We start from the raw sequence: 72,089 nt of genomic DNA, 5'->3' as shown, positions 1-72,089 counted from the left end.
ACTTTTAAGTGCTTTAGATCCGGTTTCTTCCCAGTCCATACTTCATGAGGTGTCCCGTGTCTCACAGCTTTGGTAGGTGATCTGTTAATTAAATACACTGCTGTTGACACAGCCTCTGCCCAAAAACACCTAGGTAGTTCAGCATCGCTTAACACACTTCTTGCCTTTTCTACAATGGCTCTGTTGGCTCACTCTGCAACTCCATTCTGAGAAGGACTGCAGCGAATGGTAGTCGGATGCGTAATACCCATTCCATTCAAGTGTTCCTTAAACCGTCTGTTTCCATATTATGAGCCATGGTCTGATCTAACGATTTCAATTTTCTTCCATAGAGTCTAATGCACTCTGCACATCATATCTTGTGCGCCACTATGCACGATGGAAAATGTTTGTTTGTTCGTGAACTGACATCAATATAATACAGCGAGATTTAAAAGTACATGGCTGCCAACCATTTAACGTGTATTATTTATTATTAAGTTATTTACTCACAAGACGGGCTTCATGTAGGAAACTCATATTATTTAACCGATCACGTCAAGTTGCATTAATAGATCAGGATATCGTCAAATTGTTATTTCATTTGTTTGGAAAATATAACTGTACAAGAGGTATTCTTTACAGAATTCTCGTTATAAGTGGCGAAAGTACTTACGAGCAGATTAAGTTTTGCAATAGTGTGCCACTATTTTTGAATACTTTTACGAAGTTAGTAGACGAACTGTGTCAGTGTTGAAGTACAATTTATCTTGGAAGTTAAGCACAGAAAAGGGTAAAATCAAAGTAACCAAGCTACTGAAATAGTTGGAGTGTATGAGCGATCGTGTCGCAAGGTCCGCGATGTTCTAATAAAAAAAAGGAGTTATACGAACGCGCGCTACATTTGAAGTTGGTGGTGCCAGTACTCAAGTGTAGCTTCTTCAGTTAACACAATCTTGGAGCCGGATGGTTTTATTTTAACACGACATCTTGTAAAGCGCTAATCACTTTGATTGCTGGTAGTGGATGAAATGGAGTCACGTGAGTAATTAAAGACACAACACGAGGTACCAGTATTGTTGTATGCCGAATTGCTACATCCGGCGTAGAAAATTTGTTCATTGTATTCGGTATTAGTAATGTGGAAGTTCTTTCTTAAAGTATCGTCTGCCACCCAATCACTGAACATTGTTTTACACTACGCCAGGCGGAAGTGTTGCCTGATAAGGACGCATTGAAGTACTGATTCTGTAACAAATAAAACAACGAGTAGCCGGTATCCGGTACAGCTCCTTAACAAGGAAAGTGGCCTGAAGAGGTACAGTGATTCGTCGATAAATTTACCTTACATCTGAGTTCAGTGTTGCAAACACTTCTACCGAATTTGCCAACCCAAAAGTGGTGCAGCACACCACCTGAAATACCACACACAGTAACCGCATAGACTACCGTCCTGGGCCTGCCTCGGTGTCCGGTACTTTACATTTTGTGCCAAATGTAGCTTCGACGCCACGGGACGCTCTCCTTGAAAAGACGTAGTCTGTGGCACACAACTCGCGACTGCAATATTTACCTGACTGTGCGTAGGATACAGCCTTTCTTCGCAACGGCACTAGGAAATTTAGGGTGGCGGACCCATCCCCTGAGCCGCTTTTAACCCTGGGGAAAGAACCCCGGTACTCATTTGATAGCGATCTGAGTGGACCTGAGCCCATGCTGGAGGGACTGGAAGGAGGAAAAATCCCCGCGATTATCCGGGATTGAAGCCGGGACCACCAAGACCAAAGTGCAGTACTCTACCCGCGTCGGCCGTGGTGGCCGAGCAGTTCTAGGCGCTACAGTCTGGAACCGCGCGACCACTACGGTCGCAGGTTCGAATCCTGCCTCGGGCATGGATGTGTGTGATGTCCTTAGGTTAGTTAGGTTTAAGTGGTTCTAAGTTCTAGGGGACTGATGACCTCAGAAGTTAAGCCCCACAGTGCTCAGAGCCATTTGAAGCATTTGAACTCTACCCGTTAGACTGCCACGGTCACTTTACTCACTCCTGACTCAATGTATATATACTTTTTCGTACTAAATCATTTGTTACCTTTAAGACGATAATCGCTTGTCTTTATTAATGGTGCTACATCCTCTTAGTGAGACTAGGATCACTACTTCTGGGAACGATATTTTTGTTGTTATTTTTTCAACAAATATAAATAGACTAATATCAGAAAAATTAATTAAAATTAGTGTTTTTATAGGTCATAAGTCATGTAATGTAAATTGGATTGCAGGAAGGTCACACTTCACAATCTACCTTCACTTTTAGTTTCGTTTCTAGATGAGTTGGAGAAAAATATGGAAACACTGCGAGAACTGCATGCTTGAACGGAAATGCTGATATCAGCCAAACCTGCAAGTTTTGCTGTTGTATTTGATCAGGAACGTTACCTTCGTAACGTTCTAAACACTTTGAAAGAGTCATTCATAATCAAAACAGTGTTCCGTATAGACGTGACTGCATTGTGCTGGACCTTAGTGTATTCGAATGTGGGAAAACTATTGGTGCACGAAATTCAAATAACTAACGGAATGCAGCCGGGTGACGTCCTCGACAACTGCCGATATTTCGACCCTGCGATTTTTAACTTGTTTCCCTTAAAATGGCAGGGTGTGCTCCGGTCTGTATATCACTGGCTGTCGACGACGTCACCTTAAGTTATTTGGATATCGATACGCCGGGAGAAACTCAGGTCTTAAAACGAGGACGAAAGCGTGTGTCGAATGGTCGTGATAGACAGGGCATATGATTAGTGATACTGAACAGTTAAAATTTCTAGATGTTCAGATAGACAGCAAACTGTCGTGGAAAGCTCACGTTCAGAATGTTGTTCAAAGACTTAATGCTGCCATTTTCACTATTCGAACGGTATCTGAATTGAGTGATCGTTCGAAACGAAAACTAGTCTACTTTGCTTATTTTCATTCGCTTTTGTCGTGTGGTATTATGTTTTAGGGTAACTCTTCCTAATCTAAAAGGATATTTTCGGCTCAGAAACCGGCGGTTCGGGCACTAAGTGGTGTAAGTTCACGATCCTCTTCTCGACCCCTGTTCATGAGTATGGGTATTTTGACATTGGCCTCTCAATACAAACATTACTTACTGTTCAAATGGTTCAAATGGCTCTGAGCACAATGGGACTCAACTTCTGAGGTCATTAGTCCCCTAGAACTTAGAACTAGTGAAACCTAACTAACCTAAGGACATCACACACATCCATGCCCGAGACAGGATTCGAACCTGCGACCGTAGCGGTCTCGCGGTTCCAGACTGCAGCGCCTAGAACCGCACGGCTTCCTTATTGTCATTTCTTGTTAACAATAATGGCTTATTCCCAAGAATAAGCAGCTTTCACTCAGTTAGTACTCGGCGGGTATCAAACCTGCATTTGGATCGGACTTCCTTATCTCTTGTGCAGAAATGTGTGCAGTATACTGCTGCATCCATTTTCAATACGCTACCACTAGAATTCAAAGATCTTAGCAGTAATCCACGCTCTTTTAAATCGTAACTGAAGAGTTTCCTCATGGGTCACTCCTTCAATTCTGTAGAGGAGTTCCTTGACAAATCAAGCTGATTCTTGTTGTATTGTTGGTCGCGTTTACGTTAACTTATGGCTTGACTTTTTTCGGGTTCATAAACTTTTTTATTTTTATCTGTTATTACTGTTATGCGATAATTCCATGTACTGACACGTTCCATAACCTTGGCGATTTTCTCCTCAATTCGGTCCTACGAAAATTGACGAAGAAATAAATTAATAAACCAAAACAAAACCAAGGGAACTCCACGAGCAGGAAATTGCAGGGAACTCCAGAACCGCTTATCAGTGATGCTAATGCACAGTCACAGGAAATGCCACGAAACCTGCTATGAGGCATTGGAAGAAAGTCTTTTAGTCGACTGAGTCTTGCTGAATAATCTTCCCGAATTTACGTCCCAAGACTGGAACATGGTGAAGGTTCGGCGATGATTTGGGCAGACATATTGTGGTGGTCCATGGGCCCCGTGGCTACTCTGATAGGTACCGTTATTGCCAAGCATTAATTGATCATTTTGCCTGAATAGGTCCATCGTATGGTACAATATTTGTTCCCCAATGGTGATGCCGTGTTCCTAGACGACACAATTGTCGTTTAGTTCAGGGCCTAATTTGTGAGGACGAGGACGAATTGTCGCATCTTCCATGGTAACAGTAGCCACCGTATATCAATATTACTGAGCCTCTTTGTGATACTTTGGAGAGAAGGGCCTGTGATCGCTTTCCACCTCCATCATTGCTACCTTAACATGCCACTATTTTGCAGGAAGAAAGGCACCGGTATTCGTTTTCTTTGAAACGATAAATGGCCTGTTGTTATCCATTCCAGTATGCTTTGAATGTCAACGGTTTTCCTGCGCCGCGTTAGGCATGGTAATGTTTTTGATGTTTCCATATTTTTGTCTACCCCTTGTACGTTAGGGTGTAACGGATCATCTAAAACGGACTTGAAGTCGCCGAAGGCGAGATATGCTGGATATGAAGAACAGAAAACATTTGCCGTAGTCGTGTAGAAGTAGCTCTCCTAGCTGGACTTAGAGAGCCGAGAGAAACCTTTCTCGCGGGACGAAGAACCGAGCTCGACTCCCAACGATGTAAGCATGAGCTTACAAATGAAAAAGGCTTCTGTTGTGGTATTAATTTTATGAAGCAAATTGCCATTTGAAACACGTAAATGAACCTCTATTTCATTTCAGCACCGATGAAGCGCGTATGTAGGTGTCTTCCATAGTTGCCTAGAAGTACTGTCATCAGCACGTAATGAAATTTCGTCCGCGCGTGGTGGTGAAGACTCTCGACTCGTATTCGGTATTGCGGATCAGATTCACATTGAGCCGTCCATATTTAGGTTTTCCGTGCTTTCCCTAATACACGTAAGGCATTTGTGCAAATTTTCAAGGTTTCGTCATCGACGACAGAAAGATTCACCTCTAAGTCTGTACATGCACTCAAAACTTTACTGTAAAGTTCGAAATTGTTGGTTGTTAGAGTCGTTGGCTCTCTTTCCGAATCCATTTCATTCATTAAAGGAGAGAGGCAAAAATGACCGCAGCGCACTCTTCATTTTTTTTTTTTTTTTGCTCAAATGGGAAAATCAACAGTAGCGGCTGCATAATCGTGGTTATAAAGGATCAGGAACTGCTCTATCGCGGGAGGGACGCTTAAATCCAATGACGCTGTACAAATTAGCACTATTACACTTCTTCGTCGCCTCGTCTCGTTGTAATATAGTTCAAGTAATGATATTTGAACACTTCATTTTTAACTTGGGTAATGCAGGATACGGAATTTCGTGGTAGGACAAGATATATTCAATTAAGAAATGAACACAGTTAAGATATTATAAGTCGATCTTCTGTTCCAATTTTTCAAAAACGAAGTTTCCTTGAACCTGTGCATTGCAAAAAAGCTCTACATACCATTTGCATCTGGAACCGGTCGGAGAAGGTGGAGACAGGTTATAAATTGTGGCGGCCTTACAGAATCCCTTTAGAAAATCTATTTCTCTCTTTTATATTTGCCGTATCCTCATTCCAAAGTGCAGTGTAGTTAATGGGAGGCCCATAGAAACAAGCTGTAAGCACGGTTTGAAAGTCTGATACATCATTTCTTTATATTTTTTCTGAATATCACTTAGAAAATACCTGCCAGTGGTTATCGTTTTATGGCAAGGTAACACTTCCTCATCTAAGAGTTTATCGTTAAGCAGCTTACGTGTGTAAGTCCGGGAACAGGTGTCTTTAAAAATGAAAAACAAAATATTCTACTTCCTTTTTGTTCCTTTGTAGACTGAAATTAGCTGATTAAAAAATGCTCAGTTTCCGTTTCTCACTCTCAAATAAAACTTCTTTCTACCCAGCAGCGAAGGAAGACCTGACTAATTAATAAATACTTCATCACCAGATAGGAAATATTTCTTGCATGTGTTCTGTGCCAGCGTTGGACAGTATTGAGAATAGCATGACAAAAGAAGAGTTAATTTTGTGAAATTGTAATTACATAAGAGGACGTCACTGCACTTTGCAGCAAAAAACACGAAATATCAACGAATCTACACAGTTAAAGTTTATGGGTTTCCATTTCAGGCATCATATTGGTACTCTTAATAATTCCTCAATGTATTCTCCTTCACGCATCTGAAACACATTATCATTTTTCTTCTTCTACAGAAATAGCTTTGTAAATGTTTTCACAAGCAACGTTTGTTTCCTATACGGGGTTTTACAAAAGAGTGTCGCGTATTTCTACAGGTGCTATTATTCGTCAAAACTATAAGAAGAGCAGCAGTGGAGAACACTGACCTTGCAGAAAGACAACGATTGCGGTGTACGCACGACGGGGCACCGTACCATTTTCTACGAATCGTGAGACAATAGCTACCTCACCACGACGTTTCACGTGCCATGGATTGATCGATGTGTTGTGATATCGTGGCTGTGGCTCTGAGCACTATGGGACTTAACAGCTATGGTTATCAGTCCCCTAGAACTTAGAACTACTTAAACCTAACTAACCGAAGGACAGCACACAACACCCAGCCATCACGAGGCAGAGAAAATCCCTGACCCCGCCGGGAATCGAACCCGGGAACCCGGGCGTGGGAAGCGAGAACGCTACCGCACGACCACGAGATGCGGGCATTGTGATATCGTGGGCTCCCCTTTTACCTAACCTGAATCCTTTGGATATCTGGCTATGAGGACTTTTAGAGGACCCCATCGACAAAGCGTAGACGTTACAGATACGTGTGATCAATGGACGTGACGCAATCCGAATGGAACCAGATGGATTTGAATGAGCGCTTGATGCATGGCGAAGAAGAACTTATGGTGTGTCATGATGTATGGTAACTACAGCCAGCACTAGCTATAGTGTCTACTTCTACTTAAGAGGCAGATGAGAGTGAGAGGACATAGGCTCATATCTCAACAGGTACTGGTCTCCTCCGGCCACATCATTGTAGGAACTTATCTTTTAGTTTTGGCCAATACTACCTCCTGTAGCAACATGTGACATTTTCTTGAAACGTCCTGTATTCATGTGTTAGTCAGTAAGAACTTCTCACATTTGATACACTTTACAAGGAAAGTTCTATTTTACGCCTTCTATTTATTCAAAGCAAGGATATTGTCCAGATAACAAAACTGTTTTTCTTTTACATCCATGAAGTTTTTACGAAATGCTAGCTCCGCTTCGGTTTCGTTATTATATTATTTTGAATGTGTCAAATATATCGTCAAGGGCCCGGGGGATCTCGACTACCTTGTTCATATGTTCCACAATAAGGTAATGGTGGGCAGCAGTATTGTACACCTTTCATGACCTTGTGTTGCTTCTCATAGACATTCACTTCTGCTGTGATCCTTAGGTTCCTTATGTGTGGTTGTGTACGTGCATGTGTGTGTGTGTGTGTGTGTGTGTGTGTGTGTGTGTGTGTGTGAGAGAGAGAGAGAGAGAGAGAAGGAGAGAGAGAAAAAAAGAGTACAAGTGAACAGGTAGCCTAAGCATTGACACTAAAGTACCATTGTGCGATAAAACCGTTTATAAAATGGAGCAGTGTTTATATGATCATAACATCTAGATTCTGGTTACCCTCCGTTTTTCTTAGGTCGAATCCCGGAATCATCCCTTTGAAAAGGGTACAGACGATTTTTTCCTCATCCTCCAACGTCTACGTTGAAACAGCCAGTGATTGAATTGATACACATACAAAAGAAAGGGTAACATATTTTAAATAAAGCAGAGGAACAGGTTCTAGAAAAATTCCAACTATTCCCGATATATAGTTCAAATATTTCAGAAGATTATGTTATTATTTTAGTCTTCAGTTCGAAACGTGGTTTGATGCAACTCTCTACCAGAGTCTATCCTGACAAACCTCTTTACCTCTGCATAGCTTTTGCACCTTCCAACCACATGAACGTGCTTGCACGAATTACGCCTTGGTCTTCCAGTGCAATTTTTACCCCCCCCCCTCCCCCCACACACACTTCCATTCACTATCAGACTGATTATTCCTTTACGCCTCAGAATGTGTCCCATCAATCGATCCCTTCTTTTAGTCACGTTGTCATAAATTTCATCCCTCCTCAGTTCGATTTAGCAGTATGTTTTATTAGCTATCCGATAACCCTATCTAAACTTCAGTAGTCCCCTGTAGCTACACATTTCAAAAGCTCATTTTGTCTACGCTGCGTACCGTCCACTTTTCACTTTCGCGCATAGCTATACTTTAGACAAATGCTTTCAGAACACTTAAACTTATATTCGATGTTGACGTATTTCTCTTTTTCAAAAAAGTTTTTTTATTTACAGTCAGCACCTTGTATCCTCTGCAATTAGGCCATAGTCAATTACTTTGCTCTTTAAATATACGAGGTATACTTATTGTTCCGATAATGTACCCTCCTCGTATCTAAGTGAAATGATCCTTATAGATGTGGAATAAACCAAAACATGGAAACGTACAATACACTGAAGTGCATATGATATTTCTTAGGCTACAACAATCACAAATCACCGAACAGGAAATCAATTTACAACACTTATTTACACTGATTGTATTACTGCAATGAAGATGGTCAGAAGTCAGATTGTATATGACAAGTTATTTCATGTTCTTAATAATATATCCACGTTAGTCGGTGTTACTAAGAAATTCGTCAGTGAAGTAGAAGGAGGTAGCCACCAATAAGCCCTTTAGACCCTTCCTATTTTATTATTTTTTACCTAATTTTGTTTACTAGTGAAGTATGGAAAATGTCTGTTCCTTAGTAATGGACAACTTTCTGGATCAAAGTTAGAGATAGTGATCTCATATCTTCATGAAGATTATTCTTGTTTCTGGTTCAAAAAATGGTTCAAATGGCTCTGAGCACTATGGGACTTAACATCTATGGCCATCAGTCCCCTAGACCTTAGAACTACTTAAACCTAACTAACCTAAGGACATCACACAACACCCAGTCATCACGAGGCAGAGAAAATCCGTGAACCCGCCGGGAATCGAACCCGGGAACCCGGGCGGGTTCTTTTTTTATATTTATCTCTCTGTCTCTCTCTCTCTCTCTCTCAACTCACACACATACACACACACACACACACACACACACACACACACACACACACACACACACACACAGACTTTACTTGATGAGTTATTACAGAAAAATGGTCCTGTATTACATTACGTAATTAAAATTTTATTTTAATTTATTTTTTATGTAATCTATGTCTTACCATATATAAATTGCAAATAATTATTTGTTCTGGTGCTTCATCGGTTTTGTGTTATGCTCCTCACATTATAATTTATTATTAAGCTGTATTCCAAGAATTTAACAGTGTCTGCCTAATCCGTCTGTTTGTCGAATTTTAGACATATACTGGCAGTGAACTGCATGCAGTTTAACGAGTAAGGACTGGCTAAGAACTATTAATTAATGTCCATGAATTTTATTTTAACAGATATTTCTAAAACTATATTTGCTTAATGTTCATTGCAATATTTGTATCAGCTGCAACCAAAGTAAACTTGGCATCATGTAAGTTACTAATGAAAGGTCATTAGTACACGCAAGAAATTGTGAGGGTCCTGTGACGGAACCTTGTAGGAGACCATATATAATTAAATTTCTGTTGATCCATTACTGACAGGGGACATGGGCTGGTACGCACTTTTCAGTGTCAATAAACTTTACCAACAGCATATACCTCAAGGTATTTCATTTTATTCTGAAATCAATCAGTTTCAGCAACTCAGAATAAAATAAAATATCTTGAAGCGTACGGTTGTTGGTATAAAGTTTACAGGCATTGAAAAGTATGTAATTAGTTCCCAGGTGGATGATGACTCATTACTGAACAGGTTTCTTCCCTAGTAAATCCCTTCTTTTTTCCTGGCAGAGGTATACGATTTGAACCATTCTGTGACATTCTCTGTTGCACCGTAATATTATGACTTGCTTAAAAGGATATTGTGATTTACACATTCAAATGACTTAGACACATCATAGAATATATCATTAGCCTGTAATTTATCGCCTAACGAATGAAGTACATCCCCGCTGTACGTATTCTTCTAATGAATCGGAATCCTCTAGAAATCCCAGCTGTCTTTTTGACAATATGTTATTTGTAATTACATGGTTAAGAAGCGGCTTATATATTACATTTACTAAAATTTTCGTGAATACTGACAAAAATAAAATTGAAATTTAGTGGTATTTCTTTACCTCTCTTTCTTATACAGATGTTTAAATTCGGTATCTTTCAGCCAGTCGGGAATGTTGCAGTGACAGACTTTTTACATAAATAATTTAACAAGTCACTATACTGAGAACACACTTTAATCAGCTTTGTTGATATTTTATCATAACCGCTATAACTTCTGCATTTTAAAAACTTTATGGTGGTCATTACTTTTTCTGGTGTAGCAACGGTTGGGGTCGTATTGGCAGTACCTGAGTTCTTGGCAATGGCTGCTCTATGATATTCCACGACAGCATCCACTGAAGGAGAGAACCACACCATCTCACTGAGAGTTATGAAATGCTTGTTAAAAAGTTTTTTTATCACTGCATACATTTGTTGCTGATGTATCATTTACTCTTAATGCTATCTGCACTTCTTCATCTCTGCTGTAATCGATCTCTTTCTTCACTATACCACACACTGTGTTTGTCGCTACGGTCGCAGGTTCGAATCCTGCCTCGGGCATCGATGTGTGTGATGTCCTTAGGTTAGTTAGCTTTAAGTAGTTCTAAGTTCTAGGGGACTGATGACCACAGATGTTAAGTCCCATAGTGCTCAGAGCCATTTGAACCATTTTTGAACACTGTGTTTATTTTGTTACTTTTTTCTCATAATGTATTTTCTTTGATGTCTGTATTGCTGTCTTCAATATTTTGCAGTACGTCTTCTAATGAGCCATACCATTAACATCAAAGCTAATCCTGACTGACGGACAGTATCCTTTCTATCTTCCTAGATAACTTTTTCCATGAGTACTCCATGTAGACATCATTCCAATTCACATCTTTGAGAAGCTTTCGAAATGTGGTGCTACAGAAGAATGCTGAATATTAGATGGGTAGATCACATAACTAATGAGGAGGTATTGAATAGAATTGGGGAGAAGAGAAATCTGTGGCCTAACTTGACTAGAAGAAGGGGTCGGTTGGTCGGACATATTCTGAGGCTTCAAGGGATCACCAATTTAGTATTGGAGGGCAGCGTGGAGGGTAAAAATCGTAGAGGGAGACCAAGAGATAAATACATCAAACTGATTCAGAAGGACGAAGGTTGTAGTAGGTATTGGGAGATGAAGAAGCTTACACAGGATAGAGTAGCATGGAGAGCTTCATCAAACCAGTCTCTGGACTGAAGACCACCACAACAACAACAACGAGAATTTTTGACTCACCGAGTACCTTCCTGAACTAAGATTTAATAGATAAGTCGTCATAGTGTTACACGTAGCTCGTTCGATATCTCGCTTCTTGAAGTTTCTTTTTGAATTGTATCTGAGACACATAATTACTACGTAGATATCTTGCAAGGAGACGTCACAAGCCTGACCTAGTGAAGAATCTTCGTGCGTGGTTTCTAGTTAGCCTTTAGTGAAATTCCAGCCCAGGAAGTCATGGATAATCGTATATGTTGAGAGAAATCACACAGTTATTTTTACGCAATGTTCTGGGTTTATCACAGTTGGCACCAAATGTTCATGTTAATATTCTGTATCTTTGGCTAAAATTTTAATTCTGATATATTATATGCAGATAGCTATCATTTGCGGCAGTGTGTTCAGTTTTTTTTCTTTTTTTACGCAGAAGTAGCTCCCTGATTTGAATGCAATAGATATGACTCACACGACTGACTGTAGCGCTGCAGCTTGTCATACGACAATGCGTTAATTCTTTACAAATGATCTCAGTTTATAAGTCACAGCCCATCTTAGTGGACAAACAATTCCCTTACTATTTTTTATGTAATCCATCCACATTAGCTGAGTATTTTGTTGGGTTTCGTCTCTTTCATACACACAAATAAAGGACGGTAGGTATACATTTTGCAAATGAAATGCTGAAACTGTGTTTTTCGGTATATTTCCGACAGCACAAAAACATACATCAGTGCTCACACGAGCCAACATGAACACCTCGAAGGAAGGCGAACGACAGACAGAGCATGAAACAAAAGATTCCATGCTATCTATAGTATTAGAAAAACAGAAAATAGTACATATTTTAGCTGCTGTAGGTTATACCCTATTAGTTATTTAAATACCCTCTATTAAATACGATTTAATAAACTTATTCAAAATCATTAATTCATCATAATGTTCATTGACTTCTATTAACTGAACGGCGTATGACAAGCTAATAGTGTTTTCATAGCTCCACCCCCGTCCCCTCGGACTGGGGGCAGGGAATGTTTGCTTCAGTGGCCCCATTCCCGAAGGAAGCACTACAATATATAAATATTTCATAAGCTCTCGAAAACGGTTTTACTTAATTATTTCGTTCTTAAACTATGTGAATTTAATACAGCGTTCAATTAGGTATTATCAAGTATATTGATTAGGATTATTGGGGTCAGACAGTTTTGCTTACGAAGGTTAAATATTTCGTTTCTAAGTGCTAATTGAGCCTAGACAGGTTGTTCAATTATAAATATTCATTTAGTTAATCTGATCTTAGCTATTTCATTTTTAAAGTTAATTGAACGTAAAAATCAGTGCTCATTTATTTATTTCATGAATTTACGATGTTTAATCACTGTCTTCTGGGTACTAGACGCCTTGGTAGCTGGAACTTGATGGCCAGATGGCATGACTTACTAGGTCTATAGCTGGCACTTACGTGAACCGATACCATAGTAGAGCCTTTTGTCGAAAAAACGGCTGCCTCCAAGACTGGCGTAGCCACAGCCTGGGGGATGTTTCCAGAATGAGATTTTCACTCTGCATGGCTAAGCCATTGCTCCGCAATATCCTTTCTTTCAGGAGTGCTAGTTCTGCAAGGTCCGCAGGAGAGCTTCTGTAAAGTTTGGAAGGCAGGAAACGAGGTACTGGCAGAAGTGAAGCTGTGAGGAGGGGGCGTGAGTCGTGCTTGGGTAGCTCAGATGGTAGAGCACTTGCCTGAGAAAGGCAAAGGTCACTAGTTCGAGTCTCGGTCCTGCACACAGTTTTAATCTACCAGGAAGTTTCATATCAGCGCATACTCCGCTGCAGAGTGAAAATCTCATTCCAAATGTAGCGTTTTTTACATCTTGTGTTGTTGGACGATGTCTTGTGTTGAATAAGTGCGTTAAAACAAAGCAATTTGGCTTCTGACAAGTTAAAATTTCACCTCAAAAACAACAAAATAACAAGTCACGGTCATCAGAGAACGGCAGTGTGAACATCACGGATAAAACTTGTTAATCTACTTAGGTTTGTACGGGGCGTATGCCGTATGATTGTTGGCCGCGCGTGCCGTATGTCGCAGTGAATATACCAAAATGAAACTCAGTGAAATACAAGCTATTAATTTATTGAATATTCATGTTTACTTACAAATTTTCACATTAAATGTTGAAAGTGCCCCCCTGTTGTTGAATGCATAATTCAATTCGTCTAATCATGTTTCCAAACACAAGCTGTGACATTTCTTCTGTAACAGAAGCAGTAAAAGTTGATATTGCAGTTTTCAATTCATCGATGGCTTTTGGACGGTTTTTATAGACAGTTGCTTTCGCTGCACCCCAGAAGAAAGCCGGCCGGATTGGCCGAGCGGTTCTAGGCGCTACAGTCTGGAACCGCGCGACCGCTACGGTCGCAGGTTCGAATCCTGCCTCGGGCTTGGATGTGTGTGCTGTCCTTAGGTTAGTTAGGTTTAAGTTGTTCTAAGTTCTAGGGGACTGATGACCTCAGAAGTTAAGTTCCATAATGCTCAGAGCCATTTGCACCATTTGAACCTAGAAGAAAAAATCAGGTGGTGTTAGGTCAGGCGATCGAGGAGGCCAAAGTCCCTGTGAAATTATGCGATTACCAAAAACATCAGCAAGCAGTGACATTGAAACGCGAGCTGTATGCGTGGTTGCACCATCTTGTTGAAAATAACCGTTCAGTATTTCACTTAACACAAGTTCTCCTATGAATGGGTACAGAATATCACAGCAGTATCGTTGTGCGTTTATTGTTTCGTCGAAAAATACGGGACCCACAATACGACGTCTAGAAATTGCAGCCCAAACTCCTATGTTCACAGAATGTAGTGGTTCCTGCCGGCCGAGGTGACCGAGCCGTTCTAGGCACTACAGTTCTGGAACCGCGCGACCGCTACGGTCGCAGGTTCGAATCCTGCCTCGGGCATGGATGTGTGTGCTGTCCTTAGGTTAGTTAGGTTTAAGTTGTTCTAAGTTCTAGGGGACTGATGACCTCAGAAGTTAAGTTCCATAGTGCTCAGAGCCATTTGAACCATTTTGTAGTGGTTCCTCATGAATACACAATGGATTTGCAGTACTCCACAAACGAGAATTTTGCGAGTTCATGTACCCAGATAAACGAAACCACGTCTCATCAATGAAAAACGTTTCATTAAGAATATCGGTTTCCATTTTGTTGAACGAAATTTTTGAACCATTGACAATAATGCAGTATCTTGCCATGATCAGTACTTTTCAGTTCTTGCACGACTGTTTGTATTGGAAAAGTTCTAATTTTTTCCTTACAGCTGTGTTGGCCGTTCCGACACTAACATCGATTTCCTGGGCGAGTTTTCTTACTGACTTGTTCAGACTCGTGGACATTTTATCGGAAATATCGAGTGGTTTATCCTCAGACAAAACGCTAGGACGACCACTTCTCGGTGCATCTGTTATTGAACCCGTACTTGGAAATTTGTTAATCAAATCTCGCCAGTATCGCGATGTGGGGGTGTTGTTTCTGGGAAAACTGAATTAAATGTTTGACGAACTGAAATTGTGTATTTACCGCCAGCTTTGAACACTTGTTCGACTAGAAACACACGTTCTTCAATGGTTAGCATTATAAAAGTGATAAAAACGAAACAAACGAACAAGAGGAACTAAAACATTCACGTCAACACGTAACGACACACACCATCGATACTCCTGACGCTGGCTGAGATAAACGAAACAGTGGGATGTTGTGAGAGTCCACTTGAAGGGAAGTAACCCAGGCAGGCGAACAATCGAACGACACGCGCGGCTAACAATCATACGGCACTGCGGAGAGACTTTTTGAACACCCCGTATATGGGACTACAAAACATCGTTGCCGACAAATTCCCAGCCAACCATATTTCAGACCGACTTAAGGGAGAGATACCTGACGAACGTGTAGATCAGGCAGAGGACAGAGAAAAATGCTGCTGCAGACTGCAGACACCGGTGTTGGAAAGCACAACGTTCGGCGTACATTGTTGAACGAACCCTGATTGTTATCCCAACGAGATGCTCGCAGTGGGCACGGGGATATCCAGATTGGACAGTAGATTAATGGAAACTTGTCGGATGAATCACGTCTCTTGTTGCATCAGATCGATCTTTTTGTCGGAATACATTATGATTCAGGCGAACGACTGCTGGAAAAATGCACCGTGCTACGAGTACACAAGCCTTGGTGAGAGGGATGCGGTAGTATTATGCTGTGTGGATCATTACCATGAACTGAACCATAGAACCTGCGGTAGTAATAGGAGCCTCATGACAGCTGTAGATTGCGTTTACGTTATTGCGGGCCACCTACGTTCCTTCATCCTTGCTGTCGTCCCTGACAGCGATGGCATCTTCTAGCAGGATAACTGTTCGTGTCACAAGACAGTAATCATGCTACAGTGGTTTAAGGAGCATGATAGTGGGCTCAGGTTGACATTCTGTCCGCCAGTTCCGCCGGATCTGATCCCGATGGGACACGTCCGGCACGGTATCGGAGCCAACCAACTCCTCGCCCAGAAACCAACGTCCCGTACTTTACGGCAATTAAGTGACCTGTGCATAGACATCGGATCCACGTCACGCCTTGTGTCCGAAGATGGAGCAACGTGCTATTTGACAGATGGTCATAATGGCCTGTCTCATAGTCTACATAATAATGATTATGGTGACAGATATAGTAATGACTATGTGGCGTTTTAGAACTTTCAGTGTTACAAAAATTGTGTTAAGCAATTTGTACATTACGTTCTTGTCGAATATGAGAGATGAAACGTAACAGAAATGTATGGCAGCAATTAAGGTGGAATCAAATATGGGGAAGATGTTGATTGCAAAAACAAGATATAATAATTTAATGTTGGGGGGTTATGTCCGAAGAAGAAAGGAGATGTAAATAGGAACAAGGGAAGTATTGACAGGTTGAAACTTTTGGTCTAAATATTGCTTCAATGATGGTAGGATATGCCGGATGGAAGTTACGCCGCCGTTACAAGACAAGGCTTTTATCTCCTCCTGAATCCAAAACGGTTTTCGATATAATGTAGGTTACTGGCTAGTTAGTTCCATAGTCGTATAGCTGAAATGTAGGAGCAGACGGCGGAAGTTTAGTGACATGCCAAGATGCTGGATGTATCCGAGAATGTGTTGCATTTATGGAATTATGTTAGCTGTTTGATATATGAGGAGATGTACTGAGAACATCTGCGAGCAATAACCTGACGAACACAGAGCGAACGAAAATCAAGTCACATACCCGCGCGCATCCGCCGTAACTTACCATACGAAGGATGTGATCAAACATCAGAATGCTACACACATATCTTACACAAGCAGTTATGGACACCTCAAGTCGTTTGGAGTTTTATTACTATTATTATTATTGCAGTGCACAACCATTTCATTAATTTCAAATGCCAGCAAGATTCTTCTAAATGTCATCCATGAACGCCTGAGAACATACTTTGATAAATAAAAAAAATGAAAAAAACGAGGAAGCTGGGTTTGTGCATAATAGAGGAACACGAGAGCAGATTCTTAGTGTCATACGGCTAAATGAAGAATGAAGGAAATTCAGTACCTCTTTAGTTTTCTGCTTCTCTGACTATAGTAAGGCTTTCGACCGTGTTCGGTGGAAAGAGCTGTGGAGCGTACTAGCAGAAATGGCCATCCTGATCATCTTATTACCCTCGTCAGAAATCTCTACTCTGACAGTAAGGCAAAAATCAGACTAGAAAAAACTATTTCGTGTTCTTTTAAACCTGTAAGAGTTAAACAGGGGCGAATTCTATCGCCGGTTCAATTTAAAATCTAGGGATAAATGAGAGAAAGTCTTCATGGCTGGACTGGTGGCATCCGAAAGAGAGGACGAAGAACCAGTAATTTAAGATTTGCTGATGACACTACACTGGGCATAGCTTCATAAATGGAAATTAAGGGACTAGTGGAAAGATGTTAAGTCCCATAGTGCTCAGAGCCATTTGACTAGTGGAAAGAGTTAAGAGAGAAAGCAAAAAACTTGGATCTTCAGTTAATAAGAAAAAGACGAAGATCATAATAACAGACAGAGATGAGACACTACCTGATGTATTATCAAAACACGAAGAACTTGATTTCTTTACATACCTGGGCTCAGTAGTTCAGAAAGAGGGTGCCTCTACACAGGACGTAGGAATGTTCTGAGTAAGGACGCTGCATCGACGCTGACAGTAATTTTGTAAGACCGAGCCCTAACCAGATATACTAAATTGAGGGTGCTGAAAGCTCTGGTATTTCCAGTTTTTCCTTATGGCGCTAAAACATGGACAATAACTGAAAGGGACACCAGAAGAACTAATGCTTTTGAGATGTCGACATGTAGGAGGTTGCTGAGAGTATAATGGATGGTAAAACGGACCAAAAAATCAATCCTCAAGAACTCAGGTCATCGAGTGTTTATTTCCAGCGAATCCCGCTGTTGTTTGGTCACATAATTCGACGAAGGAGGACAATTTAGAAAATATGGTCGTCCAAAGCAAAAACGGAGGGGAAATATTGCAGGGAAGACAACCGAGACGATGGAAAGCCATTAAAGAAAAGCACAACAAACATGAGGACAGATGCTCCGAGGTGCAGAAGACCGAGAAAAATTGAGACAGACTGTTAAGAGAATTGTGTGATGGTTCACCAACATTCGGCTACGAAAGATGGAGTGCTGATGATGAGTGCGATAAGATCGGCACTGTTTACAAATCATATAAATAATCTAGCAGAAAACATCGACAAGTCTTAAAGACTGTTCGCAGATGACGCGGTGAAACGTTTCTGTAGAGTCGCTTCGTAAGACTTGTCCCAGCCGATTCCGTTTACGCCATTCTCTGCACTGTTTGGGTGCAGGACAGTTCTGTCAATTCTCCCAGGAGGATTGAGCAGCTGATGAAAATTCGGTGTTCATCTGGCGTTAAATGCAAGCAACTTGTGCTTTGCATCCGAATGTCCTTACTTTATGTGATCCATTTGTTTTTCTCGTGTAATCCAGAACCACATTTGTGATGTCCTTCCTTTACCTTACCTTGTGTGTTCTAGAAAGCGAGTGAATGGATGTTTCCATGTGTCTTTTCGGGTTTGTTTTGTGTTTACTAGTTGAGTTGCTTTTCGTCTGCTGGGAGCACATGTTAACTAACCTTCAGTCCGTAAAAACATCTTTGCGGTTAGTGTATCGACGTATTGGTGGTGGTTTGTTCCTCTGAGCTTCGTCTTTTTTTGCGTGGATCTGGATTGGAGGAATGAAGTCGTGTGTTTGACATTACTTTACTCTCCTCCCCCTCATGCGCGCCTAGTTAAAATGTGCAACATAAGCCCATTTTATCAAAACAGGCACCAGTTAAGAAAGCTGACACGATTTCCACCGATGATTCTTTGTGATTATTTGTGAATACATGTATTTAGTGAAAGCTCATATCGTGCGTACTATTACCGTCTTTACACTTCACCAAATGACTATCTAACTTGCAAGTTAATGCTTTTAGCACGCTTGTCCTTTAAAATATGAGCCTGGTTTCACATGCTGTACAAAGACAAATTGTCGATAAATTTTTGAGTTTATTTAACAATATTACATACTCTGATTTTTTTATCTAGTTCACTGCAACTCAAGTTTTATTACGTTTCTCTTTTCAACAAGTAGTCTAATAATTTCCAGTTGAGTCATTTCTCGTATATTATGAAGGGCTTGGTCTGGTGGTAACACTGCGATTTAACTGAGCACTTATCCTGCGTAGGTGGCTTAATCACTGTTTGCGCCCAAATGTCAACTGTGCATGCACACTAGTACTTAATGTAAGTCGATTCAGTCAGGTACAAGCAGAAAGAGATATACGTGTGGCTCGTAGCGGTTGTCTATAAGAAAGTAGCAATACGAAAAGACAGTATCTATTTGCACAATCTTCTAGGTGAGTAGAACCCCTTTTAACGTACATATGTATCGTGGAACTCCTGGTTTCTTTCTGTAGTATGTCTTAATTTATCATTCTGTAAATGGAGTATATGCAAAAACATGACAAATATTGCAAACAATTTTTATTTGCTTATTGAAAGGTGGAGTTTTTTTTTCTTTTGAGAAATTTAGTGTAGACAGTGACGGGTCTTTCTTTGTACGAGTGGCGCTCAATAAATAATGCAATCACATTTTTTGTGACAGTCGTTTGGTTTTATTTAGAACTTCAGTTCAATTCGACGGCCTTACGACACGTTACTGCGAGAACCAGTAAGCCCGCATGGTAACACTCTGCAGCTCGACGTTGGAGTCATTGTCTTGTTGCCTCAATAATTTTCCCGTCATCCACATACTGTTTGTCGCAGCAGGCATATTTCGTTGGGTAAATGATAATTAATCGAAATCCTCGGCTGCCGACAGGTGCTGTTGATTTATCTCAACGAGAACAGCTGAAAATGTGTGCCCCGACTGGGACTCGAACCCGGGATCTCCTGCTTACATGGTAGACGCTCTATCCATCTGAGCCACCGAGGACACAGATGAACAGCGCGACTGCAAGGACTTAGGGTCTATCCCTTGCACGCTTCCCGTGAGATCCACATTCCCAACTGTCCACAATCTACATTCGTAATGTTCCTAATAGATATTTGCCCATCCACTCATTACTCGCGTCCACTAAGGAGACGATTCCCGTAAGAGTTCGGGCAACCTGTGCGCATTCGCACAGACGAAGGTCAATGACCGGGTAGCTCAAAAATCGTTCAAATGGCTCTGAGCACTATGGGACTTGCAAGATCCCCTCACTTCTAAACTGATACTGTTATTACTCAGCTTAGCCGCGAATCCGTAGAGGGTGGTATCTGTGACGTACAGTATAACTGGTCAGCATTTCCACTCAGAATTTGCGAGTGTAAGTCGGACCTTCCTTGATCCGCCTTGGTGGCTCGTGTCGTCGGATTTCCTCCTACCTGTGCGCGGTGCAGCTCTCGCAAAAGTCGTCCCGTGCAGATTCTTCATTGGCGCATTGGATGTCTCTGTCGGTGGAAGCTAATTATCTGAAATTGCTGTCGATCAACTTTGGGGTATCTATTTACTCACAATTAACACTCAGAATGCCGTAATATCACTTTTATTCCTATTAGATCAATAATGAAACACTTATGTCACAAAATACTCGTAACCGAGAGCATGGCTACCATCGAACAAGACAGGAAGAGCTCTTAACGCCGACTGCCGACTTTGGCGCGCAGTCCGTATCTCGTACTAGTTTCGTCACAGTTCGTGGATTTCCGATCAAGTTCGTACTTACTAAGATATGCATTTGTTAATGAATGGGGAGTGAATTTTAACGAAGCAAAATTATGATAAATAGTTTTAAACATCCAGAGGCTCCTCCTAGTATTCATGTTGTCATAAGTGACTCTAATTATTAAATATAAATAAACAAAATCGGTGACTTTGGCGCCAAGATGGCGATACTTCCCTTCATGTATATTTCCCAGGCTGACGCTTGTTGCTACGTTCCAGCGCCGAGCCCCACCCCACTACGTGCGACATATGGTCCCTTCGTCACCTAGAGAGCCAGCGTGGGAAATACTCTCCGACTCATCGCCGGCTACGGACTACAGCACTTCCTAACTATAGTGAATACATCAATAAGAGACAATAATTTATTAAAACTGGTAAAAAATGTCTTCCTCACTTAAAAGGCACCTTACAGACTTAACTTTTGAGGTCATCAGTCCCCTAGAACTTAGAACTACTTAAACCTAACTAACCTAAGGACATCACACACATCCATGCCCGAGGCAGGATTCGAACCTGCGACCGTAGCGGTCGCGCGGTTCCAGATTGTAGCGCCTAGAACCGCTCGGCTGGCCGGGTAGCCTTTAACTATATATGAAGATAGTAACTTCTCCCGAAAGAACAAATACCATTGATGACCGTGCAGCTTCTCTAGAATAAATGATAATTAATCGAAACCCTCAGCTGCTGACAGGTAGATTGTGGACAGTTGGGAATGTGGGTCTCACGGGAAGCATGCAAGGGATAAGTCCCTGCAGTCGCGCTACTCGTCTGTTCCTCGGTGGCTCAGATGGACGCCGGCACAGTAGCTCAGCGTGTTCGGTCAGAGGGTTAGCTGCCCTTAGTAATAAAAAAACTGAGTTAATGGATCAACGGCGAATTGAAACGGGTGTCTTACGACGTCCGCCCCGAGCAGATGCAACGAACGAAAACGAACAAAATGAGATTAAAAAAAAATTGGATAGAGCGCCTGCCATGTAAACAGGAGATGCCGGGTTCGAGTCTCGATCGGGGCACACATTTTCTGCTGTCCTGATTCAGGTAAATCAACAACACCTGTCGCCAGCTGAGGGTTTCGATTAACTATCATTTATTCTAGAGAATCTGCACGGTCATCAATCGTATCTGTTCTTTCGGAAACAGTTACTGTCTTCATATATACTTCGTTGGGCCAAAGTGGGGGAGGTGGGAATGCGCGAGATGTGCTCTGTAGGCTGGATGAGGAAGAGCAACCCAATGAAGTTTTGTGAGGTCCTCTCGGATGCGCAGACTTGTGTGAGGCCATGCGTTGTCATGGAGAAGTTCGTTGAAGTAGTTGCATGTTTCCTGAGGGTACCACAATCCACTTCAGAGTTGATCGTTGCACCACGAGTAAGGACATCAAACAGAATAATCCCTTCAGAGTCCCAGAAGACCGTCGCCATGACTTTACCGACTGTGTGTGTAGCTTTGGGCTTTTTCTTCGTAGGAGTGGTGGTGTGCGGCCACTCCATGGAATGCTGTTTTCTTTTGGTTCGATGTGATGAACCCATGTTTCATTGCCTGTGACGATGTTCGACATAAAGTTGTCACGATCAGCCTCGTAACTCGCAAGCATTTGCGCACAGATCATTCTTCGTTGCTCTTAACGATCTTCTCTTAGACGACGAGGAATATGCGGGCACACATTTTTGAGTACCCCAAATGGTAGAAGATTGTGTCAGTACTACCAAAAGAGATATCTGTTTATGCAGCAAGGTGTTTGATTGAAATCCGTCACCGACCGCTGTGGTCGAGAGGTTCTAGGCGCTTCAGTCTGGAACCAAGCGGCTGCTCCGGTCGCAGGTCCGAATCCTGCCTCGGGCGTGGATGTGTGTGATGTCCTTAGGTTAGTTAGGTTTAAGTAGTTTTAAGTCTAGGGGACTGATGACCTCAGATGTTAAGTCCCATAGTGCTTAGAGCCATTTGAACCATTTTTTTTTTTTTTAGATCCGTCGATCTTCATGAATGAAGGTGTCCGCACGTCGCAAAATTGCACGAGTCATAGCAATGTGCGGCCGGCCGGCGGGTGGGAGATCGAACAGATTTGCGCCATCTTGTTGCGATGATGACAGACGTCTTACCCAACGATTCACCGTGCTTTTGTTCACTGCGAGGTTTCCCTAGACTCTCTACAAGCGCCTATGAATATCTGCATTGCTCTGGTTTTTCTCCAAACGAAACTCAATGACAGCTCTCTGCTTTGCACGCACCTCTGTTACGCCATATTTATGTCAACGTATAGCGCCGCCATCTATCGGAACTTCAAGAAACTATGTGAGCTGAAGCGGAAATATCCCACGATGTTCCACAACAAATTCTGCATTTATTCAACCGAAACTGGCCGAGGAAAAAACTGAGTTGTGATACTTATTGAATGCCTCTCGTATTAGAATGGAATGTACAAAATTTTATCAAGCTAGAAATAATACTATAGATTTCTGTAATAAACATGCAGACACTATTTTAAATACCTCTCTCTTTTTCAAGTCATCAATCGTCTAACTGGTTTGATTCGGCCTGCCACGAACTCCGCTCTTGTGTTAATCTCTTCATCTCAGATTATCACTTTTCCTTCTTGTCAGTGTTTGCTACGTTTCTTTCTTACCTATGCTGCGGATATCCACCTCATTTCATTTTTCTTTCTTCACCTATACTGCGGATATCCACCTCATTCCTTGTCTTGTCAGTCCATCTAATTTTCATCATCCTTCTCTGACACTACGTCTTGTCAATTACCTTATCCCGTTTTCTCTAAATTCATGATTCACTGCACAACAAAGGCTGCAGAGGCTAAAATGGTTCTTCATCTTTCTAACGATAGAAGACAGAGTGATATAGACGGCTGTGGATGCGGGTGCGCTGGGAAATTGTGACATGGCGTTTTGAATGGCGTGCTACAGTCATGTCTCGCGCAGTTTATTCATCATTGTTGGTTTGCCATCTGGAAGGTGCCTGTCTGGTCATTGTTAAACAAAGCCTTTTTCGCACTCGATGCTGAGTGCCTACCGACTATTCAAATTAGTAAATGGAAGCGATGTTTAATAGTTATTCTGTTTTTTTAATTTCGTACAGGTGATTATTTTTCTTGTTGTTTACTTTCTTGCTTCTTACGGAACAAGGCAAGTGCGCTTCGCGGAACACCTGAGTGATCTCGGAACCGCGTGATTCTGCGGAAGGTAGTTTTGGAAACGCTCGTCTTCAAATCTACAGTAGTCTCCAAGTACACTATTGTTTGTGAAAATTGCAGTACCAGGAACGAGACATGTTATTAAAATTAAGTTTATTCCATAGTTTACGTACATGACATTTTCAAATGATTAGAATTAGAGAGTTGCACATTTACTTCGATCATGAGAATTCACTACCTTGTGAAGCCGCCACGTATAGGCATCTAGACCTCTGCTTTCCAAATGAAATTTTCTGAGGGGTAAAAACTAAACTATTCGATTCTGTTTCAGTCACGAAACTAAATTACTTTCATAAGGTCATTTCTACTATCACAATTTTATAAGACTCTACTACTGATTATATGAGTTATCAATAATTACTCCCCCCCCATCAACCATGAACCTTTCCGCTGGTGGGGTGCCTTGTGTGCCTCAGCGATACATCGCCTACCGTAGGTGCGACCACAACAGAGGGATATCCGTTGGGAGTTCTGACAAACATGTGGTTCCTGAAGAGGGGCAGCAGCCTTTTCAGTAGTTGCAGAGGCAACAGTCTGGATGATTGACTGATCCGGCCTTGTAACATCAACCAAAACCTCCTTGCTATGCTGGCACTGCGAATGCCTGAAAGCAAGAGGAAACTACAGACGTAATTTTTCCCGTGAGCATACAAAAATGATTCAAATGGCTCTGAGCACTATGGGACTCAACTGCTGAGGTCAGCAGTCCCCTAAAACTTACAACTACGTAAACCTAACTTAAGGACATCACGCACATCCATGTCCGACGCAAGAATCGAACCTGCGACCGTAGTGGTCGCGTGGTTCCAGACTGTAGCGCCTAGAACCGCTCGGCCACTCCGGCCGGCCGTGGGCATACATCTTAACTGTATGTTTAAATGATGATGCCGACCTCTAGGCTAAAATATTTCGGAGGTAAAATAGTCCCCCATTCGGATCTCCGGGCGGGGACTACTCAGGAGGACGTCGTTATCAGGAGAAACAAAACTGGCGTTCTACGTATCGGAGCGTGGAATGTCAGATTGCTTAATCGGGCAGATAGAAAATTTAAAAAGGGAAATGGATAGGTTACAGTTAGTTATAGTGGGAATTAGTGAAGTTCGGTGGCTGGAGGAGGAAGACTTCTGGTCAGGTGAATGCACGGTTATAAATACAAAACCAAATAGTGGTAATGTAGGAGTCTTCGGGTAGTGTCTTTGATTCATAATCAAAACGTCTTCAGTGTCGGGTTCAAATCCTGCCTTTGCTTAAATTTCGATTAATATACAGCATTGGCGGCCAAAGACTTCCGGCATAAGAAGTCACCCTCATTCTGCCAGCGGCCTTGTCAAAGAAGGCGGAGGAGCGGACACAGGTTCAGGGCGCCCTCTTGTCCTAGGGCTGGGAAACTGCCTCTAAAGGCGGAAGAATCAACAAAGATCAACGGCATGAGGATGCAGAAGGAAATGGAAACCACTGCATTAGAGACACGTAACGTGTATCCACAGGACATGTGGCCTGTAATTGAAGAAGTGTCATGATGATCTCTCCTTTAGCAAAAGATTTCGGTGTAATACCCTATTCGGATCTCCGGGAGGGGACAGGCAAGGGGGAAGTTACCATCAGAAAAATAGGACTGAATAATCAACGAAATAATAACATTCTACGAGTCGGGGCGTGGAATGTCAGAACCTTGAACGTGGTAGGGAAACTAGAAAATCTGAAAACGGAAATGCAAAGGCTCGATCTAGATACTGTAGGGGTCTGTGAAGTGAAGTGGAAAGAAGACAACGATTTCTGGTCAGATGAGTGTAGGGTAATATCAAGCCTCCCCAGTTAGCCGTGAGGTTTAACGCACGGCTTTCCGGACTGGGAAGGAGTGCCTGGTCCCTGGCACAAATCCGCCCGGCCAATTTGTGTTGAGGTCCGGTGAGGCAGCCAGTCTGTGGATGGTTTTTAGGTGGTTTTTCATCTGCCTTGGCCAATGCTGACTGGTCCTCCGTATTCCGGCTCATGTCGGCGATTGCTGCGCAAACAAGTTTCCCACATACGCGTACACCACACAAACGTTCGGAGGAGGAGGGAGGGGGAGATTAGTGTTTAACGTCCCGTCGACAACGAGGTCATTAGAGACGGAGCAGAAGCTCGGGTGAGGGAAGGATGGGGAAGGAAATCGGCCGTGCCCTTTCAAAGGAACCATCCCGGCATTTGCCTGAAGCGATTTAGGGAAATCACGGAAAACGTAAATCAGGATGGCCGGAGACGGGATTGAACCGTCGTCCTCCCGACTGCGAGTCAAACGTTCGGGTTACACTCGTCTGGTGTGAGACGTTCCATGGGGGCGGGGGTCCACCGCTGGCCGAACCGTACAATAACCCTGAAAGAGAGGTTCGGTGTGGGGTGGCGGAGGAATGAAGTGGACTACGGTAGTCGTCGTGGTGTTATGGACCACTGCGGCTGCGACGGGGACAGAGCCTCTCTGTCGTTTCTAGGCCCCCGGTTAACATACAATAGGGTGATATCAACAGCAGCAGAAAATGGTATAATAGGAGTAGGGCTCGTTATGAATAGGAAGGTAGGGCAGAGAGTGTGTTACTGTAAAAAGTTCAGTGAGAGGGTTATTCTTATCAGAATCGAAAGCAAACCAACACCGACAACGATAGTTCGCCGAAGTCGCAAGCTGAAGATGAAGAGATAGAGAAAATGTATGAGGATATTGAATGGGTTGTGAGTGTGTGGGTGCTATTCTGTCATTCAGCGCAACAGATTAATCTGAGATGTACCCTTTACCCTGTGGCTCCTGCAAGATGCAATTTCCACCCACCTACACTACTACAGAAGTCAGACAGATGCTCCCAACGTTCTAAAGAGAAATGCCTGAAAAACTTTCAGCAATAAATATCTTCTGGAGTCGTCTGCTATAAGTAAATGACACAAAAATTCACAAAATTTCTTACATGACTAGTGGGTTACTTGGGTACTGGAGCAGTGCTAGTAAGTGTAAGAAAAACATGAAACTAACGAAAATTATTATTTATTTTTCAAAAATTCTGAGAAATCACAATGACCCTTTTAGTTATGAACTAAACAAGTTATTTCCCGGTACTTTTCGGAATATTAAGTTACCTCTTAAGGATAGAACTCGCTAATGAAATTTCTATACAAAGTTTAAGATTGTTATTGACTTGGCAGAATGGCTGAGAGCCGCGCCTACTCAACTTGAATAATTATCCGTTAGAATGTTGCTAGGTACGGTCGAGGCTGTCGTGTGTGAAATGCAGTGAAGTGTACTGTTGTGGAGGAAATATGGGGCTCGCAAGAGCTGTAGCGCACAATACCGTAAGCTGCGATGACTGCTGTCTGCGCTGCTCGCTGCTGACAAATAAGATAACTCTCGTTCTACCTGGATTGACCTACGCCAATCAAACTCTCCCTATGCCTTGATGAAGTCAAGGACTCGTATTCGCCCCTAGTCTAACTATTGGCATGGTACACCGTTCAGATAACCAGTCCACCACGATGCCACTCAAAAATTCGCTCGCAGGTGTTTAACTATAACTCTGTTCACACCGCACAATAAGTGTGGCGGCCAACATAGTGAACAACGCTTAATCGCAAGGACTCAATATAGAGTCGCACTCCGATTCGCTCTCGACAGAGGTGCTCTCCCAGTGAAGTACTGAGGAGAGACTTGTTCCTCACTCTTTGAGTACACATACGAGCGCACACGCTCTCGTTACGTGTTCTTGCTCCAAGAGCGACAACGGAACGACCCCTCTCCATGCCAGACGTGAAGGGGTATATCTTTTGGTCTCTTCCATTACTCCTTCAGCTCAATGCATCAGGAATATCGTTTGCCAATCAGCATTGCTCTTCTAAAACGGGAGAATGACGTTTCGTTTAAGGCGACCAATCCAGAAATCTGTAGCATCGGCGTTTGGCGTTTGCTGTCTCTCTGTGAAAACCTCTGAAACTGCATGCTATGTTTGTAAAGAATGCGTAGGTTGGGCGCTCCCACACAATATAGCGGAATTTGCTTTTAAGCCGAACACTGGGTCGTTCTTCCTTTCACTCGGGCAAATGCTGCCTACTCTATGGGCAGTCACTGTCCGATGTAGATAGGTTGACTGGTCCTCTAAAGGGACCGCCCCCCCCCCCCACCCACCCCCCAGCGTGCGTTTTGCCTCTCCTGAACTAAAAGCCCCTGCAACCATTATGTCTTAAATATGTGTGTGTACACCAGCCTCGAGTATTTCAATCTCTGTGCGCGCTTCCGATTTATTAGTTATTTGCATATCGTTTACATGAATTCATACAACATTGACTTTATCTTATCGTATTTGGGTTCGAATGAAGCGTCTTGATGTGCGGAATATGATTGTGAGGGCGGAATACGTAAGCAATGAAGGTCAGGAGACCACGACGTCTTACAGAGTAATACAGTATGTAAAGGGAGGTGAAAATGTAGTAGTCATGGGGGACTGGAATGCAGTTGTAGGGGAAAGAGTAGAAGAAAAGGTTACTTGGGACAAGAAATGAGAGAGGGGAAAGACTAATTCTGATATAAACTTCATCTTCTAATAGAGAATACTCTGTTCAGGAATCACAAGAGGGGGAGGTATACTTGGAAAAGGCCGGGTGATACGGGAAGATTTCATTTAGATTGCATCATGGTCAAACAGAGATTCCGAAGTCAGATACTGGAATGTAAGTCGTACCCAAGAGCAGATATAGACTCAGATCACAACATAGTAGTGATGAAGAGTAGGCTGAAGTTTAACACATTAGTCAGGAAGAATCAACACGCAAAGAAGTGGGATATGGAAGTACTAAGGAATGACGAGATACGCTTAAAGTTATCTAAGGGTATAGATACAGCAATAGGGAACAGCTCAGTAGGCAGTACAGTTGAAGAGGAATGGACGTCCCTAAAAAGGGCAATAATTGGAAGTTGGGAAGGAAAACATAGGTACAAAGAAGGTAACTACGAAGAAACCATGGGTAACAGAAGAATTACTCCAATTGATCGATGAAAGGAGGAATTACAAAAATATTCCGGGAGTCTCACGAATACAGAAATTCAAGTCGCTGAGGACTTGTAGTGGGACGTGAAATTGAAGCGTCCCCCATCCACCAGTGTCAGCCCAGTTTGCAGGTGAATATAAGTTTAATTTACTGTTTTGTTTATGTATTTTTGTAATATTTGTAATAGCTGTGAATTATCTAAAATTTTGTATTTATTTTTTATGTTTCATGTACGGAGAGGGCGGCGCAACGAACGGAGACAGCATCTTCGCTGCCGGGACCAGAGAGAAAATTGCTGGCCACTATACGTCGCGGGTCGACAACCAAAGAGCAACAGAAGATCCTGAAACCGAGTTGTTGCGTCGTGCTTCTAAAAATTAAAAAATTGGGAATTTGTAATGTTTGTACAACAATGACGTCATAGAAAGTTTAATCATGTTGTAAATGTTCAGTTCTGTCTTGGCAAGGCTCAGGTTCACGTCGATATGTAGGAAGATAATAAACTAGTGGATGCTACAAAAGTTTAAATACGTGTTCCGAGAATTTATTTATGAAGAATTATGTGAATGAATTAATAATATATTTGACAAGATTATTAATTTTTGACAACGTTCATCGCGAGTTTGAATCTCGAAAGTATATTCAATGTGGTTCTAATATTTATTAAATCAGATAACGTGCATTAATATAATATCTGAGGAGAAACAAACGACATCTAAATTGAAAAAGTTTGCGCAAACCAATTGGACTGAGTGACGTAATTCTGCGCATACGGCTCAAATGATGTTTTACAGTTTCGTTCAAGAACCATTCTGAGACAATTTAAAAAGAATATAAATAATTTTGAAGTGTGTTGTAACTAACGTAGGTGACGAAGTCTACACATGGTCATATGCCAAAAGAAAATTATTTGCACAAAACTTACGTCGTTACACTACAGAATGAAATAAATATGAAGTGCAGGGAAGCAAAGACGAAATGGCTGCATGAAAAATGTGACGAAATAGAAAAAGAAATGATTTTCGGTAGGACTGACTCAGCATACAGGAAAGTGAAAACAACCTTCGTTGACATTAAAAGTAAGGGTAAAAATATTAAGAGCGCAACGGGAATTCCACTGTTAAATGCAGAGCAGAGAGCGGCTAGGTGGAGAGAATACATTGAAAGCCTCTATGAGGGGGAATATTTGTGTGATGTGATAGAAGAAGAAACAGGAGTCGATTTAGAAGAGATAGGAGACCCAGTATTAGAATCAGAATTTAAAAGAGCTTTGGAGGACTTAACACCAGAAAAGGGAGAAGGGATAGATAACATTCCATCAGAATTTCTAAAATCGTTGGGGGAAGTAGCAACAAAACGACTATTCACGTTGCTGTATAGAATGTATAAGTCTGGCGACATACCATCTGATTTTCGGAAAAACCTCATCTACACAATTCCGGAGACGACAAGAGCTGACAACTGCGAAAATTATCGCACAATCAGCTTAACAGTTCATGCAACCATGTTGTTGACAAGAGTGATGTACAGAAGAATAAAAAAGAAAATTGAGAATGCGCTAGACGACGGTCAGTTTGGATTTAGGAAAGGTGCAGGTAAGAGAGAGATAATTCTGACGTTGCGGTTAATAATGGAAGAAAGACTAAAGAAAAATTGAGACACGTTCATAGGATTTGTCGACCTAGAAAAAGCATTCGATAATGTAAAATGATGGAAGAATTTCGAAATTCTGAGGAAAATGAGAGTAAGCTATAGGGAGAGACGTGTCATATACAATATGTACAATAGCCAAGAGCGAATAATATGAGTGGACGACCAAGAACGAAGTGCTCGTATTAAGAAGGGTGTAAGACAATGATGTAGTCTTTCGCCCCTACTGCTCAATCTGTACATCGAGGAAGCAATGATGAAAATAAAAGGAAGGTTCAGGAGTGGAATTAAAATTCAAGGTGAAAGGATATCAGTTATACGAGGCGCTGTTGACATTGCTATCCTGAGTGAAAGTGAAGAAGAATTACATGATCTGCTGAATGGAATGAACAGTCTAATGAGTACAGGGTATGGATTGAGAGTAAATCGAAGAAAAAAGAAGGTAATGAGAACAGCGTGAAACTTAACATCAGGACTGATGGTCACGAAGTGGATGAAGTTAAGGAATTTTGCTACCTCGGCAATAAAATAACGAGTGAAGGACAGAGCAAGGAGGACGTCAAAACAGGCTAGTAATGGCAAAAAGGGCATTCCTGGCCAAGAGATGCCTACTATCAAATATCGGCATTAATTTGAGGAAGAAATTTCTGAGAATGTACGTCTGGAGTACAGCATTTTATCGTAGTGAAACATGGACTGTGGGAAAACCGGAAAAGAAGAGAATCGAAGCATTTGAGATGTGGTGCTACAGACGAATGTTGAAAATTAGGTAAGGAATGAGGCGGTTCTGTGCAGGATCGGAGAGGAAAGAAATATGTGGAAAGCACTGATAAGGAGAAGGGACAGGATGATAGGACATCCGTTAAGACAATGAGGGAATGAATTCCATGGTACTAGAGGGCCACGTAGAAGGCAAAAACTGTAGAGGAAGACGGAGATTAAAATACATCAAGCAAATAATAGAGGACGTACGTTGCAAGTGATACTCTGAGACGAAGAGGTTTGCACAGGAGAGGAACTCGCGGCGGGCCGCATCAACCCAGTCAGAAGACTGATGAATATATATATATGCGGATAAGCTACTACGAACGCATTATTGTAGTCAAGACAGACACGAAGCCCTCGCCTACCTACCACAGTAGTACAAGTTCGTGAGACAACTAGCTCCGCAGATGATGAAGAGATTGAAGAAATGTATCATGAGATAAAAGAAGTTATTCAGATTGTTAAGGGAGACGAAAATTTAATAGTTATGGGGGACTGGAATTCAATAGTAGGAAATGGACGAGGACGAAAAGTAGTAGGTGAATATGGACTGGGGGTAAGGAATGAAAGAGAAAGCCGCCTGGTAAAATCTTGCACAGAGACTAACTGAACCATAGCTAACACTTGGTTGAAGAATCATGAATGAAGGTTGTATAAATGCAAGAGCCCTGGAGACACTGGAAGGTTTGAGGTAGGTTATATAATTCTAAGAAAGAGATTTAGGAAACAGATTTTAAATTGTAAGACATTTCCAAGGGCAGATCTGGACACTGACCACAATTTATTGGTTATGAATTGTAGATTAAAACTGAAGAAACGCCAATAAAGTGGGAATTTAAGGAAGTAGGACGTGGACAAACTGAAAGAACCAGAGGTTGTAGAGAGTTTGAGAGAGTGCATTAGGGAAGATTGACAAGAACAGGGGAAAGAAATAGAGTAGAAGAACAATGGGTAGCTTTGAGAGATGAAATAGTGAAAGCAGCAGAGGATCAAGTAGCTAAAAAGCGAGGTCTAGTATAAATCCTTGGGTAACAGAAGAGATATTGAATTTAATTGACCGCATCTCGTGGTCGTGCGGTAGCGTTCTCGCTTCCCACGTCCGGGTTCCCGGGTTCTATTCCCAGGGGAGGGGGGGGGGGGTCGGTCAGGGATTTTCTCTGCCTCGTGATGGCTGGGTGTTGTGTGCTGTCCTTAGGTTAGTTAGGTTTAAGTAGTTCTAAGTTCTACGGGACTTATGACCACAGCAGTTGAGTCCCATAGTGCTCAGAGCCATTTGAACCATTTTTTTGAATTTAATTGATGACAGGAGGAAATATAAAAATGAAAGCAGGCGAAAAGGAATACAAACGTCTCAAAAATGAGATCGACTGGAAGTGCAAATTGGTTAAACAGGGATGCCTAGAGAACAAATGCACGGATTTAGAAGTATAAATCACTAGGGGTAACATAGATACTACCTACACGAAAATTAAAGACACCTTTGGAGAAGAGAGAAACACCTGTTCATACAGAGCTCAGATGGAAAACTAGTGCTAAGCAAAGAAGGGAAAGCAGGAAGGCGAAAAGAGTATATAGAGGGTCTACACAAGGGAGATGTACTTGGGGCCAATATTACGGAAATTGAAGAGGACGTAGATGAAGATGAAATGAGGGATATGATACTGCGTGAAGAATTTGATAGAGCACTTGAAAGACCTAAGTCGAAATTAGGCCCCGGGGATAGACAATATTCCATTAGGCCTAATGATAGCCCTGGGAGAGCCAGTCCTGACAAAACTCTACCATCTGGTGAGGAAGATGTATGAGACAGGTAAAATACCCTCAGATTCAAGAAGAATATAATAATTTCAATCCCAAAGAAAACAGGTGTCAACAGGTGTGAAAATTACCGAACTATCAGGCGAACGAAAAATCTGGTAGAAGCGAATCTCGGGGTAGATCAGTTTGGATTCCTAGAAATGTTGGAACACGTGACATAATACTGACCCTACGACTTATCTTAGGAGACAGATTAAGAAAAGGCAAACCTTCGTTTCTAGCTTTTGTAGACTTAGAGAAAACTTTTGACAATATTGACTGGAATAGTCTCTTTCAAATTCTGAAGGGAACAGGAGTAAAACATAGGGAGCGAAAGGCTATCAACAATTTGTACAGAAACCATATGGCAGTTATAAGGGCCATGACAGGTAAGCAGTGGTTGAGGAGGGAATGATACATGGTTGTAGCCTATCTCCGATGTTATTCAGTTCGTATGTTGAGCAAGCAGTAAAGGAAACAAAAGAAAAATTTAGAGCAGGAATTATAATCCATGGAGAAGAAATGAAAAATTTGAGATTTGCCGACGACATTGCAATTCTGTCAAAGACGGCAAAGGACCTGCAAGAGCAGCTGAACGGAATGGACATTTTTTTGAAAGGAGGATATAAGATGAACATCAACAAAAGCATAACGAGGATAATGGAATGTAGTCGAATTAAGTCGGGTGATGCTGAGGGAATTAGAGTAGGAAATGAGACACTTAAAGTAGTAAAGGAGTTTTGCTATTTGGGGAGCCAAATAACTGATGATGGTCGAAGTAGAGGATATAAAATGTAGACTGGGTATGGCAAGGAAAGCGCTTCTGAAGAAGAGAAATTTGTTAACATCGAGTATAGATTTAAGTGTCAGAAAGTCCTTTCTGAAAGTTTTTGTACGGAGTGTAGCCATGTATGGAAGTGAAACATGGACTGTAAATAGTTTGGACAAGAAGAGAATAGAAGGTTTCGAAATGTGATGGTACAGAAGAATGTTGAAATTAGATAGGTAGATCTCGTAACTAATGAGGAGTTACTGAACAGGATTGGAGAGAAGAGGAATGAAGACGGTATCGGTATATAGGATACGTTCCCAGGCATCAACGGATCGCCATTTTAGTATTGGAGGGAAGCGTGAAGGTTAAAAATCGTAGAGGGAGACCAAGAGATGAATACACTAAGCAGATTGAGAAGGATGTAGTTTGCAGTAGTTACCCGGAGATGAAGAAACTTGCACAGGACAGAGTAGCATGGAGAGCTGCATCAAACCAGTCTCTGGATTGAAGACCACAACAATTACTTTTTCTCGATTAGCGGCAGTAATACGGTGTAGGTTACAGGCTCCTCACATAGTTCACCCACAACACACGTGTGTTGTGGTTAGTCCGGTACATCGCTGATGATAAAAGTGAGACACATACGTAACAAGTGCTAAATATCTCAGAAAATGTAATGTCTTCTCCAAGTTGTAGATAGTAACTGCAGTAGTCCAGAAATTACTTCATTACTCACTTCGAGACGGGCAAATTAATCAGTTACAGCACGATACAGCAGTAACGACATGAGGGCTACTACAGTACTGTGCACAGGGTTATTATTGTTGTTATTTTATTATTATTAGAGTGGTTGGACACAAAAGCATTAACAGCCTGAAGTCGTCCAAATTCTGCCAGTTCAAAAGTAAGGAGTGCAGCAATCAAGTGATTTACAATCAGTAAGTATAGGGCACACATCTGAATCTGATTTTAAATAGGTTTGCAGTATGCAGATCAAGCAAGTGTCGCAAGGGAGAGGAGCAATGCAGAGGAAGTATGTGTTATAACAAGTGGGTAGTTAGCTGTCTTATCTGAGAAGGAGTTCTGGGCAACAGTTGTGATGCACCATGAATTGCTTCATCATTCATCCTAAGACACACATACACACACACAAAATATCATTCATCTTTCATCATTTTAAAAATAAAAGTGTTCCAAATAAAGTCTCATAGTCTACTGTTTAGTTAGATACTACAGTTAATGGTTGTGGCATGGGGGGGGGGGGGCAACAGACGGCAATGGAGGGAGTGGTGTACTGGCTTATGTTTAGTTGCATTTACTGTTAATGGTCTAGGATAGGTTGGGAACCGCTGTTCTAGGCACACCAGGACGGCCAGGATTTGAGCTACGCGAGTGCAGCCGTATCTACTCAGCGCTGTTGACTTCCCCCACCAATGCGATACTCCGAGAAGAAGTGTGGTGAAGGCTGTATAGGCGGGTAATTTAGGAAGACGTGTTTGCAACGTAGTACGATTGCTTCTAAGAGATGAATACTGTACCATACTTTACCAGAATGAAAAATGCTCCTATCGTAGCATAAAAAAAAACATATACGTCTTGGGCATAGTTAGGGATTTAAAAGATTGGAACTAGCTTTGCGACTTTCTGGTAGCTTGAAAGACATTTAAATAAAAACATTTTGACATATTTGCGCTTTTTACTTGTTAATGTTAGTACCCATATCATGTAGTATAATGCATAGTGTCAAGCAAAGTTAACATGGTTATATATTGTTTATTGTTCCTGGCGAATCTTTTTGATTTTGGGCATGGGATCAGGGAGTGTAGATTCCCTTGGGGAAAACCTGGGTCCATGGCTACGTGGGGTCTGCGCCACACTCGAACCCTACCATCAGCTCTTACCAACTGAAATCGGCACTCATATGACACTGCCATAGTTTTCCAGTTGTCTAGTATCCAACCGACATGGTCACGAGCCGAGGAGAGGCGCTGCAGGTGATGCCATGCTGTGAGCAAAGGCATTCGCGTCGGTCGTCTATTGCCATAGCCCGTTAACGCCAAATTGTGCCACACTTTCCTAACGGATACGTTCGTCGTACGTTCCACATCGATTTCTGCGGTTATTTCACGCAGTGTCGCATGCGTGTTTGCACTGACAACTCTACACAAATGCCGCTGCTCTCGGTCGTTAAAGTGAAGGCCCTCGCCCACTGCGTTTTCCGAGGTGAGGGTTAACCCCCGGAGTTTGGTATTCTCGGCACACTCTTGACACTGTAGATCTCGGAATACTGAATTCCCTCAGAATTTTCGCATGGAATGTTTCATGCGTCTAGCTCCAACTATTATTCGGCGTTCAAAATCTTTTAATTTCCGTCGTGCGGCCATAATCGTGTCGGTACAAATGACAGCTCCTCCAATGCACTGCCTTTTTATGCTTTCTGTACGCGGTGCCTGTTGAACCAAATATTGAAATAACTTGAGCTGCTTGTATGTAGAGTCGAGAATGTTTCTCTAGGGGTAGAATTTTATAAAAGGCTTGTCTATGTGCATATCGCTAATCCATGACTTCTGTCGGTTCAGTGTACTGTAACATAGGTACAGTAAGACAGATGCTCGAATGGCTATACAAATGGCCACTGCTCCGGTCTAAACCAAAAACATTTTACCCCCTGTTCTTAGCTCAAAAAAAAAAAAAACCTAGCACCAAGACCCCCCCTCCCCCCCCCCCCCCCCCAAACGTGATTCTGCGAGCGGCCTTTCCATTCGTACAAACAGAACTTCAGAATTTTTATCACTGGTATCTATTTTCACCTTTTAATTTTTCTGTCAAAGCAATAACTTTCATTTCTTAATTAAATAACTACATCAAATAGTACTAACACGGTGAGCAGAACTACAAGAGGTTTTACATGCAGGCATTTAACATAAAGTTGTGATATCTACAAATACAACTTTTGATTTTAGAATATGTAATAGCTGGAACTATGGTTTGTGCTATAAACACAGAGAGCTAGTCAGGTTAAATTCTGTTAAACCCGAATGTTGGTTGAAATTTTTAATTTCATAATAGAAAAAGAAGAACGTTCACACGACTGTTGAACCAAACATTGAAATAACTTGAGCTGCTTGTATGTAGAGTCGAGAATGTTGCTCTAGGGGTAGAATTTTATAAAAGGCTTGTAAATTCCTGAACTGGGCAAACAAATTATTGGGTGCTGTTTGTCTATCAACTTAGGTAGGAAGTTATGAGGTACATCAACAGCCAATAGAGAGAACGGTCTGACAAATAAATCGCAATCCATCTTCAGTCATTCAGTGTATGGGAGTCTCTTTGAGAACTCATGATGAAATGTTTTAGTTACTGAAACATTGTCAGTCGTATTTGGTCAACAAATGACTAACTTGAAATGCGGAATATGTTCCATGTCATGTTTAATTTTTGTATGATCCTGTCCGCCTTATCTGTTATCTGTTACCAAGTGTTTCTCCCCTTTCATTAAGACACTTAATGATTACGAATAATTGGTTACGTCAATCATACAAGATTTTGTCACCTGTCTACTTACCCTTAACTCAGTTTTTTCCTTAGTAACTGCTTCCACTTGAACCAGCATTCGTTTTGTTCGTAAGGAGATAAATGCGTATCATGCTTGCGGCTGGCGTAGTAATATTCCAATAAGTATTTTTCCAACTCATAACAGTGCGATGGCATATTAAACATTTTGCGTGGTCTTCAAACTATGTTGTTGTTGTTGTCTTCAGTCCTGAGACTGGTTTGATGCAGCTGTCCATGCTACTCTATCCTGTGCAAGCTTCTTCATCTCCCAGTACTTACTGCAACCTACATCCTTCTGAATCTGCTTAGTGTATTCATCTCTTGGTCTCCCTCTACAATTTTTACCCTCCACGCTGCCCTCCAATGCTAAATTTGTGATCCCTTGATGCCTCAGAACATGTCATACCAACCGGTCCCTTCTTCTTGTCAAGTTGTGCCACAAAATCCTCTTCTCCCCAATTCTATTCTATACCTCCTCATTAGTTATGTGATCTACCCATCTAATCTTCAGCATTCTTCTGTAGCACCACATTTCGAAAGCTTCTATTCTCTTCTTGTCCAAACTATTTACAGTCCATGTTTCACTTCCATACATGGCTACACTCCATACAAATACTTTCAGAAACGACTTCCTGACACTTAAATCTATACTCGATGTTAACAAATTTCTCTTCTTCAGAAACGCTTTCCTCGCCATTGCCAGTCTACATTTTATATCCTCTCTACTTCGACCATCATCAGTTATTTTGCTCCCCAAATAGCAAAGCTTCTTTACTACTTTAAGTGTCTCATATCCTAATCTAATTCCCTCAGCATCACCCGACTTAATTTGACTACATTCCATTATCCTCGTTTTGCTTTTGTTGATGTTCATCTTATATCCCCCTTTCAAGACACTGTCCATTCCGTTCAACTGCTCTTCCAAGTCCTTTGCTGTCTCTGACAGAATTACAATGTCATCGGCGAAGGTCAACGTTTTTATTTCTTCTCCCTGGACTTTAATACCTACTCCGAATTTTTCTTTTGTTTCCTTTACTGCTTGCTCAATATATAGATTGAATAACATCGGGGATAGGCTACATCCCTGTTCACTCCCTTTCCAACCACTGCTTCCCGTTCGTGCCCCTCGACTCTTATAACTGCCATGTGGTTTCTGTACAAATTGCAAATAGCCTTTCGCTCCCTGTATTTTACCCCTGCCACATTTAGAATTTGAAAGAGAGTATTCCAGTCAACATTGTCAAAAGCTTTCTCTAAGTCTACAAATGCTAGAAATGTAGGTTTGCCTTTCCTTAATCTATTTTCTAAGATGAGTCGTAGGGTCAGTATTACCTCACGTGTTCCAACAATTCTGCGGAGTCCAAAGTGATCTTCCCGAGGTCGGCTTCTACCAGTTTTCCCATTCGTCTGTAAAGAATACGGGTTAGTATTTTGCAGCCGTGGCTTATTAAACTGATAGTTCGGTAATTTTCACATCTGTCAACTTCAAACTATACGAAGTGTAAAGCGATTACCATTCGTCATGGAAAGATGTGGTTTCACCATTTTATCTTTTTTGGACAAGTGCTCAGAAGTAATAGCACTCCTAATGCAAAATGTAAATCTACTTTAATGCAAATAGTATTGCCAGCAAAATACCTGGCGTCTGACGAGGGAGCTAGCGGTGTCCGGCTGTAACCTTCACTTTCCTGTTCCTCGTCGCCCCTCAGTCCCACTCAGCGCTGTGCTGGCATTCGCCGAACGCTGCTGGGCCACGCCTGTTCATGACGTCGAGACATGTAATCAGAGAGCGCCTGGATATGCCGTTGGAGAATACACTGCTCTTCTTCTTATACACTACTGGCCATTAAAATTGCTACACCACGAAGATGACGTGCTACAGACACCAAATTTAACCGACAGGAAGAATATGCTGTGATAAGCAAATGATTAGTTTTTCAGAGCATTCACACAAGGTTGGTGCCGGTGGCGACAGCTACAACGTACTGACATGAGGAAAGTTTCCAGCCGATTTCCCATACACAAACAGCGTTTCCTGGTGAAACGTTCTTGTGATGCCTCGTGTAAGGAGGAGAAATGCGTACCATCACGTTTCCGACTTTGATAAAGGTCGGATTGTAGTCTATCGCGATTGCGGTTTATCGTATAGCGACATTGCTGCTCGCGTTGTTCGAGATCCAATGACTGTTAACAGAATGTGGAATCGGTGGGTTCACGAGGGTAATACAGAACGCCGTGCTGGAGCCCAACGGCCTCGTATCACTAGCAGTCGAGATGACAGGCATCTTATGCGCAGGGCTGTATCGAATCGTGCAGCCAAGTCTCGATCCCTTAGTCAACAGATGCGGACATTTGCAAGACAACAACCATCTGCACGAACAGTTCGACGACGTTTGCTGCAGCATGGACTATCAGCTCGGAGACCATGGCTGCGGTTACCCTTGACGCTGCATCACTGACAGGAGATCCTGCGATGGTGTACTCAACGACGAAACTGGCTGCACGAATGGCAAAACGTCATTTTTTCGGATCAATCCAGGTTCTGTTTACAGCATCGTGATGGTCGCATCCGTGTTTGGGGACATCGCGGTGAACACACATTGGAAGCGTGTATTCGTCATCGCCATACTGGCCTATAACCCGGCCTCATGGTATGGGGTGCCATTGGTTACACGTCTCGGTCACCTCTTGTTCGCATTGACGGCACTTTGAACAGTGAACGTCACATTTTAGATGTGTTACGACCCGTGGCTTTACCCTTCATTCGATCCCTGCGAAACCCTACATTTCAGTAGGATAACGCACGACCGCATGTTGCAGGTCCTGCACGGGCCTTTCTCGATACAGAAAATTTTCGACTGCTGCCCTGGCCAGCACATTCTCCAGATCTCTCACCAATTGAAAGCGTCTGGTCAATGGTGGCCGAGCAACTGGCTCGTCACAATACGCCAGTCACTACTCTTGATGAACTGTGGTATGGTGTTGAAGCTGAATGGGCAGCTGTACCTGTCTACGCCATCCAAGCTCTGTTTGACTCAATGCCCAGGCGTATCAAGGCCGTTATTATGGCCAGAGGTGGTTGTTCTAGGTACTGATTTCTCGGTATGTATGCACCCAAATTGCGTGAAATTGTAATCACATGTCAGTTCTAGTATAATATATTTGTCCAATGAATATCCATTTATCATCTACATTTCCTCTTGGATTAGCAATTTTAATGGTCAGTAGAATACTTCTGTAGCGCTACAGTCCTTGGTGGGCCTTGGTTTCTTCAACTATTTTCCTCCATACTTTTCGGTTTTTTGCCACATTTTTCCACCCCGGACTCCCATGCTGCTGAGATACTCTATTGCATCATCAGCCCACCTTCTTCTAGGTCTCCCTTTTTGTCTAGCAGGCCGTACGGTCTAGGCGTCTTGCCACGGTTCGCTCGGCTCGCCCCCGTCGGAGGTTCGAGTCTTCCCTCGGGTGTGAGTGTGTTTGTTGTCCTTGCTGTAAGTTAGTTTCAGTTAGAGTAAGTAGGGTGTGTAAGCCTAGGGATCGATGACCTCAGCAGTTTGGTCCCATAGGAACTTATCACAAATTTCGAAAATTTCCTGTCTAGTAGCATGGATCATACCTTTCATCATTTTCTTTTGTACTCTATCCCCCGCGACTCTCTCCGCGTGTTCTAACCATCGTGATTTGACAAGTTTTGCTACATCTCTTCCTTTTATTAATAGTTATTGCACGGTGTTACAGCGGTATTCTCGGGCCTTGTTCCCCCCTTATTATTTACTTGACAGGCTTAAGATCAAATGATAACAGAAGGCTGTAAGAGAAAGGATACGAGCAGGCATCAGAGCTTACTTTGCAAATATACAACTCTTCAGAAACAGCCTTGTTACAAGGAGAACAAATCCGTTCATATGTAGTTTACCTACTTCGACCAGTTGCCACATATGGGTCACAAGTATGGACGCGTGACGGAAGATGACAAAAAGGCTCTAACAATGGAAGATGGCGATATGTTGTCTCGCAAATTATATTAATACAAAGCGCAGTTAATAGAGCAACAAAGTATACATTTACTATAGAAATTGTAGCTGCTATGAATTATCAGAACAGGATATGTCAGTCGTCAAAGTTACAATGGGCATACTTACTGTAAGTATGAATAATTTATTACGCAAATGGGTTATTTGAGACAAATAGTCAATAATATGAAACACTCTGTAACGGAGTTTACTTACCTGACTACACTATCTTAGGCAAAAAATATGCAAGTCAGTAATAACAATATGCTCAATAGATCGTCAGTTCTCACAATGTGCACATTTTATGAAAGTAGGTGCTCATAGTTCTCATGAAAACATACTTCCGTTAATCCTTCTTTGAATCAGTACTCCAAGGGCGTTTGAAATTCACCATGAAAGTCATTGGTGTAACAGTATTGAAAAATTACAAATTTGATTAAGTTGGAGAACCGTGCCGCCTTGAGAACTCGAGATACACAAACGACTGAAAGCTTAAGAAATGAACTCTATGCCATATGTTAATGTCACTGTCAGAAGATACTATGATTGTATCTGTAGTAAATTACACAAATATTGCATGGACGGTAGAAGAGAACGTCGGTAGGTTGACCAATGCCTGTGCGCTTTGCTGGAATGAGCTTCTTGATGAATTCAACGCCTTGAGGAACTGAAGAGTAATAGTTCCTCATCTCTGGTGGCTGCCCAGGAGTCAACCAAAGGAAGGGCTTTAGTTTTTTCTTGTATATCTGCCCACAGTAGTTGTTCTAGGAAGATTATTAAATCCCTCTTCAAAATATTAGCATAGCTGCTAGCAAACGCCTTGCTGTTTGGTAAATTTATATTCATATTTGCGGGAGAATGGCCGGTGGGCTCCAATACGAGGAAATACAAATGGAGGAGCGGGATACCATCCGTCGCAACCCCAGGCATTATCACAAGAACGTGTGGCTGCCGCTATGGATCCAAACGTACCAAAGACATGCTTGCTTCCCTTCACTGCTAGAGTCCGTCCACATCGTAACTTTTACCGAATCTTGATTGGTCGGCATTAATTACTTGAACTGGTGACAGATGTTTTACGCCTGTGAAAGACCTGACTTCTCTCTCGAACTGATAAGCTTTTTGTTGAATATCGGCATCCCCTTCAACCAACCGTTTGCTAGCTTTGTGGATTATTATTCGACGTATAATCTTGTTCTTACATTTAAATTTTTTTACGCACGAGTTGGCACTGCAGTGAATTGTTTTCAGTGCCCAACGACGCAATACGCGGTCATATATTAGTGCGATTTCGTGTGTCTTGGCTATAAAATGATCTCGTAATTGACGATTTATCATATCCTGCAGAATTTCTGGGTTTGATAAATGACGTTTTTTTAGCCTGTTGTCGAAGTTTTATAACACAGTATTGCTCTTTATTTTCCTTTTCAGTGCGAACAAATGGTTCAAATGGCTCTTAGCACTATGGGACTTAACATCTGAGGTAATCACTCCCCTAGAACTTAGAACAATTTAAACCTAACTATTCTAAGGACATCACACACATCCATGCCCGAAGCAGGATTCGAACCTGCGACCGTAGCGGTCGCGCGGTTCCAGACTGAAGCGCCTAGGACCACTCGGAGTGCGAACACTGTTGTAATTTACAGGCGTGGTGTCATATCAACTGCTAACCCAGGACGCCACAGACGGGGAGGATCAATATTTCCATCTTTTTCCCTTGTCTGTATTTGTCCATGTTCGCATCAGCCAGGTATCTGCTGGAAATTTCGTTCGTTTTCTTGGAGGTGATGGCTTATAAAATGAACTGCTGCTTCCTTGGACATCCGACACAGGTGATCTTGCTTCATCCCTCTCTGTCATGGCACTATCATTTTCTTCATCCGATGTCTTTTCATCTGATACCCCTACGTCTGATAGCTCTTCATGTATTAAAGGCGTAGTAACATCTGCTATTACAGTATTCTTGTCTGTCATATAATGCTTTATTTATACATAAATAACACGCTCTTCTCCTGTAGGCACATCTTCTGCAACACTTGAGTGCTCCACCAACAGTTTCACAATTACCACCTGTCGCTTTGTCGAAAGTGAAACACTTACTAGCTCTGTAAACACACTTACACACAAAAAAGCTAATCCGACCCACTCTAACAGAAAACACAAACCATCTGGCGTGCTGTGACCACTACTCTGTTTGCAGAACGATAAGTAAGTGGAGAGATTTAGTAGAGAGGTGGAACATGTTACCGCATCACCTAATCCTCCTTCTCCTGTCAATACAGCTGCAGCATAGCAGCCAAAACTTTACAAAGAGTTTTTCTTTCTAGTCAGTGAAAAAACAACAGTTTTGTTCTATCCTCCGCGACAACAACCGTGACCTCTCCTTGTAAGAACCTGTGAGCGAAAAGTAGTTCGTAAAATTTATAGTCCAACAAGGGAGGAAGAAGGATGGAGAATATGCTGCAACTCCGAGCTGGAAAACACACTGCCGTGCAGTTTGTAGGTCTGTCCGAAAACTAATGACTGTCGCTGCAGGAGGACCAGAACGAACATGTTATCGACTGCCATGCGAACTTGCAGGTAAAGAAACGAGTGGAACGCACCGACCTTCAAGGAAATTTAGTACATTCCTCGTCGACTTATCTGGGCATTATCCTACTGAAATATGGAACGTGCAGCTGCCTGCAGGGCGACAGTGCCTCGGCCTCTAAAACTTCCCTGGTGAGGAGGTTGCTCTTCAGATTGTTCTCAATACGTAGGAGGCGGAGATCACATGTTATTGCCAATGACGGCTCAAGCCATCGCAGTTGGCGTTTGTCCGCTATGCTGCTTGAAACTTCTTTATTTAAATGAGTGTGTCTGTACTTAAATTTCAGAATGACTTAGAAGATGAAACTTCTACGTTATTTGATTCTGAAACAGCTCAGTAAAACTGAACGTACTGAGCCTACTTTCTCTTTACTTTTTCTTATCATGTCAACACTGACCCACAATATTCTAGCGCAACGCAACCTGACTGTTCAAAAAAATTACAACCTGACTTCAAATAATTAATTCAAAAGAATGGCCCTGACTAAAAAGAAATCCCAACAATAACCAATACATTTCATTAAACACTTACCCCACAAAAATCTTCATTACGCAAACTACTGCAATACAGTGAGCGTCAATACTGCCAACTAAATAAAAGATTCTAACTACTAAAGCCACTAACTACAAATAGGCATGTGGTTAGCAAAGGAAAGATTGTGTTGCAAACCAAATAATGTATTTTTTACCTTAATAATGTGACATCCAGTTCAAACACGAATATAAATCGTCATTGACATCTGGTACAAAGGTATATAATCATGAATAATATTCAATCTCTAAGTCGAACATGTACAGATCGTTAGCCTACGCTAACACTTCAGACCTCTACCCTCCATCAATGCTAAATTCTCACATCTAACATCCATCACTGCTGGATGTTTTCCTCCAACTGCCCAACAGTACTTCTATCACTGCTGGCGACTAACCCCCAACTGTCCAACTCTACTGGCGATTAACTTCCAACAACGAGTCCAAATAGCCACAGAGTCTCTTACAAAGAAAGGGCACTCAGAGAGCCAATGCAAAGCGCTACACAGCGCTGCCAACACATAAACAGCCCACTTACATGCTCAGCAATGCAGTCTGTTCGAATGGGTTCATGACGGCAGCATCCAGAACAGACGCAATTATCGCTGTAGGACAAGCTGAACTGGGGCTCGTAGGAAAACACTACGTTTTACCACTCAGCTCGTCACTGACGGCGTTAATGTGTCCATTGCAGTCTAACGCGTTAGTGGTTTCTGTTCAATGAAAGCCAACGCAATGCCACGCAAGACACAAGTTCAGTCCTCATCAGAACCGTCGACAGCGACTCGTCCGCACTGTGGACGAATCTGTCCTGTCATTTACGGCCATGTCGACAAGATGTCGGTCATCCCGCACTGTGGTCACATTATGTTGCCCGTTGCATACAGGTAGTTGGTATAACAGGTGTAGGATTCGATATGAATAGGAAGGTAGGGCAGAGGGTGTGTTACTGTGAACAGTTCAGTGACCGGGTTGTTCTAATCAGAATCGACAGCAGACCAACACCGACAACGATAGTTCAGGTATACACGCCGACGTCGCAAGCTGAAGATGAACATATAGAGAAAGTGTATGAGGATATTGAAAGGGTAATGCAGTATGTAAAGGGGGACGAAAATCTAATAGTCATGGGCGACTGGAATGCAGTTGTAGGGGAAGGAGTAGAAGAAAAGGTTACAGGAGAATATGGGCTTGGGACAAGGAATGAAAGAGGAAAAAGAATAATTGAGTTCTGTAACAAGTTTCAGCTAGTAATAGCGAATACCCTGTTCAAGAATCACAAGAGGAGGAGGTATACTTGGAAAAGGCCGGGAGATACGGGAAGATTTCAATTAGATTACATCATGGTCAGACAGAGATTCCGAAATCAGATACTGGATTGTAAGGCGTACCCAGGAGCAGATATAGACTCAGATCACAATATAGTAGTGATGAAGAGTAAGCTGAAGTTCAAGACATTAGTCAGGAAGAATCAATACGCAAAGAAGTGGGAAACGGAAGTACTAAGGAATGACGAGATACGTTTGAAGTTCTCTAACGCTATAGATACAGCAATAAGGAATAGCGCAGTAGGCAGTACAGTTGAAGAGGAATGGACATCTCTAAAAAGGGCCATCACAGAAGTTGGGAAGGAAAACATAGGTACAAAGAAGGTAGGTGCGAAGAAACCATGGGTAACAGAAGAAATACTTCAGTTGATTGATGAAAAGTGGAAGTACAAACATGTTCCGGGAAAATCAGGAATACAGAAATACAAGTCGCTGAGGAATGAAATAAATAGGAAGTGCAGGGAAGCAAAGACGAAATGGTTGCAGGAAAAATGTGAAGACATCGAAAAAGATATGATTGTCGGAAGGACAGACTCAGCATACAGGAAAGTCAAAACAATCTTTGGTGACATTAAAAGCAACGGTGGTAACATTAAGAATACAACGGGAATTCCACTGTTAAATGCAGAGGAGAGAGCAGATAGGTGGAAAGAATACATTGAAAGCCTCTATGAGGGTGAAGACTTGTCTGATGTGATAGAAGAAGAAACAGGAGTCGATTTAGAAGAGATAGGGGATCCAGTATTAGAATCGGAATTTAAAAGAGCTTTGGAGGACTTACGGTCAAATAAGGCAGAAGGGATAGATAACATTCCATCAGAATTTCTAAAATCATTGGGGGAAGTGGCAACAAAACGACTATTCACGTTGGTGTGTAGAATATATGAGTCTGGCGATATACCATCTGACTTTCGGAAAAGCATCATCCACACAATCCCGAAGACGGCAAGAGCTGACAAGTGCGAGAATTATCGCACAATCAGCTTAACAGCTCATGCATCGAAGCTGCTTACAAGAATAATATACAGAAGAATGGAAAAGAAAATTGAGAATGCGCTAGGTGACGATCAGTTTGGCTTTAGGAAAAGTAAAGGGACGAGAGAGGCAATTCTGACGTTACGGCTAATAATGGAAGCAAGGCTAAAGAAAAGTCAAGACACTTTCATAGGATTTGTCGACCTGGAAAAAGCGTTCGACAATATAAAATGGTGCAAGCTGTTCGAGATTCTGAAAAAAGTAGGGATAAGCTATAGGGAGAGACGGGTTATATACAATATGTACAACAACGAAGAGGGATTAATAAGAGTGGACGATCAAGAACGAAGTGCTCGTATTAAGAAGGGTCTAAGGCAAGGCTGTAGCCTTTCGCCCCTACTCTTCAATCTGTACATCGAGGAAGCAATGATGGAAATAAAAGAAAGGTTCAGGAGTGGAATTAAAATACAAGGTGAATAGGATATCAATGATACGATTCGCTGATGACATTGCTATCCTGAGTGAAAGTGAAGAAGAATTAAATGATCTGCTGAACGGAATGAACAGTCTAATGAGTACACAGTATGGTTTGAGAGTAAATCGTAGAAAGACGAAGGTAATGAGAAGTAGTAGAAATGAGAACAGCGAGAAACTTAACATCAGGATTGATGGTCACGAAGTCAATGAAGTTAAGGAATTCTGCTACCTAGGCAGTAAAATAACCAATGACGGATGGACAAGGAGGACATCAAAAGCAGACTCGCTATGGCAAAAAAGGCATTTCTGGCCAAGAGAAGTCTACTAATATCAAATACCGGCCTTAATTTGGGGAAGAAATTTCTGAGGATGTACGTCTGGAGTACAGCATTGTATGGTAGTGAAACATGGACTGTGGGAAAACCGGAACAGAAGAGAATCGAAGCATTTGAGATGTGGTGCTATAGACGAATGTTGAAAATTAGGTGGACTGATAAGGTAAGGAATGAGGAGGTTCTACGCAGAATCGGAGAGGAAAGGAATATGTGGAAAACACTGATAAGGAGAAGGGACAGGATGATAGGACATCTGCTAAGACATGAGGGAATGACTTCCATGGTATTAGAGGGAGCTGTAGAGGGCAAAAACTGTAGAGGAAGACAGAGATTGGAATACGTCAAGCAAATAATTGAGGACGTAGGTTGCAAGTACTACTCTGAGATGAAGAGGTTAGCACAGGAAAGGAATTCGTGGCGGGCCGCATGAACCAGTCAGTAGACTGATGACCAAAAAAAGAAAAAAAAAAGCTGAATACGATTGCGTCGACACATGCATCACTGTCGAAGCAATGTGCCGCCTCTGAGCTGCGATATCCCACTGCGACAAACCCGTATCCCGGAACCCAGTCACTGTACCCTGATCGAACTCACTGGCAGCGTGGCATCGCGCTCTTTGACGTCAGCGAAGCCCGCTAACACTTACTTCTACGTTCCTATTTCGTTTGATGGTTCTGCAACGACTGAGCTTGTCACAACATTGACATATGTGGTTACATAAAAGAGGACTTTGAGGGACCTACCTCTCTGAAACCTCTCTGAAACGTTAATAGTTACTATGTTTATGCTGTTCTACAAATCATCCGATTTGCGAGTGATTCAGACTAGCTCTTTTGCGTGCTGCAACTTTCAACAACAATATGAATACAGCACCCCGCGATTTGCTCTCCTGAGCCAACATCTTCACCTCAGAGTAGCCTTTGCAGCTCTTACGTTCTCAGTTATTTGCTACATATATTCCAATGTCTGCCTTCCTTTTCAGTTTTCACCCTCCACAGCTCCTTCTACTATCGAGTCGTCTTTCACCGCCTTAAGTCACCGTTAACCACCTTGCTGACAACAGAGAGCTACCGACTGCTGAATAACCACCACTCTTCGCTACAAATGACACAAGTCTGTACCTTAACTGTGGCCAATGCAATATAAAGAAACAGCGAACAATAACGTTAGCACTCTCCGTACAACGATGCGGTTAGTAACACAAGACAGCGGAGCTCATCACCGGACTGCAGCAGAGCTATCGAAACCCACAACCCTAGCCCACACCAACTCTGCATTATTGCCGTAGTGCTATAGTCAAATACTGTGTTCGAACAAGGCATGTTAGGAAGGACTGATTCAGCACATAGGAAAGCGAAAACAACCTTCGCTGAAATTGAAAGCAAGGGTGGTAACATTAAGAGTGAAACGGGAATTCCACTGCTAAATGCAGAGGAGAGAGCGGATAGGTGGAAAGAGCACATTGAAGGCCTCTATGAGGGGGAATATTTGTCTCGTGATAGAAGAAGAAACAGGAATGGATTTAGAAAAGATATGGGATCCAGTACTAGAATCAGAATTTAAAAGAGCTTTGGATTAATTCAAATAAAGCAGAAGGGATAGATAACATTCCATCAGAATTTCTAAAATCATTGGGTGAGGTAGCAACAAAACGACTATTCACGTTGGTGTGTCGAACGTATGAGTCTGGAGATATACCATACGACTTTCGGGAGAATATCATCCACACAATTCCTAAGACTGCAAGAGCTGACAAGTGCGAGAATTATCACACAATCAGCTTAACAGCTCATGCATCTAAGTTGCTGATAAGAATAATATACAGAAAAATGGAAAAGGAGATTGAGGATGCGTTAGATGACAATCACTTTGGCGTCAGGAAAAGCAAAGGCGCCAGAGAGGCAATTTTGACGTTGCGGCTGATAATGAAAGCAAGACTAAAGAAAAATCAATACACGTTCATAGGATTTGTCGACCTGGAAAAAGTTTCTACAATGTAAAATGGTGCAAGATGTTCCAAACCCTGGGAAAAATAGGAGTGAGCAATACAGAGAGATAGGTAATATACAATATGTACAAGAGCTAAGAGGGAATAGCAATAGCGGACGACCAACGAAGTGCACGGGTTAAAACGGGTGTAAAACAGGGATGTAGCCTTTCGCACCTACTGTTTAATCTGTACATCGAAGAATCAGTAATGGAAATAAAAGAAAGGTCCAGGAGTGGAATTAAACTTCAAGATGAAAGAGTATCAATGGTACAAATCGCTGATGATATTGCTATCCTGAGTCAAAGAGAAGAAGAATTACGTGATAAGCTGAATGGAATGAACAATCTAATGAGTACAGAGTATGGATTGAGAGTAAATCGAAGAAAGACGAAAATAATGAGAAGTAGCAGAAATGCGAACAACGAGAAACTTAACATGAGAATTGATGTTCACGAAGTAGATGAAGTTAAGTAACTGTACTACGTAGACACCAAAATAGCCAATGACAGGCGGAGCAAAGAGGTCATCAAGGGCAGAACAGCATTGGCAAAAAGGGTATTTCTGGCAAAGGAAAGTTTACTAGTGAAAGGGTACAGTACTGCCCGACATTGAAAATAGGTACAATAGACTTCATTATTCTTGTCAGAACAACATTTTTTTGTAAAAATAACTCAATTTTAATTAATACAGCGAAGCCGGATACCAGTGTGGGAAAGAATGATAATTTATTTATTTAATTGATCACATGTGCACTCCCACAAAATAAATCCCTACATCCAGTTTGGTGAGATCTGTGAAATGAATGAATGTATGGTCGTCTGCTAACCGCAGATAGTGAATGTGAATATATGATCATCTTTGAGACGATCCTTTGGCCACCTTTGGTGGAACCAAAGAGATGAAATTTACCGGAGCTTTGAGCGCCTGAAATGTGGCTGACCAATACGGTAGCAAGGTGCTCCCCCACTTCGGCAGAGGTGCGAGAGGACCTGAAGAACGGCCATGTTTCAGCACTCTGCCGCTGGATGTAGTGTTGGTAAGACCTGTCTTAGGTGTTCTCCGTAAAGACAAAAGAGTGGAGACATGGTATGCATGTGAAATACTTAAGAGTAGTTTGGAATAATAATTTCTCTATTTCAGGAACTTTTGTGGGGAGAATTAAATGTCAGGCAGGTAATATTAAGGGGATCGTAGTAATCTTCGGAAGTGACCAACGGTCACAATGAATCCACGTGTAGCAATAAGTTGAAATACTTCCGAGTGCTTCAGTTAAGCTGAATTACTAGCGTGTGTACTGTAAGTTGGAAATATTTAAGAAATGGCGTGTGCAGGACTTAAAATTAGAGACGAGTACTTCCATGTGGTGAGCACTGTGTGAGTCTCAATCTGTGAATGAGACAAAGAATAAAGAGAAGTACTCGTCCATGGTATCAGTTGAGGACTCGGGTGTGTGATGAATATGTCCTTAATATTACTTTGCGTGTTATGTTTCTGTGTGACGCTTGATCCAAACTATAGTACTCTGAGAGAGAAGCAAGGTGAGTCAGCCGTCTATCCAGCAACGCCACTTGGCTTGCATTGCACAGGGAGACGTGCATTTATCCTCCAGAATTCGTAGTAGGAAGGAAAAGTTACGAAGTGGGGCAGTGTCGTGTGAAACTGGGATGAATACTAATTGAAGTGGGAAAGCTGAAAGTGATATGATTATAATGTTGTGACTATTCCTTGTGTTGTATTCCATGTTGCAGTGTGGTGTATGTCATGTAATTTAAGTATGTGTGGTTAGCATGGGAGAGTAGCAAGGTAGTGGGTTATGCATGTTCCTTTTGTACTGCTCGGTCTGGAGGAAAGTTTCGTGATGATGGTTGTGAGAGTCGGAGTATGTGATATAGCAAAAGATCCACCATCCTATCCAGAAATTGCACTGTAGCGTTAAATAATTACGAGACCATAAGATAGAGAATCACCAATGTAAAGCCATGCCCACTGGGCGGAATTTCTCATGTGTTATTGTTATAGGTTATAGAATTTGTGTGTCTAGGTTATAGAATTTATCGGAATAAATAACATAGTGAAAAGAAATAGATTGGTGGCCTTTTCCTTTGAATAGTATGTTGTCATGATACCCAGAATTTATAATGTGTGCGCCATTCTTATTCAGTGCGATGGCCACGTGTTGTTCAAAGCCGTTGAATGAGAAAGAAAATGTGGTATTGCCAGTGCGTAGTGAACAGCCAGAGTTATGTAAATTACTAACAGTCAGATGTGCGTTATCCGTTGCGTAATATTCATACAGGAGGATAATTTGTAACTTAATTGTGAGTACGAGAGTTCATGTTACTCGATAAATAAGAATGAATCCACTCGCTTGGCAGACCACTCATCTTGCAGGCCTGACTGCTTGATGCCACAGTATGAGCAAGGCATGTGGGTGCCTCTCACTAGTATCAAATATAGGCCTTAATTTGAGGAAGAAATTTCTGGAAATGTTCCTTTGTACCAGAGCATTGAATGGTAGTGAAACATGGACTGTGGGAAAACTGGAACAGAAGAGAATCGAAGCATTTGAGATGTGGTGCTACAAACGAATGTTGAAAATTAGGTAGGCTGATAAGGTAAGTAATGAGGAGGTCCTGTGCAGAATCGGAGAGGACAAGAATATGTGGAAAACACTGACAAGGAGAGTGGACACGATTATAGGCCGTCTGTTAAGACAACAGGGAATGACTTCCTTGGTGACAGAGATTGGAATACATCCAGCCAATAACTGAGGACGTAGGTTGCATATGCTACTCTGAGATAAAGAACTTGGCACAAGACAGGAATTCGTGGCGGGTCGCGTCAACGGAACTGAGAGCCAGTCGAAGCGTGTATGTACCACACCTGTCGCCGGCCGATGTGGGAGAGCGGTTCTAGGCGCTTCAGTCCGTTACGCCGCTGCTGCTGCGGTCGCAGGTTCGAATCCTGCCTCGGGCATGGATGTATGTGATGTCAGGTTAGTTAGGTTTAAGTAGTTCTAAGTCTACGGGACTGATGACCTGAGATGTTAAGTCCCATAGTGCTTAGAGCCTTTTGAAGCATTTTGAACCACACCTCTCGGCCACCACGGACGCCGTTCGCGCCTCCGCACCGCAACGCGCGCACACGTGATGCCAAACAGTCCGTGAAATACAGAGTAACTACACAAGGTTGCGCGTGGCGTGAATTTCAAATTGCCGGGGGAAGAAGCCAACCGGCACAGTGGCAACGGGTAGAGCTTTTACAAAACATCGTGTATTTGGCAGTTTTGGTACAAAATTTGAACCGATTCCCCGATTCGTACAAGTCTGAAATACAGAAGTGGCAAGCGTAAAAAATCTCATAAAAACGTGTTTTTAGCAGCTAAAATCCTAATTAAGCTATGTTTTTAAAAGTTAACATTCAAGTTTGAATGGATTCGAACAATTTTAAAGTCCCTGAAAAACATGCTTTTCGCACATACAATCGAAACGACGCAAGATTTTTTTTTCAAACGGTAAAAAATTACCTTCGGTCAAGATCCGAGTGGTGTACTAAATTTGATCCATTAGTCTCGTTACAGTCCGGAGTTATTTAAAGTTGTTTAATGGTGACTGTTTTTGCATTTGATGCCCAAACGAGGGTGACAGTTTTTACACGTAAAATCAGAACGGCACACATACAATTGATGCCATTAGCTGAGAATTAATTTCAGTCTAATTAAAATCTTTTGCAAAAGAAATTAATTGAATAGCACAATTTGTGTGAGTCCCAGCTCCGGTTCGTCGTTCAAACCTTGCTTAATATACTGTAACATAGCTACAGTAAGAGAAATATTTGAATTGTTATACTGAGGGTCACTTTCCCGTGCTAAATCAGAAACGTTTTACCCCATATTTCTAGTTCAAACAGGAATCGAGCACTAAGGGAAAAAAATCGCAACACCAATAAGAAATGGTGCCATATAAACGAAAGTTGGTAGGCGTGTTTCTACTTATCTATGACATCTATTCAGATTTCGCACCAGTCGCACAAGAGTGGCTGTAGTAGTGCCACTACGCGAATGCAGTTCGGTTTTCCTTCAAAAACACGTATTAGTTACGTTAGAGACTGGACACGGTGAGTTGATATTGATCATGAATGCCTTTAAAACGACAAAGGTGCCATTACCAACACCTCAGTGAGTTTGAAAGAGGTCGTGTAATAGCGCTAGGAGAAGCTGTACATTCCTTCTGCAATACTGCAGAAAGATTTGGCGGGATGAAGTTGCTGTATATGATTGCAGGTAGCGGTGGTCACGAGAATGTACGTTCGCAAGAAGACAGGGCTCCGGACGGTCACATGGGACGGCACAGAGGGAAGACTATCGCGTTTGGCGCATCCTACTACATCAGCAGCAGCAGTCTGAGCAGTAGTTGGCAGCACTATGACACAACTAACTGTTACAGGTCGGTTAGTTCAAAGACAGCTCCGAGCCAGACACCCTTTAGCGTGCATTCCTCCGACCCCATACCACCCCCATTTGCGAATTCTGTGGTGTCAAGCGACAGATCATTGGAGGATAGGGTGGAGGTCTGTTCTGTTTTCCGATGAAAGCTGATTCTGCCTCTGTGCCAATGATGGCTGCGTGTTGGTTAGATGTCACAAGCTGAGACATTGTCGCGAATAAAACAGTGACCCGTATATACAATAAGTTTCCTTTAATTTACGTCTATGGTCACAATTTTTTTGTTAACAGATTACAGGCTTCGGTCTATAATGACCATCATCAGATCTGTTTTATAAAAACGAAGTCCTAATGTTTAGTAGGCCCGTCGAGGGCGAGTAACCAACCTGTCTGTGTGCTAGACGCACTGGATATACATCTGTAGTTATGGTTTGGGGTGTGAGTACGTATGATAGCAGGAACACTCCGTGATTATCCCACGCACATTGACTGCAAATTTGTACGTCTCGTGATTCGACCTGTCGTGCTGCCATTCATCGACAGTACTCCAGGGGATGTGTTTCAACAGGATAACGCTCACCCGCATATCGCTGATGTAACCCAAAATGCAGTACAGGGGCCGGCCGCGGTGACCGTGCGGTTCTGGCGCTGCAGTCCGGAACCGCGGGACTGCTACGGTCGCAGGTTCGATTCCTGCCTCGGGCATGGGTGTGTGTAATGTCCTTAGGTTAGTTAGGTTTAAGTAGTTCTAAGTTCTAGGGGACTTATGACCTAAGATGTTGAGTCCCATAGTGCTCAGAGCCATTTGAACCATTGCAGTACAGGGTGTCTACGTGTGGTCTTGGCCTACTCGATCACCAGATCTGTCTCCAGTCGAGCACATACGGGACATCATAGGACAACCACTCAGCGTCTTCCACAAACACCATTAATCGCCCTGTATTGATCGACTGTCCCACAAACTGATATCCGGCAGCTGTACAACACAATGCATGCACGTTTATATATTTGCCTTCAACATTCTGGCGGTTAAACCTGCTTCTTGGTTTTTCCCCGTCTATGTAACGATAATCGTGTGGCTCCTACTACACGGTCCAGTCTGTAACCAACTAAACAGCTAAACACTAACACCTTAGCGCTCTGATTTATTTAGCGCGTTCCGATTGGCCTGTGCGGCGTTGAGAAGGGTCTCCGAGAGCGAGATACGCGCAGCTGTGCCCCGGGAAACGGCCGCAGATTCGGTGGCGGTGGCGGTGGCAGAGGCGCGGCGCGGCGACCACAGGTACGCCGGCGCCTCCTGCCGCCCCCCTCCTGCTCGCGGGCGGGGGCCGCGCAGCCACGGGCGGACCGGATTCCAGCACGCGACGCCACACGGCGGCCGACCTGCCGGGGCGCCAGCCTCAGCGCTGGCGGGCCACTGCTGCGGCTGCAGGCTACCGACCCCGGGCCGCCGCTCAATGCCAGCCGGGGGCGGGCAGACACCGGGGCCCCACACCGCCGCCTAATCGCCGCCCGCCCGCCTGCCGCGCCACGCACTTGCCGACGGCCGCTCCGCACACTGACTCTGTTACGGCCCGCTATCGCAGTCAGCTGCCGGCACCGTGGAGGAGTGCTGGGCTGGACAAAAATAGGGATGCACCCCAAACGGAACTTATTATACAGCGTGAAAAGTATTTAAACCGACAAACTCTGGGAGGTTGTAGGGGACATCAAAACAAATATTTTTCCCTAATGTCATTTTTCCCTATGAGGAGTATTTAAACCGGTAGAGGAAGATTTCTTTGGCGGCAAATTAATTAAACCAACAAACACTTTTCCATTTTTTATGACCAAGAGACAACACATTAGCACAACCCAATTTCAATTACAGTAAATTTTCAAAAATGCCTCCATTGACACGTAAACAAAGGTTACATCGTCGGATCACGTTCTGTCTGACACGGGCAAAAACTCCAGGAGTACCCTGAATTGTTCCTGCTACTGCTGCTACTATCCAAACAACCAGATCCTCTTCTGATGCAACAGGAGTTACGTAAATGTGGCCGTGCGGTTCTAGCCGCTTCAGTCTGGAACCGCGTAAGCGCTATGGTCGCAGGTTCGAATCCTGCCTCGGGCATGGATGTGTGTGATGTCCTTAGGTTAGTTAGGCTTAAGTAGTTCTAAGTTCTAGGGGACTGATGACCACAGATGTTAAGTCCCATAGTGCTCAGCCATTTGAACCAAAAAGTTCAGAGGTTACATGTCTGGGGATCGAACAGCCCACGGTACAGGACCACCTCTGCCAATCCACGTTTCTGGGAACCGTTGGTCCAGGGATCGACGCACACGACGGCTGAAATGTGCCGGCGCCCCGTCATGTTGGAACCACATGCGTTGTCTTGTAGGGAGCGGGACGTCTTCCAGCAATTCTGGCAGATACGGCCCAGTTAAACAGTCCCCAACAACACCGACCCACACATTAACGAAGAACCGCACTTGATGAGCACTAGTAACTGTGGCGTGTGGGTTATCCTCACTCCAAACATGCGAATTGAGCATCTTGAAGACTCCATCACGCCCGAACGTTGCTTCATCGGTAAATAAGACAGAGGATGAAAATGTAGGATGCATTTCACACTGTTCCAGGTACCACTCCGAAATCTGTTCTCTGGGTGGATAATCAACTGGTTCCAGGTTGTGGACAACGCTGTATGTGAAGTGGACGTAACAGTTGCTGTCGAAGGACTGTTCTTACATTCGTCTGGTTCGTCCCTATGTTCCGTGCAATTGCACGAGTGCTGATTGAAGGATTTCGCTCCACATTCTGCAAGACAGCTTCCTCAAATTGCAGCGTTCTCACCGTGCGACGGCGTCCCTGTCCAGGTAATCTGTAAAATGACCCGGTCTCACGCAGACGTTGGTACACAGCAGCAAAGGTCGTATGATGTGGGATACGGCGATTCGGGTATTGTTGTTGATAAACCCGCTGTGTAGCTCGTCCGTTGCGGTGCGCTACGTGGTACGCACCAGCCATATCAGTGTACTCACTCCAGGTGTACCGCTCCATTAGTGAACAGAGACAATGCACTACTACACTGGTGGACAGCAGTTGCATACAACTGAAGAGCGTAACAAGCCCTCTAACAACTGAAGATCGTAATACGGCCTCCAACAACTGAAGTGCGTAATACGGCCTCTACCGCTTTAAATAATCCTCATAGGAAAAAATGACATTTGGGGAAAATATTTGTTTTGATGTCCCCTACAACCTCCCAGAGTTTGTCTGTTTAGATACTTTTCACCCTGTATTGCCCGTTACAGTATAGGGAAACCGTTCGCATTCAGAAAAGCTTCCAGTCGTCTTCGACTGGATAAATACAGATGCTGAATAGTTTTCAACGAGCTCTAATACGGCCTGGAGTTGTGTCACATACAGATAACAACGATGGAGATGTGGATAGCGATCACGAACGCTTCTCTAGAAACTAGACCAGAAAGGCTCAATAACACTGTGATCTGGTGACTGTGGTGGTTAGAGGACTTGCGACAATTCATCCTCGTACTCATAAAACGAGCATCGATGCGAGATGCGTGAACAGGGGTGCTGTCGTCTTGGAACATAGCAGCTCGATTGGAGAACCATTATTTTCCATTAACCAAAGGAAATTACATGGCTCCAGAAACCTTTACAGACCTTAAACGTCTATGATGTACACTATGTGATCAAAAATATCCGGACACCCCCAAAAACATACGGTTTCATACTAGGACCATTGCGCTGCCACCTGCTGCCAGGTACTCCATATCAGCGACCTCAGTACTCATTAGACATCGTGAGAGAGCAGAATGGGGCGCTCCGCGTAACTCACAGAATTCGAACGTGGTCAAGTGATTGGATGTCACTTGTAAATACGTCTGTACGCGAGATTTCCACACTCGTAAACATCCCTACGTCCACTGTTTTCGATGTGATAGCGAAGTGGAAATGTGAAGGGACATGTACAGCACAAAAACGTACAGGCCGACCTCGTCTGTTGGCTGACCGAGACCGCCGATACTTGAAGAGGGTCGTAATGTGTAATAGGCAGGCATCTGTCCAGAGCATCACACAGGAATTAGAAATTGTATCAGGATCCACTGTAAGTACTATGGCAGTTAGGCGAGAGGTGAGAAAACTTGGATTTGATGGTCGAGCGGCTGCTCATAAGCCACACATCACGCCGGTAAATGCCAAAAGACCCCTCGCTTGGTGTAAGGAACGTAAACATTGGACGACTGAACTGTGAAAAAACGTTGTGTGGAGTGACGACGAATCAAGGTAATCAATGTGGCGATGCGATGGCAGGGTGAGGGTATGGCGAATGCCCGGTGAACGTATCTGTCTGTGTGTGTAGTGCCAACAGTAAAATTCGGAGGTTGTGGTGTTATGATATGGTCGTGTTTTCGTGGAGGGGCCTTCCCCCTTTGTTGTTTTGCGTGGCACTATCACATCACAAGCCTACATTGATGTTTTAAGCACATTCTTGCTTCCCTCTGTTGAAAAGCAATTCGGTAATGGCGATTACATCTTTCAACACGACCGAGCACCTGTTCATAATGCACGGCCTGTGGCGGAGTGGTTGCACACCAATAACATCCCCGTAATGGACTGGCCTGCACAGAGTCCTGACGTAAGTCCTATAGAACACCTTTGGGATGTTTTGGTACGCCGACTTCGTGCCAGGCCTCACCGACCGACATCGATACCTCTCCTCAGTGTAACACTCATAAACATCATTGTACTAAAGGCTTTTATGTTTTTGCGTACGAGTGTCATTCAATAAATAACGTCCCACAGTTATTTTCTGAGAAGATATTTATTCCTAAGTCTAATGATTGGTGACAATATTAACATATCTTTTACATGCACTATAGGTTGGAAAAGTCATAACTTGGATACTATTAGAGATAGGATGGTTGTCAAAGGTTTAGCTCCTCTCAAAGTTTTTTTTTTCCTTAGTTCTTCGTTGCAGCTTTGACTTGGAATGCAGGAGAATGTGGACAGACCAGGAGAAGGCGCACTGTGTAATCTGGTATTCTGAATCCAGATCCATGACAGTGCCCCTGTGGAATAATTCACGCCAGTGTAGGAGGACGCAACCGGCAAAAGCAAGCAAAATGATGTGGTTCAAAAACTTTAAACAGACAGGCGGTGTCGATGGCTTTCCTCTAACATGAAACCCCTCGTGTGCGAGGTCGTAATTTCGTTATCTTACGTCTTGTAATTCTTTGGCACTGTCTGAAGTTCTCAACGATCCACTACTGCCCTTGAAATGGCTGTAATGTACACCGTGAGCAATTTGATGTACATAACGTAGTTGGTCACTATCATGCACATTCTGTAAATTGTAGCGAGCATCCTTGAAACGCGCACACACGCACACAACGGTATGCCTTATCCACTCTTGAATATCTGTAGTTTTTCCTAAGCACTACAGGGTCATACTGCTGCGGATTTATTCGAAATCTGTTCGTAATTTTTTTTTTTTTACTATGCTGCTGATCATCTTCTAAGTACGTAATTATGTTTAGTGCCCACTCCTTGGACAATGATTGTCCTTCACAACGTTTCACTGGAGGCGGAATTTGTGGCTGCCTGTCCTACAAGGAAGATGAACCACAACACATGTTTCAGTATCACTTTCACTTGATGAGCACGTATCGTCATCATTGTACTCCTCATGTACATTGTCCGCAAAGTCGTCAGTATACGACACCACGCATTCCACTGACTCATCTTGCACAACGCTAATATGTCACCTGCCATTTCTCTCTCATTCTGCGGAATTCTTTGGATTCCTTTCTGACGAAATGTCAACTTCGGTGACTGTTGTAGATATAATGCAATGTCTGCTTTGTTTATCGTTGCCATTGTTGCGCTCTGTGTCGATACCAATAGCACTGTAGCACTGTTGTGAGTTACTCGTCGACTAAGCAGTTCAACTACGCTCCGTAGCCTCATGCTGTGCTCACCACTGGGTACTTCCAGTCGCGCCCCCTGTTGCTAATAGCAACCAATACTGTCTTTGCATGGTAGATAACACGTGAGACGTCGAATAAGGGAAACATCACTGGCGTTTTGCGACATCGCTCTCAGGAGGGTTCTTGTCAGTCGTGTCCAGCAGTCGTTGTGAAAACAGCTACCATTGTTAGTTCATCTCGCTACTATTTATCAAAACTAGGGAGTCAAGAATGCGTGACCATACTGTAAAGATCCGTCTGGCTGTTCTGTTGAGCTATAAACATAGATAATTTGTCCCGTACCCGTATTCGCACGTATGTTGTAAATGTGTACTGAGCCGTGCGTAACTCGTGTTCGTGACATATCTCATTTGACATACTATTTTTACTGTACTGCCACCTCCTTATGTAAATTACTGGTGTCACTGAGTTGCCGTCTTGCCTGCCCGTGAGCGGCAGCAGCGGCGCTTATCGATTGAAGGAGGAGGAGGAGATTAGTGTTTAACGTCCCGTCGACAACGAGGTCATTAGAGACGGAGCGCAAGCTCGGGTGAGGGAAGGATGGGGAAGGAAATCGGCCGTGCCCTTTTAAAGGAACCATCCCGGCATTTGCCTGAAGCGATTTAGGGAAATCACGGAAAACCTAAATCAGGATGGCCGGAGACGGGATTGAACCGTCGTCCTCCCGAATGCGATCGATTTAAGCCCTGGCGTATTATCTTTGCTGACTGCTGTTACTTCCTGGTTGTCGTGTGTTCGGGGTTAGTTCGGATCTACCAGTGAGTTGGGAGGCACTAGCAGTGCAGTTCGGACCTGGCAGTGTTTGACTTAGGACGCGGCAGAAGTCCAGTTGGGGAGCGGCTGAAGTGAGGTCCGGACAGCCATGATTCGCCCGACGGTTGCCGATACGTATCACTTGAGTGCGGACCACCTTGGTTGGTCGTCGGTCGGTCGTCTTGTCGGACGACGTGTATGTTGGCCGGCGATCGCTTATGGGTCGCCTGCGTGTGCCGACTCGTGATTCGTCCTTGTTATTGCACAGTCGCTGCCTGCTGTCTCCGTGCCGATGTGTGGCGGGCGGTCGGTTCGTGTGGATCAGTCAGGAAATCGCGCGGTGCAGTGGGCTGGGCCCGCTGGCGCTCTCTACGCAGTGTCGGAGTGTGTGGGAATTGCTACGAGGTTCGTGGCTCACCGATCCAGGACATCAAATTTGAGTGGTCATTTAATTACCGAAGCAAGACTGTTCACATTGTGCCGTTGGTTTTCATGGTTGGCTGTTGGGGAGTATTCCCGTGAGCAACAGCGAGTGTTCGAGTTGGCGAAAGTTTGGCCACCATCCGGTGGAGTTTAACTGTATTTTGGTTATTTGAATTCCAAGTGCACGAGCGGAATTTTCTGCCTTGTGGCCGTTAGCCGTTAGCGTTCCGGTTACCTGCCCTGGCCGCTGACGTAAAATTCAGGCAGTGTCCTTTCCTCACTGTGTTGTCGCTGTTCAACACGGGTGTGTAGTTTTGACAGCTTATGCATACTTGGTTGTGGGCGGCTACGCGTTTTACGTTTTGGCATTGGAGTTCCTTCTGTACTGGTCGGATGGAAAGCAAGTCGTCTTGTCGGTGGGTCCGTTGACTGTCTCTTGCTTGGGTTGCCGGCGGATCGGATATAGTTGGGCCGACTACCTGTCTCCCCTAAGCGAACGTGAATATTTCAAGTGCAGACCGACCCTCGTAAACTTCTGAGCGCCGCTGGCTGTACTGCATTTTCTTATTGGTGTTTTGATTGTGTATTTTAATGGCTCAAAGCTGATGGTTTGAATTTGTATGCTTTTAGTTGAGTTTTAAATAATGGGCCTCAGCCGTTTTAAAAATTAAAGAGCTTGTGTCCTTAAGCCATAAGACTGTGTGACATATACAGTCGATAGTTAAGCTCGGAAATTTGTGCTGTAATGTTTGGGCAACTAAATAAAGTTATATGTGTTCGAGTGTAACTGACAGCCGCTCATTTTTGGCCCCATTCAGAATTAAAACTACCTGTTCTGTAATGCGGATGTAACCAGGCGTTTTATGTACACTGTGAAACTACACGAAAGATTTACAGAGTCCAAGCTGCAGTGGAACGTTAGAATAAGAAACCGTCGAAAACGCATTAAGACGGTGTCCGAGGAGCAGCAAAACAAAACGGCAGGTCGCGAGTGCAATGGCAGTGGCGGCGGCTGCGATTTCCGGTGGCCGGTCGGCGGCGTCTAATTTCCGTAATGACCTCCCTCTGGCGGGCTCCCCGTCTCGCCGGCAGACTCGTTCCTGGCCGCTCTCGTCGGACGCGCCGTCTGATTTGGACTAAGCAGGCGCTCATCATGCGTTAGTCATACCTCTGCTCAACAGCCTCCGACTGCCCTCCACAGCTTCGTTACTACCGTTTCGTCTGCATTTGCGTTTTCCTCGCAGAAGGTAACTGATCCTCCTCAATAAACTGTGCAGCTCCCTTAATTCTCATTTATGTCTGGCATCTTTCATTATCTGATTGCTTAAAAGAGCGTAATGGGCAGGTAGATCAGCTCTCCGCTTGGCACAGAGGAGGTGATACATCCTACAGTTTTTCTTTTGTTACGATGCTGCACTCATGTAGTTACCGAAGTCAAGTTCTAAAACCAACACTTCACGTCACTCGTAACTTTCACTTGTTTGTAAATTATGTTTTAGCTATATTTGGGCTTTTGACATTTATGTTAATTTATAATTTTGAAGCGTATATGGGCATTTTCTATATAAGACTAAAAACAGCCGACCAGTTGCAATGGATAAAGAAATCTTTACCTAGGTTTCGACAGATTTAAATCTGTCTTCTTCAGAAGGCGGCAATTTTACAATAATATGGAATGATATATCATCGTCGTTTTTACAAATATCTGCATATCTGCATATAGCCCTGAAAATAGGGTTTGTCATGTAAATAAAAATTAGTACATGGATGTTGCAGAGTTCACAGAGCTAATTTTTATTTACATGACAAACCCTATTTTCAGGGCTATATTTTAATTTGGACTAATGGATCTATGCAGATATTTGTAAAAACGACGATGATATATCATTCCATATTAAAGTAAAATTGCCGCCTTCTGAAGAAGACAGATTTAAATCTGTCGAAACCTAGGTAAAGATTTCTTTATCCATTGCAACTGGTCGGCTGTTTTTAGTCTTATTACGTGGAACCGTTGCTGTTGCGCAGCTATGTTTAAAATACTCATTTTCTATATGTTTATTGCAAACTGTAAAAATTATGACCGCATGCTAAAAAGAACTGTTTCCGGATTCTTTATGTGGGTACTCTTAAAGCTTTTTAAGTAAAGCTGATGTTATTAACATTCTACGTCTTAATTCCTCATATTCACATATCTGCAGCTCTCTGCTGCTAGAGGGCTCCTTGTTTATGCTGCATTCACGATATTAAGACTGTTGTCCCTCTACTGGACTGGGTGCCTGGTACCCACCCCGACGCCCCAGAGACAGTACCTGCCGTGTCAGCACGGGGTCCCTGATGTAACTGCGCCTCGCCGGCCCCATCTGACCCGCTTCTGTGGCCTCTTGCATTAACCATGCGTGGCTTCTCAATTTTATTCAGCTGTGTCAGCTAAATTAGTTACTACAGAACAGAACCATCCAGGTAACGAAATGATTTTCTTGCTAATTAATATCCCCGTAGTAAAGAGCAAAATTAGTAGCACAGTGAAGAGTTGATTCCATGAAATAGTTCTCTCATGAAACTCTAAGTGAAGAAATTTAATTATTATTGAAATTTTGGGTTTAAAGATTTAAATTGCGTTGTTCAACAAAATATATGTCCTATTTGGACTGGCATTCGTTCTAGCATCACACAACAACTAGTTACAAGTATGAAACTTCCTGGCAGATTAAAACTGTGTGCCGGACCGAGACTCGAACTCGAGACACTTGACTTTTGCGGGCAAGTGCTCTACCATCTGAGCTATCCAAGCACGACTCACTCCCCGTCCTCACAGCTTTACTTCCGCCAGTACCTCGTCTCCTACCTTCCAAACTTTACAGAAGCTCTCCTGCGAACTTTGCAGAACTAGCACTCCTGGAAGAAAGGATATTACGGAGACATGGCTTAGCCACAGCCTGGGGGATGTTTCTAGAATGATATTTTCACTCTGCAGCGGAGTGTGCGCTGATATGAAACTTCCTGGCAGATTAAAACTGTGTGCCGGAACGAGACTCGAACTCGGGACGTTTGCCTTTCGCCGGCAAGTGCTCTACCATCGAACTCGTGGTGTGCTGCTGATAATCGCAACAACATAGAACTCACAAAACTCGTGCGTAATACACTCCATAAAGGGAACTTGCTAACAACGCACGTTGTCGCAGTTAGCAAACAAGGAAACTAAAGTAACTGGACATATTTGGCGCAAGGGTTATATTTCGCCCGCTGTTTCCTCTGATCATTCGTGAAACTCTAGGTGGTGATACTTATGTTACTGTACTACAATGCACTCTGGCGAGAATTTGCAAACTTATTCCAACGGTAGCTAGAACAGCCGATAGTCGAAACAAAATCAAACTGTCTAAAACGCTATCACAACAATAATACTGAACGTCAATTAATGACGCACTACAGCAAAAGGAGATATTATACAGACACATGGATTCGATAGCGACATTTCGGCAACTTGGTTCATTCTCTTTTGATGTGAGCAGTGTAACGTGAAAATTGTTTGGTGGTTGGTAGGGCACACTTAGGCTGAAATACCACAGCCTTCGGGACGCCCATAAAAGCTGTGCATACTGTGGCTGTACTCCGGGGACGGCACGCTCCCAAACCTCTGCTACACAGAGCTAAGTGGCATTCAAAGGCTCAGCCTTAAAACTAGCTGATAGCAGTTCGAAAAACATCGCTTGATTTCACATATCAACAGTTCCAAAAACGTTGATCGACATAATTTAAATCCGTGTGGGAAATATGCGAAATGGGTTCTGATAAATTCTGTAATGCGTTACTGAGAAATTTATTTTAATACATATTTTGGGGCAGCTCCACCTTAGAATCTTTAATTAACAAAAAAAAAAAATGGTTCAAATGGCTCTAAGCACTATGGGACTTAACATCTGTGGTCATCAGTCCCCTAGACTTAGAACTATTTAAACCTAACTAACCTAAGGACATCACACACATCCATGCCCGAGGCAGGAGTCGAACCTGCGACCGTAGCAGCAGCGCGGTTCCGGACTGAAGCGCCTAGAACCGCTCGGCCACAACGACCGGCTTTAATTAACAGCCGCGCCTGTTGGTACAAGGTGGAATAGGAATACAGCACTGTCTCAATCCCATTGATTTTTTATTATTCTTGCAAATCTAGACTTCAACTACAAATTCATCTCCTCAGTCAGATGCACTGAAGATCGCTATTTATGGCTGAAATCTAGATATGCAAAAATAATTAAAAAAAGCCAATTGGATTGCCACTGATTGCTGTATTCATATACTTCCTTATAATTGTGTTTCTTGGTACTTTTCAGAATGTGTTCACTAATTCGCAACTCAAATGAATCTACTCGTAGGATCATTACTTGTTATTCCACAGTATGTGCGGCTCAGTTATTATAAATAAGTGGACACATTCAGTACTAACACTTCAGGCTCCGTGTTACGTAAACATCTAGTTTGTGTAGAGAGATGCATTTGCTTATTCCTCTTGTTTTTCATGCAGGCTTCCCAGCACTGAGATTTCATCCATCAAAGTTTGTAGCATTCACCTTTCTATTATGACTTCTTGTTATGTTATTTTCACCCTTTTGATATATTTCTGTATTTTTTACCTTATAATTAGTCTACTTATGATCTTATTTATATTTGCTTCCTTATATCCATCTTTTCTGTCCTCTACAGGCCCTATCTGTAACTCACCCGTCCACTGTTCGAGCACTGCCCTTCAAATGCCTCACCAGACTATCAATGTACCTCCACGGAGCTAGGCTCGTACGTTCGTGCGTTACTTATGTTCTCTTCTAAAAATCTGTTTGTTTCATTACGCAACAATGTTTATTTTGCATTTGTAGTTCACACTACGCTTTCTTGTCTTAATGATGTCTGACGCTGCCTCCTGTCTTTACGTAAGTTTTTGCGTGCCATTGTCTCGCATCAAGTGGCACGGTCGAATACCCTTCCTCCACAGATCCTTCTCAATGAGCGTGCCATGCTCGTGACGCGGGAGGGCGGACGGAGTGAGTCATTTGGTGCACGCAAGCGCCTCCACGGGCGAGCTGGGGACGGGCGTGGACGGCGGTGGTCAGCCGGCTGGAGCCACCGAGACGAGCACGTTCTCCGGATGCCAGCGCAGTGTCCGTGGTCATCGACAGCCAGCGCGGGGTGTGGAGGTCTGTGGCGCCGGCCGAGGCTGGTGCGTCGGTCGGGCTGTGCTAACAATGGATCTCCCATCGCAACCCCCTCAGATTTAGTGGCAAAATGGCCCAGTGGATAGCCCGTAAAAAACTGAACAGGGATCGAGCAAGAGATAAAGAAGAATTATACTGAACTGTGAAAAAAGAAGCAAAATAGAAACAGTGAGCGCTCCAGGCTTAAGTCGTGCCACTTCGAGTAAGTATCCCGTCGTTGTTATGTGGTCACGGTGTTAGACTGCAAAGCGCGAAGTCCGTGTTCAAACTAGAGATGGGCAAAGTCGCTCATCCTTGGGAACTAGTTCACTGCAATTGCTCTTTTCTGGGAACAGTACATTTTTACTCTTTCACCGTTCACTGTGCTTGGTATATGGTTCTTATGAAAAATTGAAAATTAGTAGCTTAGGTGACTGAAGATGGAAAGTGCCAAGATGGGGCACTTGCGTCCCCCTGGAGTACAGAGTTTTTATTCATAACAGAATTCTCACACACTAGTAATCTTCATGATTCTGCAGAACATCTCGTTTAGCCAAGTGTAGCGTTGTATGGCTGATTCCAGTGAAATAATATAAAGTGGCGCACGAAAAACCGGCTCCGAGTACAGACTGCTCGCCAGTTACGCACGACTTGTTGACCGCTACGAGCAGAATAGATAAACATGTAATGATTAGGCAGTGAAGAAATAACAAATAAGCTAATGCAAACAACTTCGAAACCATAGATGACGATTGGTAAGCGACAATGAGCAGTCTAGTACTCGGGGATGATTTTTCTTGCGCCACCCTGTACCACTGAAATAATATTGTAGGAGTTATCATATTCTCTTTACAAAATGTGACACCATACACTCTATTACGAAGCGCGGGTTTCATTCGGTTGCAAGTCCATAACAATGAACATGCTCTTTTACCTTGTATCAAAAAAAGACGGAGAATGGCCTTTAGTGTGTGCCGTGCCGACGTTCTTTGCATGTGGAATAACAAAAAAATCTTGCCTTTTTAAAAGTATTTCTTCTGCTGTTTATCGAAATAGTGAGGTAAGCTGATACGCCGTTTTGTTACCTGAAAAGATGTGTGTATTACACACCATGTAATTTTTATGTAATTTACGTAATTTTAAAATACATTTTAATTACTGGTCATGGACGCTGAATAGAATACGAAAAGAACCAGAAGTTCAGAGTTGAAAAAGGTTTGAAACAGATCTAGAATGGGCGTGCGAAGCGAACGAAACGAACAACTCGATACTGAACTAACTATGAGCAGTCGGCAGTGGAACTGCGACGAGTTGCCAATCGAAGAAGGACGAGTCCGGCCGATCGAGACCGAGACAGACGGGAACGGGACCGAGGCTGGAACGAGACCGGCAGACGTGCCGTTCGGGAAAGAGACCGACTGTTTCCCGTTCCCGGGGAACTATAAGTAGAAAGCTGCGACCGAAGTGAACTATGAAAGACCGTTCCGTTCATCTTGATGAACAGTTCCTTTGGACCTGTTAGTTCACAAACGACCCATCTCTAGTTCAAACCTACCTCCTGATCCTTTCTTCTTTTTATTTTTTCCCAAATTAATGAACTTTCTGTCCGGTCACCGACGTGTCTCTTCTCCTTCTGTAGTCTTGACAATTGTCATACAATACACTGGTAAGAATATAATACCGTCGCAAGTAAATGTGAAGAACAGAGCAGGCGGGATGCCTCATAGATCTCCACACAGAAATGAAAACATGAAATAAACGGGTGTGAACTATGTTACTACATAGGAATTCGAGACAAAACTTCCAAAACGGAACGCGAGATTCATAACATGTGATATTGTATAGAACAGATAGGAGGTACGTACATCTGGAGGACCCCACCTTACACGTCGCCGTTGCAAACGGACGTTACACCATGATACAGACACAAATCGGAATACAGCGAACAGGCAATTCAATGATTGGACAGACAGCTTATAATTTTGTGAAAAAAGGTGGGGCATAAAGGAGATATGGACACTGATCTCCCACTCCATGTTCACATATTGATATTTGACCGTTCTCTGTTTCTATTTTGCTTCTTTTTCCCGCAGCTCAGTACACCACCTTCCTGTTTTCATGCTTGACGTGTGTTCAGTTTTTCATGGGCTACCCAAAGAGACATCTTACCACTACATCTGAGGGGGCTGCGATGGGGAGTTTCCGTTGTGATAGATAGACAGCGAGTGATAGTCGCTTGCTGGAGTGACACGGGGCAGCAGCTCTTGGGCGGAGCCTAGTCTGAGTGGTCTCAAGAACTGGTGTGCACAGGGTGGTTGCCGGACGAGGCGACGGGCAGTCCGGACTGGGCTGCAATGTGGGGAACAACCTGGGAGAGCGGCTGCTGCTTCACGCGGCCTGTCACGCAGCATCCCCAGACAAGACGAAGGAACGGCGGCTGCTGCTGATCATAAGGATCACTAACTGAGAGCTTCCGCAACTGATGGTGATAGCCTGGTGGGTCTGTGACTGAAGTCGTGCACCGCGTTGTGTGCAGATTTGCTTTGAGTGTGGCCACTACCAAAACAGCCTCCCGAACAGAAGTCTGCAAGTGCTGAGTAACGACTTATTTGTACTTATGGTACGCGGTGCATGCGGCAGTGTTCTTTGTGATACAGAGCAGGCTAATTATGTTAGTACACGACGTGGCCGCGGACAAGCAAATTAAACAGATGCTGATTCTTTTTTGCCACGAGCGTGAATTACTCGCTTATTCAGTGGTTTTAAGAGTCGATTGTGTGTTAAATTCTTGAGATTGAACCTGTGGTTAAATCCTGGGCATTTAGATTTTATTTTGTTAGTCATTGCCTTACATAAATGAATCGTCATATGTATGACGATTTGTCCTATACGTATTCTGTAAGAAGTTATTTTTTTTAAAGAAAAATGTTATATACTGTGACTATGGCCTCACTATTGTGGTGTCAAATAAACTTTAAAGTTATATTTTAGTCACACTCTTTCTGAGAATCATGTCAGAATATAGAATATATTGAATTTGTTCTACTGTAGTCAGAAGGACAATCGAGCGCTGCATTGGGGTAGATTGGGGTAGGCTCGTGGTGGTACTGGCCCCTCCAGCCTCCCCCTCCCCCTCCCCCCCCCCACCACCACCGTTTTCCTGTCAGGGTTTCCTCCCCTAACCAGACTGTACCAATCTGAATGCGTTGGGGATTACCTCCCAGCCCCACGTTGCTACTTCACCCAGGACCGACAGTACTGTCCAAGTATATTCGTGGCATCTGGATTTGAGGACACATTTACTAAGGGAGCTGCTAAGATATGCGAGATACGTTCCTCGGGGTTTTCAGTACCCTGAAACCCACAGGCATCCGTAGAGATGCCACGCGCTCCCTCCTGGAATCTGGGACACAGACTTTTCATTCATTACAAAATTTTGGCTTATTTATAGCAATGATTATCTGTGATTCCACTAACCCGTAGGTTTAACACTGCCAAGCGCGACGTGAAACAGAAGTTAGCACAACTGTGCCATGATGTGTCAAACAGCGAGAGATGGTGACTTCCTGGTCCAACCTTAGACTGAGGAAAAAAAAATCTATTCTGCCGATAAATTTGTCGGATGCTTTAGCAAAATTTCCAATATTCATCTAATCGAATGCTTGTCTTGGACTACACTTTTCCCTAACGACCCAAAAAATATAGCTTTCAAAACACAGTTTGTCCAACTTTAGTTGTGCAAATCATAAACACTGAAGGCATGAAAATATTCCATTAAGAACATGAGGTATTGCATCCTGAAACCAAACAAAGTGCTGCAGATGACATCTAGGTTTGCATTGCAGAATCATGATCTAGGATTTGGTCTAGCCTTTTTAACGTTCACTGCCTGTATCTTCACTTTCAAGAGGATTAATGGGCTTTTTTCTAATTCTGGTTTAATCTAAAAAATATGATCTTTTTCTCAATTTTGGAGTTCTAATTTTCATTATCAAACTAAAATTTTTGATACATGAATAAAAACATTTTTGTAATTTTTTGTTGGGTATTCTAGATTTAGTCATAACATGGAATAATTTCAGAGTGATGAATCAAAATGGTGACATTGATAGTTGTCCTAATAAAACAAAAAGACATGTCTTTCAGTCTGGCTTTCGGAGCCAGAAAAAAACCAACAATTTCATTGCATTTAAATGCGAACATTTTAGGTTAGGCTTTACCATGACTGTTATCGACATTAAATGAAACAACAAGTCTACTGTTACCAGTCACTGTTTTACAGCAACTGCCTACACACACACACACACACACACACACACACACACACACACACACACACACACACGTGCACACACCTTAATATTTACCATAAATTTTGACAGCTACCAAGAGTACAAGAGATTGACATCATTTACAGATAATTCATCACACCAACAGCATGTGAAAAGGTCCTGTAGCCACCTTTCATTGCCAACTCTCGTAGTGGTCAAGTCGGCAAAGAGGTTTCCGCTACTTGTGAGAAATCCACCTGCGTTAGGTTGGTGGCGGAAATGGCATCCTGGGGTTTTCCGGTCCACGCGGAGCGTGGAAGAGGCTGGAGAAGCGGGAGGCAGTCTGCCGCCGGTACAGGAAGCGTACACAGCTGTGCTCCAGGCGAAGAAGGGTGAGTTGGACTGACCGCGTGGCGCGTTGTCACATAGAGAGGGGAGCTTTTAGCTTTTGGTCTCGAATTTCGTCTTATAAAGATTTACTTGCTGGGTTGCAGCAGGGAATGCAAGGCTTTTGTAGACTTTCAGTTTGATTCCCAATGCAGTCTTGACTTTGATCCGTGAGAGGAACGCGGCACAAAGGAGTTGCATATGTTGAAGTGCCCTCGGTTCAGTGTGAATGTTTATGTGCCTACAACTGTGTGTGTATGCTTCTAATCTTTTCCGGATCTTGGTAATTTTTGTGTATTTGTGAATTTTCTTTGTCTCATGTAATTAAAATTTGGCCACGGTCCATAGAAATTGTCTCCACGGACCGAGTGGGCACGCGAGTCTGTTATGAAACGTGTAGTATTTCACAAGCAATTGTACATAGTTAGCATGCAACAGCAGTCTATAGATGCACTACATCAATGTTTTAAGGAATAAATAATTTTGCCTTCAATCTTATCTTGTGTACCGATGTTACGTCGCCATTACCTTCGCCATTTACCTTGTAGTTTTCCTTGTTGGCCCACCTATAGCGTTTCCATGTGCACAGGTGTAGTGATTAGTGTCCCTTTTTTTATCTGAAACAAATGCTCTGGAATAGATCGTGTTTTCACGAATCTTGCTGCAGGCTGCACTTACGCATGGTGTTCACGACCTCTTTACCTTACTCAATATTTGATTCACGGGAAGAATGCCTGGATCATATTAATAACTACATCCCATTCATTATCAATGACTTTACAATGAATGTTCTTTTGTGAGTTTTTCTTATTAATAAATTAAGTAATTTTCCGACTCAGTGCT

This window comes from Schistocerca cancellata, chromosome 5 (assembly GCF_023864275.1).
Source record: "Schistocerca cancellata isolate TAMUIC-IGC-003103 chromosome 5, iqSchCanc2.1, whole genome shotgun sequence".
Classification (NCBI taxonomy): Eukaryota; Metazoa; Arthropoda; class Insecta; order Orthoptera; family Acrididae; genus Schistocerca; species Schistocerca cancellata.
The sequence above is the reverse complement of the archived record's forward strand: the minus strand, read 5'-3'. Positions refer to the sequence as shown.